Raw genomic sequence first — 72,089 nt, 5'->3', positions numbered from 1 at the left:
TAAATGCTAAACACAAAATTCTGTTCCTTCTCATTCTGCCACTTGAACATTATTAAGAGCTTAATAACTTTTGAAAACAAAATTCCACTAACCTCGTACCATTAGAGACCAGCTTTCCTTCATACTTGCACAATAAAAAAAATACTGGTAAGAAAGAATTTACCATGCACCCTTTCAGATAAATTATTTTGAAATTTGAAGTTATGCTAAAAATTGTTTTTTTAAACCTTGGTTCATCTTTTACTTACTGTGTTTCATAGTAGAAAAATCATTTACTTTTTCATTCAACTGCCATCCATAACAATAATTTAAAACCAGCTAATAAACATTATGGTTTGTTGGAATTGCTACCGATTAAATCTTAAGTGTCTAATACATACAAATATAAACAGAATGTAATTAGAGCTATTTAAAGAACCCATTTTTAACTTAGATTAACCATACTTTCCATTTGCCAAGGATAAACACTCATAAATGAAACCCATTGCTGAGCAAGAAGCAATTACTTCAGTTTAAAATATTAATATGCACTGCCTTTTAGAAAGCCATGGAAAATCATTTATGTAGTACACTGTACAGACTCAAGTCAGACCCAAAAGGCAGAATGAGAAAGCTCTCTGAGTCCTAATCGAGAAGCCATCAACTGAGGCATGGTGTGTCCTTACCCTTTATGAGCGCCATTAAACTTCGATTAGCGTAGGTTTCCAACGTAATATTCCTATGTATGTTGAGTGTGATTTAAAACCATGCATGTAAGCACTCAGAAAGAAAGGAGAATTTTACTGTAGAAAAATCAACGTAATCAACCTGTTTCTAGGAATAATTGAGACACATTTATAATGTAAACTAAGAACTGATTTGAGCGTACTGATCGCCAACAGACCAGAAGAGAAGGAAGCGCAGACAGCCCATATACCTTAATTGCACAGTTCTTGCCTAAAAATTGTCAAAAAAATATATTGAGTCTGATTAAATGAAACTAGCTAATCCATTCCACAGTATTTCGGTGACACCAGTAGGCTGACTAAAAAGCTTGGTTTGGGCCAGAATGCCATTCAGAGTAGTTAAATGCGTGCATTTTTCGTCACTGCTGTGAGTTAACTGGAGGTCAAGTCCAGTTACAATGAGCACCATTAAATGTGTCCAGGCTGGTCCTGGAAGTCCCCAGAATAGGGCTTTGTTGATTTCATCACAGTGACACCACTAGTGTGAGAGCCTCCACCGACCTATTAACCCTCAGGCACTTGAAATGGCCACAATCTTCAGCCGCTTTGGTTAAGTCTCTGAACATTAAATGATGCTGGGCAAGGATGTGGGCATCTTCAGAATCTGAAGGCAAAACCCGCAGCATAGACCTTTCCACTAGTAGCCCATATCTGCCGATGGGCTTGTCACTGGAATACTATGTTAAACTGGGATCCCCGTTATTCCTTACAACCAAATTTCAAAGCAGACAAATTAATTGGAATGATTGGCAGTTGTAGAGGTATGGCTTGAGCTGTAAATGAAATTTGTGATTATCGGACTTTATCTTTTGATTCAATTTACAGTGTTCCAATCAATTATTTTTATCCTGGATCATGTAAAGCTCCATTGTCATTAAAGGAATGGACGTGCAACCGCTTCAAGGGCTGGGATTAAAACAAAATCTCAGCAGGGTGATTTTATGGTTGGCCTGGGGCAAAATTACCAAGGGAGGGACCCTTGTCTTTGATGCCAGTCCCAATTCTGTCCAATCATCTATTCAGTCTGGTACACAGATGTCCCAGGGGCCCTTCAGGTTCCTGGGTGTGATCCCACGCCACCACGCATGTCCCTTTCATGTCCCTTCGCTCACGCTCTGCCATCAACAGAAGTTCCTGCTGTTAGCCATTTCTTCTTTATTGTTTGATTTAGTATTTTCTCTGTTCCCTTTACTTCTTCTGCCTGATGCCATCTCATTGAAAAGATAAATTCCCATGAATTTAATAATAAGGACTAATGATTAATGTTTTATCCATAGTTTAATGGATTAACATATTTGCATGTTAGGGCCAGTCATGTGTCTTTTATCTTTATGGAAAAGGGCCAGGTCATGTGACTTTGGCTTATAGCTCCTTCATATCAAAACAAGGCTTTTAAAAAACTGTCAACAAAAATTCAAAATAGTGAAACAAACATGTAATATTTCCCAAGTCCCTGTAACACAAAAGATTCAATTGATGGGGGTTTTCATTGTTCAACCTTGAAAACTGTAAAGAGAGGAAAGAAGCTCATTTAGGAGCATGGCTATCAATGTTATCCTGTTCCCCCCTCCAGTGCCATCACCCCAACGCAAAAGGAGGTAGCGTTGCTAAATATACTGTGGGCCAGGGTGCTCACCAAGGTCCACTTGAAACAGAACTTATTAATTTTAGCACCTCAAGGCGTGCCTAAGTTGTGCTTCATAACTACAAAATTTTATAACTCATCAACTGAATTGACTGAATGAGTTGACTTTATTGTTTGGTAAATGCTTGATAGCCAGTAGATTTAATACATTGTTAATTATCCTATTCTCCATAAAATAGTATTTTCATTTTTACAACCAAGAATATTTAGAGGTTAATTAGAAATCCAGTAATGTGAATTGTAAATTATGTGTAATTACAATAAAACTACTGAAGAATAACACCTATTACTTATAAATTGTAACACTGTGATAAATTAAAGCAATTACAGGTAAACCAATAATGTTCTTTAATTAAGTAGTTATGAATGAGAATTTGTGTTTTGCATTTACAATAACCTATAAGGCTGAGGACTGCATTTATAACTTGTGCATAAATCGATCGCACTCTACTGTGATACTCTGCTAAGAATAACTTCTAAGTTCATTACTGTCATTATGCCATTATCATGTAAAAACACCCAGGATTGTTAACTGTAAAGTGTGCTGACAACCAATCAACCGTGCTTCTTAATACAATTATAATTATGTCACTATCTCTCCTCATGCCTCTATGAATCTGAGAAAAAGTTCATATTTCCACAAGTCTTCAATATTGGTTGCAAAGAAATAGAAGATGTTTTGTCACAAGTTTATTGAAAACTATTGTATTTGACATTAATAAAGCTATTCATCCTCCCAATTATCTTACTGCAGCCTGCCGTTTATAGGATTGGAGCAATCGTTTTTATATCCGCGCATCTGTTTATCTTGTTATCTACAGCTATGAAGTTGAGTAGCTCTCTTGGACACGGTCCACATTGTGCTCAGGGCCCCAGGAGGAGTAAGAAGAGAACCCTGATAATTTTCCTGCCCATTGGCAAGTCGTGGGTTGGCATCAGCGAGCATGAACAGGTCTAAAGAGAACTGATGGAAGTTGGTCGAAAGGGGAAGAGTTGGAAGGTTCAGAGGATGAGAAGTTGCTGACTTAGACTTAGAATAACTTGAGGCTTATTCTAAAGGTGAGATTTAAGGATGAGTCTGAATCCACCAAATCAATCAAGCAAGAGGAGGATTCTGGTACATGCAGGCATACACATGTTATTAACGTGTTTTGGGGCATTAACTTTTTCAGAAATGAACGTTTGTTTAGACCAATGTAAGAGCATCGCAAACAAAATATTTTGAGGATGCTGGAATAACAGAGCCAACCAGAGGAAGGCCCGCACATGCTGGTGACTACGTGTGTTGGCAAGGCCAGTCAGGTAGGAGACTTTACCCCACTGCGAGCTAGTAAGCTCACCTGTCAGTGTTTCATGGGAGGCAGAAGATACTCAACTTCTGGGTCAGACCCAAAGGACTTTGTCACTCCAGGTACAACGAGCAGCATGAGCATCACAGGCTTATGTTGGTCTTCATTGTCCTCGCAAGAAGGTGACACAGAAAATTCCACCTGATGCTACCCACACTTCAGGTGTGCACTGCCACTGGAAAACACCGAACGTGGGGAATCCATCCTTTTTACAGCCAGCAGAAGGCAAACCGGCTCTTTGTCCCAGCGGCAGGCATAACATTATCTGCCAAGGACGTTTTCTGTAAACATGACCCTGAGAAATGACCCCAGTAAAGAGCAGTCAAGGCTACGCAATCCCGACAAACCTAGGAAAAATGTGTAGGAGCCCAAGAAACCTTTGGAGAACTGTCTTTCCCAAGAATCAGTGTCCCCATTTTCAGGAATTTGGCATACAGCCAGGTAGAAGAACAGCCTTCATTCACTGGTTTCAAGTTCAAACCTCTGCTCCTAGGGCCATGCATATCTCCATATGCTTAATTAAATGTTATCCAAAACGACATAAGAAACTTCTGGAGAGAGCTGTCCTCTGATAAACCGCTCTTCTCTACTGCTCTTCAAACAATCTGTGTGCCGTCTGTCGCGTCTCTAGAACGATCCACGCAAGTCATTTCCTTTCCTGGCGCCAGGTCACTTCTCCGTCGTTAATTTCAGAATCCTACTCTTCCTGACATGGTCTTGATTTACTTGGTCTCCTCAGTTGTGGAGGCTGATAATGGGGATTGCTAGGGCAGTTTACACGTACTTCTCGAAGAGACGCAAAACATAGGAAGCCACAATGGATTTTTATTCTCAAGTCCAAAGCCAATTTCCAGCTTTCTGTGAGTTATATGGAGTGACCCAACGCAATATTTAGGCAATGGGGCCACATTTTGATGCGCCCCTGGGTTCCATAGTGTCTAAACACTGAAATCATCTATAGTCAGTGGCCCTTTTCCAATACGTTCTCCTCTTCCATGAAAATTGTGTTATTTTTCTGAAATGCACAATCACCTCTTTTCTTTGAACTAATTTTCTGTACACCGTGATACAGAGCCACGGTGGTCCCTTGTGCCAGAACTCACACTGTGCGACTTCATTGAATGACCAGGACTAGGAAAGGCCCCGAAAGAAAACAACTTCATTATTTCCCTCTCCTGCTCCCTTTCAACCTAGTTTCAATGACCTTTTTTTCCTGGGTCTCAGGGTGAACACTCAAGTAATCTCATACCTCTTATGATTACTCTCAGGTTAAAAAGTAAAGAGCCCCTTAGGTGTGGCTTTAAAAAGTTGAACTGAGTGTGTAATCACAACTTCAGATATATCTAATTTATTCTTCCCAACACACATGTGCGTGCACACACACACACACACACCTGAGGACTGTTTTAGCCTGCAAAATCTACAGTGCAAAAGGGGGGCTTTGAGGCTCCTTTCTTCCTCAATCCCTCTCTCCCCAGCTCCCAGCTGGCTCCTTTCTGCTGGGGAGGCCCTGCTGAGGGACATGCCACTCACCCCCTCACAGCTGTTCGCCTTCACATCTCTTCTGAAAAAGGCAGAAATCAGCCTCTGGGTGCCTCAAACACCAGGCAACCTACACTGAACTTTGTGGGCGGCTGTCTTCCAGCTCCCCTCAATTGGACTAAGTTATGGGAACCCCTCCCCTCCCCTGGCTGATCTGGTCCATCTTCAAATTCCGTGTCATACCTTTAAGGTTCTTGGGAATCTCCTGCAGTGGGTTCAGGGTGGTTTTCTGCAGGGGTGGGGGTGGTCATCTAAAACTTCAATGCAGCAGAAGTTTTTTATCCTGGTAAAATCCCTTTCTTTTGGTATTTATTTATTTTAAAATAGTATTTTGTACTGTATTTCAAGCTTTTGGGAGAGTAAGGACCACTTCTTACCCTTCTTTTTTAGGTCAGTGGATTGGAGTTGTCGATTTATATGCCCCCAAGACAGAGGGGTGACATGAATATCAGAATGAATGAACCATTTGGATAGGAGGTAAAGAGTATTGATGTTCTTTTTCTGTTTTTTTTTTTAATAATCCAGAAATCTAGAGTTTTATGGAGCTGATTGGTTTATTAATTGAAAGTGTATAAACATATTAAAGACTTACCTGCACAAAACCAAAATAATCAGTATGTTTAATTTAATATGAAACGAATCACTCCATTATTGGGAATCAGAAAAATAATAATTAAATGTTTAACTTTTAAATTCCTGTGGTTAAGCATTGATTCCAAAAATAGGAATCTATTTAACAACCTTTTTCTTTTTCAGCTGGAAAAACAGACATCATGATAATAAAGGGACTAATTAATTTTTTCCCAATGGTTAAGTTGTGAAAAAAACATTTTTAAGTATATTTATTTTCCGTTTCAATAAAGTCAGCTTTTAAGTAAACAGTGTCTGAATAGTTTGAATTGTTGCAACAGTTCTCCAAAAGTTAAGGAAAATCTATTAAATATTTATCATCTTATATTTTGTTATTGTTATGATGAATATGCAAATTTAATTAATGTTATACAGAAAGCCATAAAACTATAATTCATGAAAGTTCAATGTAGCAAGCTACTTATCTGAAAAAAATTCACCTACAAATAAAATCCATTGTTTGGTGTTTTTATGTGACTAAACAAGGCCATGAAAGTTTTATTTTATTTTTTTATTTTATTTTATTTTATTTTATTTTATTTTATTTTATTTTATTTTATTTTATTTTATTTTATTTTTCTCTATTCTATTCTATTCATTCTTTGCCATGAAAGGTTTTTAAGGAGAAGGAACTGATGAAAGCAATACATAGAAAAGTAGCCTGAGAAAATATTTACTGTTTTCAGGAGACCGAAAGAAAGCCACCATCCACAAGTGTGAGGAAAGATGCCAGATACAGAACAGGGGGAGGTGCTGAGAGCTCTTCCTGTACTATTCGCAGGGAGGGGCAGCCAGGCTCTCAATGCAGGACTCTCTACCCCCTGCCTCCTCCCTTGAGGGCTGACGAGTAAGTGTCTTCCTACAGCTATGGAATCTTCCTTTTTTCCTGCCCTTGAAGATTTTATCTCCATGATATAGATGAGAAAAGAGCAGTTATATCTCACGAAATACCTTCAGTTGAAAAGTTTCTGGGTTTTATTAAAAGTAAGTGAAAAAAAGAGAGATGCTTTTACAATTAATACCTGTAATGTGCTCCAGGTAACTGGCGTAGTGCCACTGGGCTGTTTGTATTCATTCTCCCTTACCCTACTCTATTTTTCCTTTTCCCACCTACAATGCCTTCAAATATATGCTAGGAAATACTTAGATATACTCTTTACTTTTTATTTTCTGCAAAATGTTGTAGGCACCATGGATGTAGAGATCTTTGCTTTGCTCACTGGTGTTTATCAAGCACCCAGAAGAGTGGCTGGCACATAGTAGGTCCTTAATAAATATCTTTAGAAAAAGGAACCACAATGTTGGAAGATATTGTAGGAGGCCTAAGAAAGGATTTCTTCAAAATCAGGGAAGATGAGAAAATAATGGAATTTGTTAAATATTTTTTATGAGACCACTCAAATTATTTAGAAGTAATCCACCCAATAAATCTCTAAGACCTATGGCTTGTATTCTTAAATAGCTCTTAAACATCCCTCTCATTTTCTATTTGTAACACATCTCTGTTTTATGGACATTTCAAAAACATATTTGCCTTTTTACCTCTTAGTTCTTACAACAGGTAAGTCATTCCCAGTAACCTACAATGTTGAACCAACTAATGTGTTACTTTTCTATGTTAGATCTGGGGGTTTTACATGGTCCCTGCTTTCAAAGAATTTATCATTTAATTTTGGATTCTGAGGTTAAAAAAGCAATGACCTGAGAATCTACAGAATTAGAGTTGGTTGTGGTTTGGTGTAGGAAAGGGGAGTTTGCCACGCATGTCTAACTAGGGGGGCTAATCTAGCCTGGAATCTCAGAGAGGCATCTCTTTCTGAGGAAGTGACACGTAAGGTAAGATGAGAGAGAGAGAGAGAGAGAGAGAGAGAGAGAGAGAGAGAGAGAGAGTCAGGCAGGCATGTGCAGTGGCTAAGGCGGAGAGAGTCTTTCAGAGGGAACAGACTGCTAAAACCCACAGGTGGGAGGCACAGAGCGCCATCAGTTATAACGGGAGCGGTAGGTGGAAACCAGATGCTGTATGATTGTGAGAGCCCTGGTATGGATTTGACATTCTAATACTAGAGAGAAACTACTGAAGGGTAGTAAAGAAATTTGATTTAATCTGTGGAATCACACTGCCAGTGATGGAGCTTTCTTCAAGCCAGTGGCTCCCTATGGCCTGCTGTGGACAGATTTTAGTAATCTCTTAACCTGTATTTCAAAATTGTAGACCTTAGTCCTTGTCTTGAATCCCACCTTTCCCTGTGACACAGCTGGACTAGCTCTGGCTCCCAGAACCAGCTATCTGCCCCTCATATCTTTCCTCCATGTTCCCTCTTCTGTCCTGTCCTCTCCTCCAGTCTCTTCTCTCCTTTCCCCTTTCTTCTTCTCATCCTCTGTCTCTCCCCAGACCTGCCCTGCCCTGCCCCACTCTGCCCCCCATCCCCTCCCCTCTCCTTCCTTTTCCTTCCCTTCTTTCTTCCTTATGCACTGCCTGTTCTACCCACCCACTTTTTAATAGAATAGGTCTCACATGTATTTTTCGGTCCAGATCAATTATTGCCTCACCTTCTTTTTTGTTTGAGTCACTCCTACAGCATGTATATTTTACCACATGGCGTAGTGATTTTGTTTATATCTAAGCTCCATTAAAACATCTTTTCCCTAAGGACTATGCCTGATTCCATTTTAATACTTCACAGGGAATTCACAATACCAAGCAGTAACAGCAACTGCTTCATGAAAATTTGTAAAGTAAATTAGCTAATACATTCTTCCGGAATCCAAGGCAAGATGCTGGAAACATTCGGAAGCTTACTGTAAACCTCAAAACAAACAGAGGCTTCTTTTTAAAACCCACATTGGTAAATGCAGTACCATAAAACATGATTCTATTCATATAAGCAACATCCTGACTTCTCTTGTCTTCCAACTCAGCCCAGACTCATTGAAGAGTATTTTAATTTGGCCTCCTAACAGTATACGTGTAAAATGGCTTGTTCTCCTGATATCCTACTACGGCGCCCAGCCAATGCCATTTGCTCTCCATGTCCATGGAAAGAGCATGAGCCTTGGAGGAGACAGCCCTGGGTTGAAATTTTAACTCCATGACTACGTAGAACCGGGTTCTAAAACCCTGAGGGCTGGTCCTATCTGTAAAGGGACCAGTTACAAAGCTGCCATGACAAATAATGAGCAAAGGCTTGTAAAGCATCTATCTCAATACCTGATACATAAAGGGGTTCAACAGTCATCATTTCATTCAAGGTCAACTGCCCTTGGTCCCCTGGTTTGGTTGAAAAGGTGTGACTCACTTTCTTCACAAACTGCAGCATCTACAATATTTATATCACACATGCTGATTTCTTTAGGACGTATCTCCATGAATTATCTCCTGCTTTCTTTCTCTTAGCATTAGTAGTCCCTTCCCTCTCCTCATTCCTCTGCTCTGGCCTCTAGCAAGCTCAGCTCTCCCTGTCTCCAAACATCCTGCAGTTCAGTGGCCATTCTTTCAAAAGCAATAACAGTAACATAGATGGACAATGCTAGGTGCTGGGACTGTACGAATAAATATAACACCTTTTTCAATTTTGCCCCCCAGTAGGGGAGGCAAGATGTATTCACAAATCGATATTCAGAGGATGTGATATAATCACCTGCTAGCGGCCCCGAGCAGGTTTTCGGAAGCACTGAAGTGAGGCATCGGGGAATCGGTTCTGCCTGGAGGAAACAAGGGAGGTTGTTCACGAGACTGTTGGTAGGCACTGGAAGGTCCCCAGTTTGGGGGGCTCCACACTAGCCAAGGTAAGATGTCTAAAGTTAGGACTGACTAGAGAAGGGCAAAAAATGTAAAGTTGATTTCAGCAAATGATGCCAGTTGAGTGTAGCTCCAGTTCAAAGTCTTGAAATTTGGAGGGAATGGCAGCCATTGAAAACTTGGACCAAAGGAGTGATATTACCAAGAAAGATAAGTTTTGTTAGAAAGAAGGATGGTTGAAACAGGGAAGTTTAGAAATAGGAAGCCCAGCTGAGAGATTATTGCAATGGACCAGGATGAGATGCTATTTGGTTTTTGCTACCACCATCCTCTTAAATTGCCGCACTGAGTATCACCAGTCTCAGCCTGCAGACCAAATCCAATGGTCCTCTCTTCATCCTTGGCCTGCCCTGTTTCAACAACCTGTTTTATGCCTGAAACATCCAGTTGTCTTTACCTCTCCTTTCTGTCTTAGCATCTGTGTTACCACATAAGACTGATCACTCTTTCAGCTCTTGTAGTCCCCGTTTCCTTGCCTGGTTCTTCTTGCTCCAATGAGACAGAGGCTCATTCTGGTCTATTTTCCTATCCTTCCTGTGTTATCCTGTGTAGAGTCCTGCTCTCCTCCATGTGTTTAAGTATCATTTCTAAGGAGAGTAAAATCAATCCCAAACATTTGATCCAGTCCCGTTACTGCTTTTGATCCCCATCTGTACATTTCCCCAGGTCTGTTGGGTGTTTCTCCATGGAAGCTCCACAGCCCATTGTCTTCAACAGATCAGTCTCCTTCAGACTCATGCTTCCCTGTGCCATCTCTAAGAGTGGACCTTGAGTCCTACCCATCAAGCTGAGGTTCAAAATCATGTTCTGAGCTGCACCTGTTATTCCCCGCTCCCTCTCTCATCAGTGTTAAAGTCTTTTGTTGCTTTTCCTGAGCGATCATTCTTCAATGTTCTACCTCTTCCCATCCCCATGGCTACTGCACTAGTTCAGGCTTTTACCAACCTTGATGACTATAAAGGGCTTGGTTTGGAACATCCTCTTTCCAAACTATTTTATAATTGTTATAAGTAATCTTTCAAAAGTACCATTATAATCACATTGTTTCCCTGATCAAAATATTGAATGACTCTGTCTTCTGAACAACATGTAAATTCCTTAGCCTGACAGGCTCCGAACCCCTTCCAGCCCAATCTCTTACTATGTTTCTTTCACGTCAGCCATCTGGACTATACTCCCTATCCCCCGAGTGTGTCCTGAGCTGTTTTACTTCTACAGCTTGGCTTGTGTTATTTCCTTTCTCTTTCCTTTCAAAAATTATTAATGTTTGTCAAAACCTTAGAACTCCTAAGGGGGTCTTCTTCTCAATCCTGTCATCTGTGACCACCTCAGTGGCAGAGTCTTCTCCCTACTGTTACATGCACAGTAGCACGTACTCTATGGACTGCTGTGGCACTTGGGGCATGTTGCTTCACGTGAGAAGAACCTGGGTGCGTTCATCATACCCCCACCTGGAGTTGAAGCCTCAGAAGGAAGAGACTTGCCAGGCCTCAGAATGAAAACTCCTACCAAAGCTTGGGGGCCCGTCATAACAGAATCCTCTCATGAAAATGCACCGGCTGCAGTGTTCTCCTTCCCTGAGCTTTTCCTCTTTGGGAGCATCCCCAGAGGCTCGATGTGGGACTTGAGCTGATATCTTTGGTGCTCAAAATCACCATCATGGATGTCATAGCTTTCCAAAGGACAGCCTTTGTGACTAGAGGACATTGGTGCTTGGCCTTGGCCCACCCCCATCTCTGTTCTCGGGATAGTACTGAGTTCATTTTGTAGACAGTGCCTCTGGTGTGTGATCCTGAAATACAGTTGAGGTATAAAGACTTTACCATATTTGGGTTTCAGCAAAATGCTTTATTCTCAGTAGATCATATGTATTTGCTGGTTGCCGAACATTTTATCTAATTAATTGATTTCTATACCTGGTATTTGTATGTTATTTGTATATTTTAATACACATAATTATTGAACAATTAGCAAGTCTTTTCTCCCCATTTTAATGGCTCATTACATGCTGTAGCATGTTATATCCTGGCTTATATGAAAACAGCTGTGTCTAATACATTCCTATAAACCATCCCTGTTCATTTCATAAGGATATTAGACTCAGCAAATACGTGTCATGTGGATTTTTATGTGCCAGCCTCTGAACATCACAAAAACTTCCCGGAGCCAGAGATAACTGCCCTGAATCAGCTCTTCCCGAGTTTACTTTTAACCATCGCTCAAATTGGATGTCTCTGAGCTCCCCCAGAGTCCGATCCCAGGCCGCCAGCTGCTCCAGATGTAAGGAGCTTTTATAGCCTTCAAACACATTTTATCTGTCATCATTTTCATCAACAGAGTATCTTTCTCTTTATTCTCCCTCATAGAACCTGGTAAACAAGGAAAGAGAAAAGCCTGGCTTTATTGTAACTCCAAAGAGGTCGGTCTGTGGGGAAAAGAAATCGCAGCGTGTCTTTCTTTGCATCTCTCTCTATGTGCTTCTTCAAAGGCTTATCAGCCACCACCCTACTCCATTTGTTAGAGAGGCCCAATTTTCCAAATGACCTTTTCTTTGGAATTCATTGAACATTCAGCTTGAGGTGACAGAGAAAGATGAAGAATGTAGGGAGGTCTAAGTTTCTAACCATGTCTTCTCTATGCCTACTAATCAAGTGTTCTTACTGAATCGTCCAGTTTTTCTCATCTGTGAAATGGGCAGCGATTTTGAGAGGGTTAGAGATTAAAAAACAATAAAGGAAATTTTAAGATAAATAAACTGCCAACATTTGCATACCTTTTGCTCCTAATCAGAGAGCTAGGATATACTCAACCAAGTTTGCCAAGCTACAAGTAAAACATCGTGCATTGTGGCGATGCCCATAATACCAACCAACCGGAAATAAACTCAGGGGCTTTTAAAAGACTGCAGTCTGTAAACTGTGGAAAATCAATACAATGGAATGCTATAAAGCCACTCTTTAAAAGTCACGCGGTTTTGTGTGGCTTATAAGGAAATGTTTCTAAGACATAGTAGTCAAGAGTACACAGTAAGGGAGAGACCCGTGCAGAATGTTGTACAGCATGAATAGAAAAGGATTGTGCATTCCCAGATACTGGTGTGTGCGTGACCTTCTGGTCGTAAACATACAGCTGATCCAATGACTGCCCTGGAGTGATAACTGATAGGCAGGTGTCCCCGCTACCTGTTACACATTTCCACCCCGGTTCATGTTTTGTTTTCTTTATAAAATAGTAGCGAGTGTTATGTAAATAGTATAATGATGGGACTTTTTGATTTTCTTTCATATATTTTGGAAAGGGAAATAATATCTATTACCTAAAAATAAATGTGAGAAATTGTATGATATTTCTGTGGATACACTGACATAAAATATTGCATTATCATAGGAAGAATATCAAAATTCAGTAGTAGACTTAAAATAAGAAGACTCGGCTTTCTTAAAAATGTGGCAAGGAGCAGGTGGATGCTGTAAACTACCTTGGCCACAGCAATCAAGCCAAAAGCTTTTACTGAGCATTTATTTTTTTCTCTTTGCCCGCAAATGCTTGGTCTTTTGGCACAAAAGGATTAGAAGTCATCTCCTTCTTTACTGCATTATTCTGTTTTTTAAAGCTGAAGAATTACTAGGCGACAGATGAATCGATACAGCATCACATGGGAACATTCTCCCCAGCTGGGCTTGAATGCCCATGCAGAGTGGGAATAATGGGAGCCGCATTGCAGGACCCTGGGCCTGGAAGAGCCCACAGAGTCTGCCCCCTAGGCTATCTGATCTGGTGGCTGGACCTAGGGAATTTCTGTGACTTGCCCAAGGTGAACTAGATGGGCTTAGTAGGGAGGACGTCTCTGATCAACCCGTTTTGCTATAAGGCTTCACCTGGGGCACCCTATGTTCTGCGGTCAGGTTGAGTCACTAGTGGATTGTTGAAGGTGACTGTCACCCTTAATAAGCGATGATATGAAATGTATATATTATATATATATCTCATACACATATCTAGCACTGGGATAAGCCCCCCACCTGATTTAGTCCCTACAAATAACCATACATGGTATTTATTTCACAAATAAGGAAGCCCAGAGATTAAAATTTGCACCAAGACAGTTTATAGATAGCAGAACTGGAATTTAAACTCTTGTCTGACTTACCCCATGATTTATCATCTCAACAATATGAGCAAAGATAGATAAGTGGGAATGTATGAGGTGTGCAGAGAAAATAGTCGGTGGAAGGCTGGTTAAGCAGTAAAAATAACTTCTTTTAGTTACTTGTAGTAAGATAGTAAGAAATGAATTCCAAAAGGAAAGGCAGAAGTCAAGTCAGAAAATCAATGATATAAAAAATGTTCACATACCGCATTGAGCTAGCCTGTACATGCTATGTTTGAATATTCTAATAGCGGAAACCAAGCTGTGGGAGTATTAATAAAAACCTCTACAACTTGCTTTGCATGTATTTTCCCACAGATCACACCTGTAATCCCCTTTAAGGTTAATAGCTTTGTCTTCGAGGTGTATTTAGTTTGCTCACCTTTTAAGGGTCATGCACATAACTGTGATAACCTAATTTATCACCTATACGGTGTAACAGTATCTTTTACTCTAAACTGAAAATTAAAGTCTCTCCAGATCTTGTAAAGTGCATATTAAAACATCATGAGTAGGGAGAAAAAAACATTTTTCCATAATGACAGGTTTAATTTTGTTTATCCTGTTAGCATCTATCCTCAAAAACTAGGCCCTGAAATTTCCTGTTTATGCTCCTAAATTCAGAATAGTCTAAAATGTCAGTTTTATTATTCCTTATATTAGAGGCCTTAAAATTAAAAACATTCATCAGAAAATGGCTGTCGTCAAAATATATTGTCCAATATGGAATGTAAATATTAAATTTAAATATTTTAAAATTAAATTATTATTTAATTTATAATTGCAGAGCACAGAGCAGTTAGGCTACGTGGGTGGACAGAGCTGTTCATGGAGAGAAATATGTGTCCCAACGTCACTTTCCAAGGCACAAACCAAAGCACTGTAGCATTCGGTCTGCGGATGGGAAGGTTACGAAGCCGGGGAGAAACTATCATTCTGGAAACTTGCAGTCAGCTCTTAATCGTCGAAAATAACTTTGAAAATGACAGGCATGTGATTTTTCAAAGCTGTCTCCATGTCACTAAAAAAAAAATCAACTGATTTTTTTCAGTATAAAACCTATAAAATTAGCATAAATCAAAGGAAGGAAAGAATAAGGCAAAAAACAGTCAACTGTGCTCCCACGTAAGAAATATAAACATACAAAGGCTTTATTAAAAACAAATTCCTTAAATGTGCGGAATGCCTCCTGCTTTTGAGAACGCCGCATGGAATTCATTATTTTATCTGAACCTTGCAACGCTGATGTTAGTACCTCTCTACCCTTGTGTAGCAAGTATCTTTCCCCACAAAGCATCAATCGGGGTCTCCCCAAATTCCTCTTGTTCTGTGAGTCCTTCTCTGACTGCCCCAGGTGGAATTAATCCCCTTCCTCTGAGCGCTTCTGGGGTTGATTATCTCAATCGGCAATGGGATTGCCTTGTGAGCCTTTCCTTCCTTTCGACGCATCTCTGAGTTGCCTCCTACTTTCCCCTCTCTCCCTGCCTCTCACCCTTCAGCTGCAATCCCCGGCACAGACCCCTGGCCAGGACTACAGCCAGGATGTCTGTGGGCTGAGCATGGTCTACAGATGTGCTTTGCATGGTCTCGAGTACTCGATGGTGTCTGGCTGGCATTTAAATTGGGGGGAAATTTCACTTAAAAGTCTGAATTTCCAGTTTCTTTGGAGGAAGCGGAAGATCTGACAGCTCTGGGCCCATGTTCCTTTATGGTATCAATTGACTGGGGCCAAGCCGTGGCTCTAGGATGGAAGTGGACCCTCCCGCCAGAGACTCTACTGCCAGGCACCACTGTGAGGTCACGACTGCTTTTTCCTGTGACAGAGGCATGTTGCTCTGTGCAAGAGAGAGCAAGAAGGCCTCTGGGTGGCTTTCGGCCTATAGCCTCATGGCCAGCATGGGTTGGCGTTTGAGTTTGGGCTTTGGGTTCAAGTATGAAACTGGAGAGCACATTGTCTGTGCAGCCTTGGCATCTTGTCTACTTCCTCCCTTATTGACCATGAAGCCTCTACTTCTGGTGTCTTATCTGAAAACACAGAAATAATCCTCAGTGGTTTTCTTTTGAGGATTAACCAAGGAAAAATAAATAATAAGTCCTTTGCACATTATGATGCTTTCAGTTGGAGAGATGACAGAGGGGGCTGGAGGTAAGTACTCATAATGAAGGTAGAACTGTTATCAGCTACTCCTATCTCTGGGCAAAAAGGGGAGGGGCCAGGACCGTCACAGGCATCTGACATTGACCCTTTTTCTTAGACATGTTTCTTCCCAAGGATCAGCCATTGCCAACTCTTTTAAAGTCCTTTCTGTGTATATGATACAATTCTAGATGCCAGCAAGTTGCAGAGTGATTATATAAATGTTCTTCCCGTCAACATTTTTACCCTTGCAATTGGTGGAAGAGTTGAATCATCAAGATGTTTTCACATATAAATGAATTCAGAAGTTAGGTTTTAAAAAAAATCAGAAATCAAGGAGCCCTTCAAACAACATAGATGCTTCCTTAAGGGGGCGCAGTGAATAGAACCACTAATAGCCAACTAGTATTTCTGAGTAAATTAATGCCATCAATGGGGTAAAGTGACCAAACTATGAAAGGACTTAAGGATTTTTCGAAGAATTTCAAATTAAGGAGTTATTTTCATACAGGTGGGGCGAAGATGGGTACCTACTGTAAAACAGAATGTTCTAAAATATCCTAGGATGAAAGACACCTTTTGGTTAATCTTCACTCGATCACACCACACCATGGGAAAATCCCTCTGTCCTGCTGGGGCACCTACTGGAAACGTCTGAGCGTTTAGCAGGGGTGTCGGGCCCGGAGTCCATGACACTGACAGAAACTTAGTATGACTACATGGGGGGGTCACGTTTTACTATTTTAATATGTTTTTTCTCCTTTGCCTTATTTCTTTCTGACCGTAATTGCTCTTTACATTAAAGTCCATTCAATGTTTCATCGAGATGCACAGGAAACGCTTCTCTCTCATGCTGGAGAATGACTTGAAGTCTGCGGCCATAGGATCTGTTAGTTTCTGAGCGTCGAGTGGATCTCAACTGTCAAAATGCAGGAGGAAGGGAAACACCTGGGACTTTAAAAAATGACAGCATATCCAAATTGTATATGTGTGTGTGCACACACTTACACTCTCACAGACACACACACACATTTCCCTCTTTATCCAGAACATATGGACTTACAGATTTTTATGCCAAGACATACGTTTCTGTCTGGCATCATATAAGTCAAATGTGATTAAGACTCTCCAGTCCTGCGGTGTGTTTCTTTGTTATGTATTATCTGACTCATATGAGTGAGAACGTCCATTAGAGCCGGGGCAAGAAAGAGCTGCTAAAATGATCCGTTTACCGCGTGCCTTCGGGCAGTGAAGGGTGTGAGACCTTGATGGAAGTGTAACAACTCACTTCATAATGAAAATTGGATGACTCTGACATAACCAGTATTTTGGGTGGTATTTTATATCTTAATTCATGACTTTACACTAAACAAGATCCAAAAGTGGGAAAACATTGTGGTAAAATTCTGTGATTTTAAAGACAGCAGGCAGCTGGAAAGAGCGTGTCAATGTGTGCACCGACGTGCATGGTGTGTGAGGAGCCCTCAGCTGGGAGTGTTTTGGGTAAATTTCTGCAAATCATACAGAGCACATACCATGGGAGAAAGATCATAAGGCTTGTAGACTCTCACCACGTATTGGGTGAGTTCCATGGGAAATCTCTAAAATAATTCTTGTAGACAAGATAGAGGCTCATCTGAAGAACTGTTTGGGCTGACATGGATTCCTTTTCCTTTCATTTAGGAGATCAAACATTGAATTTAGCTTCAAAAGTAGATCACATTCTGGGTGGCCCCAGGGAAAGGCTGGAGAGTGAAGAGTGATGTTCTTTTTTTCCTGGCAGCAAAGGCATCTTAAAATGTGTTCCCAGATTCTTACAAGGGTAGCATGGACAGCAGATGTGGTCACTCCATGAATAGTCTCACCAGGTCACTTCGGCCATGGAATTCCATCCCATTCCATCATTTTGATTCATTGTTACAGGCTCAGATATTTTTGGCACAGAGGTAGAATATATATGTGACCCCTCACAACAGTACAAGTTTCTTGGTTATAGAAGGGCTGTGATTTTTTTTGGGGGGGGAGGGGAGTTTAGTGCCAAATTCTTCCTGTCTCTTGTCATGACTGTGAGGGTGTGCAGCAAGTTAGCATCCATGGTCTTCTCTTTGGACTTTGAAACTAGGGTGCAATGGGAATTGTGCACGCAAGTGAGATCTGTTGCCCAGTTCCCCGGAAGGAGCTCACTCTCTGAACCAGGGCACGTTGGGCAATGCACTCAATCTGAGCTACTTGTCTGCCATTTTGAAATATTATTAAAAGCAAACGCTATTTATATTTTGAATGACTGTCCACAGAGTTGTACTCTCGTAAATGGAATATTAACTGTTCTGATGGCACCGTGTAATTAGATATGCTAAAGAAAAATGTGGGCAAATATGATGTCATCATTGCAAATTTTATTCAAATTGGTTTTCTAACACTCTACTGAGCAAGAATAATATATAGAAAATGTCTTAATTATCAGACTGTAAAAACTTCCACCCCGGCATTGCTTTGAGGTGTCTGATACCTTCAATTTTTACCCTTTTCTTTCCTTTCTTCCAACTTGTCATCACCTATAGAGGGTTTGCAGGTGACTTTTCCAAATCAGTGAAAATGACTTTCCACTGTGCTTTATGACACAGGAGTGTGTGGCCTGTAAGAAGGAAATATTTGACAGAAAATTGGAAAATGAAGGCCTCCTTGCCTGGAAGAATCGGATGGAGGTGAGTGTGTGTGCACACGTGTGCAGTTGCCCTCAAGCTCGGGCAGATACAGATGCACGCTCAGGGAGGGGATTTGCTGCTTGGGAGAGAATAAGGACACTGGCAACATCCAGATGCTGTATTCCTGTTCTCAATGGCACTCCTGGAAGCTTCGGTTCTTTGCGGGGAAGGAAGGAGCACACCTCTCCCATGCCGAAATCACAGAGGAGAAAGACGGAAGCTCGTTCTTTGTTGTACTTCACACTGAGTGCTTTGCACAGAGCAGAAGCCCAATTAATGCTGGCGGAATTGGGTTTATTGGACAGCACTGAAGGGAAAAGAGGGCTCGAGGGACTCGGAGACTTCAAGAGTATATTGCGAGAGGGTCAGCTTCAGGGAGAGACTGAAATTTTAAATCCCTGGATTTATCTCTTGGGGACTGGAGATATATATATCTTGAATGGGAAACAAATATCAAACACACACATTGGAACCGCTGAACATTTTGTATTGCTGATGGCTCTTTTATATATAATATGTGAAAGACTATATTAATTTCTAATTGTAATATTATTATAACACATTGTGAGCCAAAATTTATTTCCTTTAGATTTCTATGAATTTTTAAGATGAAAAGCAGGTAAAGTGATAGAACATGGCATATTATTCACTTAGTTAATTAAAATTCCTAATGGAAAAGTTTACTCATTAAATTTAAAGTTTAATTTAAGCTATATTTAAATTTGAATTAATCCAAAAAGCCGAAATATTTTTGGCATTGGCAATAGAGCCTTCTTTTAAATGTTCTCATAAATTAATGAAGATTTAAGATCTTCCTCAAATTTTGAAAATAAATTCATATTTGGGTTCTGATGAGGTGTGAAAAATTGCGGCATGAAAGTTATTTTCATAAAATTCTGTGTGTAGGAATATCTCCCTGCTAAATTAGTTATAGCAATAAATACTACCACTGATTGAGAATGCAAAATTGGAAAATTTGTTCTAAATTTTAAAAAATTTCAGTGGGGAAAAATGAGGTTTTCCATTGACAATAAAATATGCAGGACAGTTGATGAGATGCTATTAGAATCATATATTAAAAAATAGTGAATTGAATCAAATTTGTTTAAAAAATGTCAGTGTTCTTTTATTTTTGTGTGTGCACCGTACCACGTATTACTCTGCATTTGTCAAATTCCTGTAACTCTTAAATACTCCTTTAATTTTGGTGTCTATAAGCAAATAACTACCAAACCAAAATAGAGTTATTCTGTCTAAGTCTTAGAGATACAAATATAATATTTCTCAATATTGATGTTTTCCTTCTCATGGGAACCTAGAATTAGTCTTCCCATAAATCTCATAATTGCAGTTTAAAGAATCAAAAGCTGTGGGATAAGGAGTGACAGTATCAAAAGTAACTTACAAAAACTCACAAGTTTTCCAATCATTTTCTAGAAAAAATGCTAGCCCAATTACTTGTATTATTTTTGTATCTAATCTTTGAAAACATTCACTACAAATATTTAAACGTGTAGAAAATCAGCATTTCTGTTAAGATGGATAAATAATATAGTGAAGTAAAAGTGTCACTACATGGCTTAACATTTTTTTTGAAAAGAGATTTCTTGTCGACTAATAAATAAAATAAAAGTTAAATGACACGTGAAAGATTATCTGATAACTTTGTGATTGCTTCTTTTTGGTTGAATATTCTTTCCTCTGAGTGGGTAAACAGCGAGATAAAAGAAGCAATTGCAACATCTGCAAAACACTACTTGTACTGAAAAAATGTGAATGAAATATATTGAGTAACGACTATTTTGAAATATTATTACAAGCCGAGAGTTTGGATACTTAAAACTGCATGCCCATGACGGATGAGAAATACCAAACGGGATTACCATAAACTATTTCCTCAGCAGAGGTTCGGGAAGGGACCTGCTACAGTATCACCTGGGTTATATAACCAAGGGAGACGACCGCCAGGGAGCTTAATGAGTGGAAGAGTTTGAGGTCACTCGTTAGAACAGGCAGCAAAGTAGATTGCAGTCAGACTAGAGAATATTTCATGCATTATGAAACTTTGCATGAGCAAAGGTGATAGGATTTAGACCCTTTACCTCCCTTCTTCTGATTTAATAATAAAAGAAAGTTTAATCAATGGAAAACCAAACCATCAACCAACTTCATAAACATAGTGGAGATGAGCAATAATGTAGAAGTGAAAAACCTAGAAGGAAACACGTGGACTGGCACCTACGGCATCATCCACTGATAAAACCACCACAAAGGGGTGTGGGTGAGTGTGCGCCTGTGCACATGTGTTTAACCACGGATTAAGCTTATCTAGTCCTGATTTTTCAAAGATTACATTTAAAAACAAGCGATGAGGTAGCACTAAACTATTTTCACTCTGGACTGATCCTTTGTCATTTCCTCTTTTCAATGGAGTCCAATTCATGAAGTGAATAAGGCTGCTTTACCTGATCTTGTCTGCCTCTAGCAGACAAAGGGAGGACTTCCGTGGGACCCAGGCCATTGGCTGCAGTTGTCAGAGCAACAGAATTACGAGTGAGTCCTGGGGCTGCTAAGCTGCTCTGATACAATGGCAGTTTTGATGACTGTTTTGACAGTCAAAGAGTGCACAAGGGCAGAGCAAGATTTTAAGCTCATTTTTGATGGAAGCGTAACCCTATACTTATTGAACAAGGTAAAACATGACAGAAGAGGAGAGACAAAAGAATGAATACGTTTCAAGATCAGCAGAATGCTAAAAGCATTAGAAGATGCCAACATCAATGCAGTTACGAACTGTGTGTTTTACACACAGGTGTCATCCGTACCGTTGGCCAGCAGGGCCGTTTTCCTGGCCCAATCATTCTCCAAATACTTGAAATGGAAAGAAGATAAAGATCAGTATTTCCTGTCACCTCCAATATCCCCACATTTAGATGTAGATGATAAGCTTTCTCAATCAAAGTCCTTGATCAAAGTTAAGATTTTGTTCTTGAAGCCCAAGCAAAGCTGTGAGAAAACCAAGATGCTTCTCGATTTTCACTTAGAATCAGTATCAGGAATCCCAAGTTTGAAAAGGGAGGCATTCTACCTTTGCTCAGCATGAAATTAGCTCAGAAGAGACTAATCGGATATAGATACTTATAAATGTGCTCCTGGATACACTCAGCCGAGAAGAATGATGGAAGAGATCTTCCTTTGACTAATTTCATTTCGTGACCACATTTCATGCTTTTACGCATGTCCTCATATCTGTGTCAAAGCTGAAATAAATGAGTTATGGATTTAAAAAAATGGGGTGACTATTACAAGATGCCAGGAAGAACCATTCCACTTGAACATTTCACTTAGGCCAAAATAATTTGTTTGAAATGCTGAATTCCATCCATTGAAATGATTGGCTGCAGATTTGGGGAGGAAACTAGTCCAGAGTCACTAGCCAGCTTTGCAACTGGCAGGCTGGAAGAAAGAAGGCGCTGACTGCCTATGGAGAAACCCTGTGGAGGAAGTGGGACTTTGCAGGAAGGGATCATTTTGGGGGGCTGTGAAGAATAACATAAGCCATTCGAGGTGGGTCACAGGAATGTGGGTTTCTGAAAGATTTCTTCCAGGAAGAGTGTCTCCCCGGTGTAGAAGTGGACCTTGGGTCTTCTTATATTGGTGTTTAACATTTGGAACTCACCCTGTAACAGGTCTGTGATTCCTCAAATTAGCACCAGGCAGGGCCTTTTGGGATGAGTCAACCCCCTGCCGCCTGGAGCAGAGATGTACTATGCAGGCTGAGGCCAGCAAAGGGCCCCGGAGAGATGGTGTCTATTTAGAGATGGCAGCCCTTCAGAAAAGCCGCCCAGCTGGTGTGGCAACGCAGGAAAAGGAGGGGCAAGCCATCCGCCCTGGTGCTCCACTTTCCTGAAACACCTCCAGTGTCCAACACAATTGTCCACTTTTAAAGAGACAGCCCCAATACTTAGCATGTTCCGGAATGCTCACACCTAAGATTTTCCCATCTGGCTTTGAGATGCATCTGGAAAACGCTGGAGCTGCCATTTTCCGAGATGAAAGGCAGGCGCTAAATTTTGATGATCAGAAATATCAGGGTGTTTTCGAGAACACTGTTCTCCACTTTGGTAAAACCTTAGTTCTTTCTGTGATGGAGCGGAAACAGAAATTTTAATTTCAAAAGGGAGGGCAATGAGCTTATTCAACACTTTCATTGGTGAGGTATGAAATGGAGGTCTAGAGGGATTTGGTGGCTTGCCTTAGATCATTTTTATAAAAATTAAAAAAAAAAGTCTGAACTAATTCTCTAGACTTTAGATTGGGTGGGGGGAAAAAAGAACATTTGTTTATTCGTTTCCTAACAAATCAGTCACTGCTTCTCCCCAAGTTCAAAGCCTGCTCTCTTCTAATGCTCAATACCCCTTTGACCCAGGACTTGACTGTACATGGAGGTGGAGCCTCAGGGAAACCTACTGAGACTTGACCCTTTAAATGTAGCACTTACATTTTAAACATAGTAGGAGTAACAGTAGACAAAGCAACTTGTCGGGGAAAGTCAAGGAATGAGCTTATGAAGAAAAACAAGTACCTTTAAACAAGCCAAAGGAAGCATGGGTATGAAACAGACTTTTGCACATGGGGACATAATTAAGTAAAATAAATGAAGGTTTAAAGTGGGTGGGGGGGAGGGAGGAAGGGAGGAAGAGACAGAGGAGGGAGAGAGAGAGAAGGCGCATGTAAGCATAGTCAGGTGGACAACATGGTCCAGATGGAACAAGCATCAGGTGGCGGGAAGGCGAGCGTCCAGTAAATGAGGCTGTTTAGACCTCACAGTGTGACTGTGCTGCTGAGTCGATATTTATAAACGGAATAGCTAGTAATACGTTCACGAATTGAGATTCTGTTGAAAGCTCAATTCAGAAGGAGATTTATTATTTTACTGTGGAATGACCTAAGCCTTCTTAATGTTTAGATTCGTAAAAATGCTAATTTGGTTTAAGCCCTCACTAAAAAGAAACGAAGTAGCCAACTGACACACACTTGTAAAAGGCAAGCACATTATTTCCACTGACAGGGAATGAAATCTCGTGCAGTTAATAGGTATGTATTAATTTAACAGTTTATGTTAATGTGTTAAACCTAACCTCCTGCTTATTAGAATGAAATGAATGTGTTATTAGAAATTACATTATGGGTCAACAGAAGCTAGCCCTACACAATATTCTTGCTGAAGAAATAAATAACTACCTGCAGATTGATTTTCTAAAGGAGACATCAATTGAAACAAGTGATTAAAGTTGACAATGGAATTGTGCGAATGACCTTAATTAATGAATTTTCTAGTCTTTTCCATGTCCATGCACATTAGCTCCTGTTTTCACACTATGTGCCTAAATATGCATGCATCACAACTAGACACCTATAATTGGACGCCATGATGCTCAGATACCTATGGTGGCACCTGTGGATTCTGACCTGGCATTCTATCTTAAGCTGGGAAAGTTCTAGCTTTCCTCCCCCCACCCCCACCCACTGCCACTGACTCAGAGATTGTGGACTTGGCAAAGCCTCTAACCAGATCCTGGATAAAACCACCCATGTTCAAAACATCAACTCTTCTGCAGCTTTGGATTAAAGCACCTAACCTTAAAAATAAAGTCCTGTTTTCAACACCCCTTCTCTTTGTAAAATCAATAAACCGATGGCTATGTTGCTCGTACTCCTGACAATAGTGAGATAATGCCCCTCCTCAAATAAGTTCATCCTCGTCGGTTGCCTTCTGATGAAGCTGGCCATGCCCAGCCCGTAAGAGAGAATTTCCGTGGGTGGGGTCTGAGAGGGACAGGTGAGTAGCAGGAACATTTGGCAAAATCAGAGCTGTCCTAATGCTTTTGTCTGTCTCCTCAGCCCTCACAGATTTAGGGCAGAACATGCTACGTCTCCATGATGACCAGTCCTTATCAGAGCTTAGATTAAAGGGTGATGTTACCACCTCATTAGGAACTTTGAAATTGATAATAACCTACTGCTTCAAAATCAGCTCATTAGCTGACATTTTTAGAACCTCACAATTGATAGCATTTTCATTGTAGGTTTTTCATTTAAAAACTGTCCTTCATCTGATTGATTCCAATATTTTTAACTTCTCAAAAATGTATACAGAAATAATGAGCCCATTTTTTTCTCCTACATATACAATGGAACACATAATGTTTGAGGCTTGTTTATTGGTATTTTTATGAGCAGTAAAAACGGTTTGCTCCGTGTATAGTGCTCTACCACACATTTTTAAAATGTGTGGAAAAATTGTAAACCATTTCAAAGGTTTCTGTGAAAAATCAGGAAGGTTATGTACTGTGTGGGACTGTCTTATGTTGCCAACACATTTTAACCTCCAGCTGTGCTTTCTCACCCTGTGTAAGCATCGATCGAGCCTAATACAAGTCAAATGTGGAAACAGGCCGAAATATTAACAGCAGCATTTTCCTTGTGCGTTCCCAAGAACACTTCGTTTGGGATTAGTAGATTCACAACATCACAGATACGAATGCCGATGAATTTTATATTACGTAGACCCAATTCCAGAGGCAGATGTCTTTGCATTTGTGGATACCTACTCTGGAACCCACAAATTACCTGAAGGCTCCTCAGAAAAACAGAGGTAAATAACGTCTATCTTCCTATTTTTCCAAATGTGACTGTGGTGTCTGTAATTCATCAGCGGTGTGATTGTGGGACAGTGTCAGTTATACTGCACAGGAGTGCAATCAGTTTCTGCAGGCAGAAACGCACAAAGTGAATTCCAAGTATGGTTAATGAGGAAGGCCACAGTCCTACATATTTGCTCCAAGTTACATGGGAATGTAGATATTAATTCTTCCATTTATAGAACATCTTTTTTTGTCGTTTCAAATTCATTTTCATTCGGTCTTTTTCACTGAAGCATGCTTCAATGTATTTATAATAAATGAGAGTACACATAAACCTTCCAGAATATCTCTGGGAATACAGAATTATATTAATAACACTCTTAACGTCATTTATTTGACATGGGATCTGATTATGCCATTAAAAACCCAGTTCCTCTGATACTCACACCGGGATTAGAAATAACTGAATCGGGGAAACATCCCAGAAACTAGGAACAGTTATTTTTAAATTCAATGGTGGAGTTCACACTTTTAAAATGGCACAATTCACAGTTCCTCCTCTTCAGGAATGTTAAATCTTGTTTGAGAGGAAGTTTACACATTCGCGATACATTAGAAAACAATTTGGGAGCCATCTCTGCAATTTATAGAGCACTTCAGCCTGGCTGTGGCAGTCTGAGGCAATTCAGAAGCTGCGAATACTCAAGATGGGCTGGAGGAGTTCAGCCATTCTCCGTGGGGAGGGCACGAATTCCTGTGGGTGTGAAAGGTGTGCAGGGCCGTCATTAGTAGAGAGAGGGGACGGAGGACCAGAAGCAAAGGTAACTGTGGGCATGTCAGGGAGCAAAACAAGCTACGCATGGGGAAAAGAGGCAAAGAGCTTTAGGCTGACCGCTGTAATGCTGAAATGAAAAATGGAGTCAGTTCAGACAGGCCCTCACTGCTGTTTGGAGGATTTGAAATTTGTTCTATGTGCAAAAGAAAGCCAATATAGATTGTTCACAAAGACAGTAAGTAGTAAAGGTGATGCTGTTACTAACCTGGAGAACCGGCGTGAAATAAAGCAGTGACACTCGGGAACCAGATCAACCACCAAAACCGAGAAATGCGGTGAGGATGGTCCACATGAGGGTGACTGTCCTATGGCACGGGAGGGAAGAAGAAACCAGCGGGCGTGGGCTGAGGGTCATGCAACAAAGGTGACCTCAAATTATGTTTCTCAGGAGGCAGGGTAACGTGAGAGGCATGAACAGAAGTGGGAAGGGAGACGAGGGATGGACTCGATGGCCAAACACACTCAAGCTCGACTTCCAAAACATGACCACCCGATTGGACACGTCTGTGAGCACCTGAAACCAGGTGAAGGATAAAGGTGTGTGTCGAGATGCAGGTTTAATCATGAACACAGAGGCAAGACCAGGCGAGACTCTGGGGAGCTGGGGAAGGAAAGCAGGGAGAGACAGAATGAAATGTTGGGAGTTCTGTAGGAGAACTGGTGGAAAGAGAAGCAAAAAAGGAAATCCAGAGAATCCGAGAAGGGATTAGAAGAGCAGAGGAAAGCCAGCGCAGAGCTTTCCAAGACAGCCTCGGTCTTGGTGTCAAAAGTGCCAGGGCTGGAGGGTGCTGAGGACAAGGGAAGGCTTTGTGGACTGAGTTTCTTATTGTTTTATGGGGGTTTAACAAGATTAGATGAAGGGACTGCTCAGGGAGGGTATCATTTAGCACAAATGTTAGTTTCTTAAAATGGCAAGGTTGCAATTTATATTTTAGATGCATTTTCCTCCTATCAGGGAATGAGTAGCCACCTCTCTCTGTTTCTTACTGGAATTTAGCAGTTTTAACTGAACTAATTTAAGTTTCTGAGCTTCCGAACAGCTGCAACTTTGTATTTAAATTTCATCTGCTCTCTGTCCTACTTAATGTTCCAGTAACAATCCATCTTACTTTCAAGTCTGACAATTTCAGAAGGGTGCTGACCACCCACAGAGAGTGTGCCTTCAAAAGGCAAAGCCCTTTAGGAGCTGTGTTGAGTGAAGCAAAAATGCTTAGATTTTAGTCGATGCTATTAGAACTGAAGTGGGATAGAAGTGCAGTGATTCAGAAGAATTAGTTTCGTTCTTTTTACTGATGCCTCAGGAAAGTGATAGCACCCAGGAAAATAGAATTTAGAGCACTGTGGTCATTGGGATATTATGCCCTATATTCGAGCATTTCCGCCATAAAATGTTGGTATGAGTGCAGTTAAACCCATAAAACCAAAAACTGCACCAACTTTTAAGACACTGAAGATTTTCTAGATAAATGGATTGAGTTCCTTTAAGTAAGAATAGTGGGCAAGATTACATTTTATTTGGATTATAACAAAGATTTCTGATAAAAATGGACTTTTTCCTAACAATAGAACGAACCATGGGTTAGTCTGGGACATTAGAATAAACAGCTTAAGTTTAATAACCTTAAATGCAGAAATGAAAAAAAAAATCCACACTGACTCCTGACATTTAGAAACCTCTTACTATCAACGTAAGTCTTGTGTTTAAGAGACTAAGATTATAACTAATTGTTCCTTCCTCCTCCTGAACAGCTTTGTATTTAAGTAGTCTTTCTTTCTTCTTTGAAAATCTGATTCCTATCTCTAAATGTTTCTAAATCAGAAGAGCGTGACTTTAAATGAAGTCTGTTCCGGAACTGACCTGCACCTGGCCACCAGGTAACCTGTAGCGGTAGTGCCGCATGTTCACTATCAACCCCAGCATGCACCTTTTGGGCTGATAACTCAAATGTGACAATTCTGATAATTAATCCAGCCAAGTAAAGCAAGCAGCTGATGTCTTGCATTAATTTAAAAAGCTTAAAGTGAGACTCGGCGCACTATCCAATTACTGGAGACATTCGGGGTGTCCAACCTTTTGGCGTCTCTGGGCCACAGTGGAAGAAGAAGAGTTGTCTTGGGCCACACATTACGTACACACACATGAACAAAATCAAAAGAAATCTCATCATGTTTTAAGTAAATTTACGATTTTGGGTTGGGCCGCATTCATAGCCATCCTGGGCCGGAGGCAGCCCACAGGCCTCGGGGTGGACACCCCTACCACATGCTCTCAACCATGCTGGCGCGACTTTCCTCGGATGCACTAAACGGGATGTCTGACAAAACCCATACTTTAAGCGAATAAAGGCCTAGGTGGTGGATGGACTGTAGCCTGTGTAAGTACAAGCCCCTCCAAAGACATCTCTTGATTAGTAAGGCTGAATATGCCAGAGGGTAACATTTTTCAACCCAGCTAACATTTGTGAAGAAGTGTTATTTTCCTGTAGCCTTCATTAAGAGCTAGGGGAGTTCAGATTTTTGGTTTATATGGAAAATCCCAATTAATAATGCAGAAAAAAATAACGAAGAAAAAAATAAAACCAAATTACTGTATTTTGACACTGGGTTATAATTTTAACATTTATATGCATAGATTCCATTAGCAGTGAAGAGAGTTAAAAATTTCATCACTTTTCTGAAATGCAATCAGAAGATACTAAAATGGGAAGCACAACTCCCAAGATTATAGCTTTATGTATCCTTGGCCTTCAAAAGTGAGCATGATCAAGGAGAACATCACAAATTTAAGGATAAATTTCTAATTATTACCTATACAATTAAATTGTTCATGCCTGTTCTCTACAATCATGACCACCTGATTAAATAACATTGATTGCATGCCAACAAACACCTCAAATGTATACCATGTAAAAGCAGTGAATTTATTTTGAGTTTGTGATTTTCTTTTCTTTTTTTTTTAAAGATTTTATTTATTTTTAGAAAGAGGAGAAGCTAAGGAGAAAGGGAGGGCGAGTAACATCGGCGTGTGGTTGCCTCTCATGGACCCCACACTGGGGACCCAGCTAGCCACCCAGGAACGTGTGACTGGGAATCTAACCCATGACCCTTTGGTTCGCAGGCCAGCACTCAATCCACTGAGCCACAGAAGCCAGGGATGAGCCTGTAATTTTTGTGGGCTATATATCTAAAAATGTATACAAGCCCGGACTCTGTCAGAGGAAGAGGTTGCGAAATGACAAACTAAAGTTAAGCCTTATCTGGGAAGCTGTTTAGGATTATTGTGCGATGTTGAAACTTGCGTTTTTCTCACACGAGCCTATATAGGGCATATATCATAGGCATGAAAAAGCTAAAAGTCAAATCTTGACAGTTTCAGAGAGAGTCATCTGAATTAGAAAGTTTTGTAGCTTATAGTAACCTATCCTGGGTTGTTCCCAAATTTGAAGCTGCATCTTATCTTCAAAGAGCCACGGGGTCTAAAAGCATCGAGAGCATCCTGGAGTTGGAGAAGCCGATCAGAGAGTGCGCAGAACAGCGGCACCGGCCCTGGGCTTCAAGCACTGGGGTTGGGATTTTGTAGTGGATTATACTGGAGGGAAGCAAGTGCTTTTAGAAACACTTTAAGCATTTGCAGGCATGATTGAAGCTGTGATTCAAGGACACGTCGATTCCAGCGCAGGCTGAATGGCAGTTAACAAGGACAAAGAAGGGAAATAAAATGAAACACAGGAGCCGGTGGGATAGACCTGTGGCTACCTAAATTAACGGGGATCCTAAATAGACACAGAGACCGTTTTGCCATCTGGGAGGGGAGTTGGGGGGATGGGTGAAAAAGGGGAAGGGAATAAGAAGTACAAGTTAGTAGTTACAGAATAGTCATGGGGATGTAAATACAGCGTAGGGAATACAGTCAGTAATGTTGTAATAATGACGTACGGTGTCTGGTGGGCACTAGATTTATTGGAGTGATCACACTGTAAGTTATATAATGTCTAATCACTGCACTGTACACATGGAAATTAGTATAATATTGTACATCAACTGTAATTGAAAAATAAAGAGTATCAAAAAGAAAAATAATGAATTTCCTAATAAAGAGATATTGGAAATAGTCATTAGAAATATAATGTATTTTGTTGGGTATATCATTATGCTTATGGTTAACAATCTAGTGAACCAAATTTAGTTACTCATCTAGCCAGCATATTTTAAATTCTTTTTCTGGCTGTACCTCTCCCACATTTAAAAAAAGAAATGACTTACGTACACCGTAAAGGTACACAATGTTTTGTGTCAATCACATTTCAATAAAGCTGAGAAAATCACTTAGATACATGTAAAGAGAGCTACTTAAGTTTCGTAAATCCAAACATCAACGGAAGCTTGAGTCTGGTATGCAGACCAGCCGGTCTGGCTTCCCGGTGTCCATAGTGACTGGGCCTGTTAGACAGGCTCTGCGGCGAGTAAGGTGAGCAGGAAGGTGAGCAGGAACACAGCGTTTGAAGGTGTTTGGTACAAGAACTCGTGGCAGAAAACAGGAAAGCATTTAAAGTGTTTGCTGCGTTCTGACGTGCCAGATTTCTTCAAGGTAGCTATTTTCTCGAGCACCCAGATTTTATTTATGTTGGCTCAATGGAAAACTTTCCTCATGGTAAAGGACATTGAAGCAGGTGTCAGGCACTAAGAGGAATGTCAAATATTAATTACCTAATTTAGAAATATCACTGAATTAAAATAGAATTAAACTGAGTTGAAACTGATCACTAACCCAAAGTTTATTAATAAGGTGTAATATCAAAACTAAACTGGCAACAATGTAAGATTGTAAACCAGATTTTTTAATTACTTTGAAGTTTTCATTTGAATATGAAATGAAGGCATGAGAAACTAGAAAAAAAAATCTGAGATTTCCCTTAACTGTGGTAATGGATAGGGGTATTAAGTGCATGTCCATAATGTACTTGATTTGTATCATATGGAGTAGTCAGATTACATATGTTAACTAGTAACACTCTAAAATAGAGAATCCAAAAAAAAACCCCTAAGAAGTTAAATGATTTAAATGCATTTAGTGAATGCATTTTCATGTATTGGACTAATATGTCTTTCATAAGTTTGCTTCAAAATTAGAATACATTTATATTTTATTTAACATCTAGCTACTTTCAAAATTACGAGGAAAACTTGGTGAAGCAAGAGTTGTAGGAGAAAATGCTGCAAGAAATCTCTCCAGCTGGTTGCTCTAGGAAGTATTCACGTAAGTAAGAGAAGGCTTGGCTCAAAAACGCATGTAAAGGACTACTCTTTCAAATTCACTCTTGAAACAGTAACAAGATTGTTTTCATTACATTTATTCTTCAAATAGTTTATTTCTAAGAAGGGCCCAGTGCAAATATATATCGTATTAGTATGTTAACATGTTATAAAATATGAGGACTGTACACCTAATAAGAAAAATATTTTATAAGCAATATTTAGTTTTTGAATTAGGATTCATTCAATGTGCATACTATAGGTGCAACTTAAGACATGGTTATTTGATATAAGGCCTGGTCCTGATGCATTATTTTGAAAGAATTCAAATAAGTGGAGACATAGCTATGGGATTATTTTTTTTTTATGTCCATGTTGCTTAAATTCGAGTCAATGATTTGAAAATCTTGAGCCTCCATGTTCATTGTATTTTGTGGCGTTTCTCCCTAGACACTAGGAATGAGGCAGAAGCTTTTGATAACCAAAACCAGTGGACATTCTCAGGAAGCAAGTAGCTATTCCCATCAAGAGGAGAAGAAACACAATTTGCAAAGCTTACACATTATACGTCATGAACATATTTGACAATTGTATTGATCAAAGATGAGTACTAAGAAAGATGTCACATGAAATATCTATGATACCAAGATCTGGAAAGCTTGATATTTTAAAAAATAAACACAGAAAATAAAATAGGATTTAAATGTTTTTCCTATAAAAGGCCATAGGGAGACTTGCTTGCAATGAAACTTCCAGGTCTGTGTTATTATGATATAAAAAGAAACACAAAACTACCCCCTTGTATTCCTTAATCCATCCACACTTTTCATCCAGAGGAGAGGGTGCGCCTGGGTCCCTCTCCTCTGGCCACCATCAGTCTGTTCTCTGTACCTAAGTAGCCAGGGGGATGCAAAACCCAGCACAGGGAATATAGTCAGTAACAGCGTAATAACAACGCGTGGTGCTAGGTGGGTATTTGAAACACGGCCTGGGGCAGGGGAGGAGGGGGTGAGTGGGTGGGGGGTGGGGGGCGAAACAATTGCTAAAGTATGTGATTGTCTAACCACTATGCAGTACACCTGAAACCAACGTAAAATAATACTGAATGTCAAATGTAATTGGAAACTAAAGTTTTAAAAGTAGAAACAAATTAAAAATTTTAAAAGAAGAAGAAATATGTATTTGGTCTTCCAGGTTACTGGCAAAGAGCTCTCAAAACCCTTGTAATTTCTTGATAGCAGTGAGAAGAGCACCTTTTGTGATTCAAAACCCATTTCAACCTTATCTAAATTTATGTTAATGAGATGACTGCTTGCTGAAAGCCTCTAGATAGCTTCAGGATGGGGGCTGGTTGCCAGAGGAACCAACCAGGTGATTAGGAAGTTCAGGCCCAACCCCTGACCTCCGGGGGAACTGCAGAAGGAAGGGGTGGATTAAGTTAATCACCAACAGCCAATGATTTAATGAACTGTTGCCCAGGTAATGGAACCTCCATAAAAACCCCACACAGTGGGGTGTGGAGAGCTGCCAGGGTGGGCAAAGCACCAGGTGCTGGGAGGGTGACACCCCAGAAGCTGCTGCTGTTGGGACCCTTCAGGGTCTCTTCCCACAATGCTCTTCGTCCGACTGTTCCTGTGTGTCCTCTGCAATCACCTTGACAATAAACCAGCAAGAGTAAGTAAAGCGTTTCCCTGAGATCCGTGAGCCTTGAGAGCAGATTATTGACTCTGAGGAGAGGATCATGGGAAACCCTGAGAGGCAGAAGTGTGGGTAACCTGGGGACGCACTACTTGCAATGGGCACCTCAAGGGCAAGGCCATCTCTTGGTACTGAGCCCTTAACCTGCAGGGTCTGCACTGAGTCCAGGCAGTTAGTGTCAATGGAATTAAATTGTAGGACACCCGGTCGGTATCCACAGAGAACTGGAGAACTGTTTGGTGTGTAACACCCACACATTTGCTGTCATAAGTGTTGTGAGTAGAGAAACGGTGTTTTCTTTTCAAGTCAAATTATGATAGATAAGGAAATAACACCGAAGTAAAATATGGGGGCATACAAAGTCATTGAGACAATGACAGGCCTTATGGGGGTCCTGACGGGAATGGCAGATGTCACTTTACAATCATCTGTTAGTATTTTTGACAAATGAAAGGACAGGGAAAAAACAAAGGATGAAAAAGGAAAATTACATTTTTTAAAAAGAAAAGTTACCATACAATATTAATCAGTCATCAAAAATGAAATTCTGACACATGGATGAGAGTTGAAAAAATGATGCTAAGTGAAAAGACCCAGACATGAAGGACAGGCATTGCATGATTCCACTTATCTGAGGTTCGCAGAATGGGGAAATCCATGGAGACGGAAAAGCACTCAGGGTCTGGGAAAAGGAGGAGGGGAAGCTACTGTTCAACGGGCCTGGAATTTCTATTGGGGATAATGAAAAAGTTCTAGAAATAGATAGTTGTGATGATTACACAATGTTGTGAGTATACTTGATGCCACTAAATGGTACACTGAAATATGGTTAAAATGGTAAACTTCATATTATGCATATTTTACCACAATAAAAAAAAATGTTGTAAGAAGAAAGAGAAAACTCCCAGTTAAGTATAGTCAGTTAGTTTAGCTTTATTATTCCTTTATTTAAGACCAGAGACCTTGAACTAACTGGGCGAGCCAAATAACTCCTTACTTATGTGGGAAGCAAAGTTCCATATGATGTCCAACTGGTAAATAAACCTATCAATTTGCCATGAAAAAATAATTAATGCTTCTAGAATTCAGCATTAATAACGAGAATAGTTCTACAGGGTTTTGTCTGCAGAACACAACTATTTAAAGTGTTTATCAAAATGTGTCATTTCCCCTGAGGGACCAGTCTGCTTCCTCCTATCCCTTAATGAGAACCTTATAATTGAGCATGCCTCCATTTATTTCCTCTGGCTACCAGAAAGCTCAAACAAGATACAATGCTCAGTAACTAGACTCGTATTATGATTGACATATTTCTGTTCTCTTGTCCCTGGTACTAATCTTCTATATTTATAGTTTATTATTTCACTACAGGTTTTTTTTTTTAAAAAAAAAAATGGGATATTGTCTCAAGTTCTTTGTGAGAAGAGGTGGGCTGTAAAATGTAACGGTGTAAAAATAATTGAGCGGTGACATTGAATCCAATATTATGAGTGTGCTCATTAAGTCTGCAGAATGTGCCTCGCACGGATGATGTGGATGAGTTGATGAGCCTCTCTCCAATTGAACTAAACACACACACACGTGTGTGTGTACATGGACACACAGATTCTTAGTAGAAAATTCTGTGTTGGTTTCCTCACCCTACCCTCTGAAAGCTCCCAGGTTGGTTGGAGAAATGTCAGATGAACTAGATCTCTTATTAAACAAACCAAAAGATAAGTTGCAAACATAATAATATTTAATAAACACAATTGCTTAGGAATACAAAATGAAATGCAAAACTAGCCATAACCTTGAATAGGGACAAAATCCCCAGGAACATGTATATATATATTTTTTAAAATACCCAAGATTATAATTTAAAAATTGCGGTTAACAATGTGCAAGGTACATTCCTGTGACTTTGACCTTGGTGGTTGTTTTGAGATCATTCTATACACTGTTTCTCTGCTCCTCTTACTCATACTTATAGGAGCTCATTCAACCTAATATTTTAAGTAACTACCTCTATGCTTATGATTTCAAGCTACGTCTGTCTGCCACTTTCAACTTTATCTGTCTATTAGTCCAATTGGAAGAAAGTGTTGGACCAGGTGAACAAAATGTTAAATTATCACTGAAACCCTTTGCAACAACAGAAGTCTATAATAATATGGAAATAGAAAATTTTAGAATTAGAGAACTTGGAAATAACTGGTTCCAGTCCTCTAATTTTACAAATGAAGTCCTTGATTCTAAGTGTCCCAGGTGATACAAGTCAGGATTATAACCCAGTTCCTCCCCCTCACCTTTGCTTGCCCAGTTTCACTGTGAAGTACTTGAGAAAGGGCACCATAGTGGAGGAATCTTCCACCTAATTCCAAGAAGAGGGCCCAGGTGACGGAGAGGATACAGGCCCCGCTGTTAGGGAGGTTTCTCTCTCCTGGAATACTTAAACTGAAATTGCAACATGCAGGAAATAAAGGCTTACCCATTTCGTCTCACATTTAACAATTCTTTTTGGCAGTGCCAAGAGTACACAAAATGATGAGGAACAAACATAACGAATTAATTCCCAGGTTCCATGTACAGGAATAATGAATCCATTTGCTCCTCATTTTGATTCTGTACCTCCCTTAAAATTTGTTACTAGAATTGAGCAGATGCCCTCTGTTCCTCCTGGTGAAGTGGGAGCCTAGAGAGTCGGGGTGCTGCCACCTAATTCTGTGGGCCACCCAAACTGGGGAGCGGAAGCCCTCGAACACATATGTTTCTTCAACTGAACCCCTGAACTTCCTGAATTAACTCAAAATTGCACTAGAGTATATACGCCCTGCAATTTTTGACTTTCTGAACTGTGTGCTTTTTTTGCTCTCAATCAAAAGTGTATGAAATCACACAAGTTACATGAATGTGAGCAGTAATTTGAAAGATAATAATGCTAATTGGGAAGCATGTCATCCAAAGCCTGAAAAAAATTAGGTTAATTTCATGGTCTAGATGCCCAGAAAGGAGAGGAATATATTAATCATTTAGCTCACGCGGTTTAGTCCTGCAATCACTTCATTTGGCTGCCAAATTGCAGAAACCCAGGGATCCCGAGGGTTAACATGTGAGCGCACCTTTTGGAGTTGTGTCCGGCATAGTTCTACCAGGCTCCAGGAAACGCTCTGAGTCCAAGTTACGTTTGATTAGTCACAGTTCTAGTATGTGCTACCAATGTTAATAAAAGTAAAACAAAATAAACTGGGAGGGCCAAAGAATTACAACCTGTTGGTCTATGTTGAGACCTAAAGTAAAGCTTTGTATATAATACGTAGTCAATAAATATAACCCCTCTCTGGCTTCAAATATCACTTTTCCTGTATAATATGTTTATTCCTTTCACCTCATCTATCTTCTAGACTGATGTATTTAGATTTATTCTCTTTAAATCCCTCTTTTCTTTAACTTTTGTTGTTAATTGCTTCTACTGACTTCCACCCACAGGCGTTGAGTTCGAACACTAGTGAGAAGTAACATAACCGACGGACTCATCACACCTGCCTCCACAGACGTTTTCCAAAATTCCATATCCCCAAACAGTGTCCCAGATAGTGCTCCCCTGTCACACAGAGGACAGGAAGGCAATCATTCTGGGAATGTAGAGCAGTGCTAGCGCCAAGTTATCCTTATGAGGGCAGTGCAGGGAGGAAGCCCTTCCCCTAGAATTCTCGCACTGAGGCTGAGGCTATTTTATCACAGACAGGCTCAAAGAACGAGCCGCACTGTGTACTCACGTTACCTGGGGTAAAGTAACAGAAGGGTAAGATGTAGTAAACCAACGTCACTCACGTTTCAGGGACGAGAGACTGATCTGACCTTGGCCTTCCACTAGACCCGTGTGGGCAGGCACTGAAGTTTGCCATTGGAGAAGTCATGCATGGTGCTTGATAGATTTTACTAATTTTGTCAAAAGATGAAAGACTTGTCACATGCCAGGCAAACTGGAATTTTTTTGTGAGTTTATGTGAGTATTTACTAAAGTGAGGGCACATATTTTTTTCCCAATCTGCTTTCAAAAAATAAATTTTTATTGAGCACCTTCTAAGTACCAGGTATAGATCTTGTTGCTGACCATTTTCCTGATATTCTAACCATGACCTCTTATTGCTTGCTTTCCTTCTGTCTGCCTACTAAAAATTGGGTAATAAACTTGAATACAATAAGTGATCACTGTTTATTTTTAATGAAAAGCTAGCTTTTATTGATGAAATTATAATTGCATTTTCATATTTTAATTCCCCAATGTCTTTTGATGTTTCTAAACATTTTTAGTAACGATTCTTAAAATTTGGGATGTATTGGAAATCATAAGTAATTTTCAATCAGTTAATCTACCATATGTTTCTAAAAAGCCAGGAATTGCATTTCCATTTTACAAAGAAATAAGCCCGGAATCACTTATGTAGGTTATCGTTGCATATCAAACTTGCTAACTTTCTTAGCTGGAAAGGAGAGAGGGGTAGAGGAAGGTGCCTTTGGCTGGTACAGGTCAGGAATCAACATGAGGCAGCGCTTAACAACGTTTCAATTATGAGGTGAATGAATAATATTATGAAATCTCATGAAAATTATAATAAATTATTTCAGAGAACAGGAAGGGCAATGCAAATGAAAATCCCATAATATTTATCCCATCCCCATTGACTATGCAAGAGTTGAATTTTGAAAAATGGACGCACTACAAAAAGTTCACCTATTTTATTTTTAAAATCCAGTCTGAAGATTTAAAAAAAAAAACACACCGTATTTTTTTCTTAACTTCAGTAGTATGTGCATGAAGCCATGTTTACAGGCACTGATATTTGACAGAGCGCTTTGGAATGTGCAATCAAGGCAGCGCCACAGGTGTGTCTGCTAATTTCATAAGGGGCAAAGAGCTCTGCTGAATACCAAAGCAATCACGTCTGGGGTTTCCACACACTGATTGCTGATGTCAAATGAGTTAGATGAGCGCAGGATATTTCGAAATAAAAGCAAAATTAATCTCATTAACTCATGTATGGCTGTACACTGAAATTTAAAAATTATGTGTTCACAGTTTAACTGCTGCTGCAGCTATAAGTGCATTCCCAGGAGAATAGATTGTGAGCAGCGAGAGTAACTTGGCACGGGGTTTCTGAGTTTGGCAGTCATGTCCCTTCGCTGCTGTTCTGCCTCCTCTCGATTCTACCTACTTTGTAGTAGACTGTGGGCAGTGCTGGGAGAAAATGGGAATTTACATTTCTCAGAACCAGTTAAGAGGGCCACTGAAAACATTTTTCATGTAGTTGCAGGTAATCTCTTTCACTGAAGATTCCTCAGAGCATTTCACTTTATTATTATTCTTGCCTGGGATGTACAAAGACTGTCTGCAGTTCAATGCACAACTTACGCTGACTATTGTCATCAGAAGTTAGGTCACAGGGCAGCGTTGCTTTCTGCATCCCGGCCCACATATTTCTGCTCATGCCCCAGTTAAACAGTATCCGCTGTGCTCTTCCACGCTAGAGATATAGACAGGGGCCCCATTTTCATTCCAGACTAAGTGAGGGGCTGATTCCTGACTGTGAAAAGGGAGAGGACCTTCCAGTAGGTGACGGGAAATGCAGCCTGCAGAGGCCAGAGGCAGCCCTGAAGGGGACACAGAGGACAGGCCCAGAGACAAAAAGCACTCAGAAGCACTGCGTAGACAGTGTCCCTATTTAGAGAGTAAATAGGGAAATAAACATATGATAAAATATTAGGAGGAACAAGCTTCCTCAGGGTGATATTTGAGAGACACGCTTAGCATTTACAAATCTAGAAATAAAGAATCATCTACAAATAATAAAAGGGTCTTAATTAAACAGAATAGCATTGCAGAGTGCAGTGGTACGCTACACGGAGAAAATGATCAGCAGAACAGGTCAACACAGAGAGATGAAATTTTGATTAGACAAGACCATCTTTTACATGCTGTGAAGAATTCACTCCCATTCCTTGGTTTTCTTCACCCCTTCTCTTCCCCTTCTGTCCCTTTCCCCTCTCATCTTCTTTCTTTTTTCTTTCTGTGTTTCCATGCTCCTAACTAAAAAAATCAGTTACCTTTGTCCACACCTATCTCACTGCCTATCCAGCCAAAAATAATTACTTTCACCCTGGCATAAGTTAACCACTTGCTTAACAACCCCATATCTGTCATTCTCCTTCGAGGTTTAGTCATTTTTCAAGGAGTTTTTTTCATGATATTCATACAATCTGGTAACTAGAATGGGTGGGCCTGCCTCAGCACTGAGTAATGCTAAGAATAGATCCACCCAGTAAACTATACCCCTTCTATAATGATGCAGGGTCAGCCAGGTTCATTTCAACTTAGTAATGCCACACCTTGAGCCAGGGACAGGAAGAATGCTTAGTAGGGATGGCAAAAACTGCTATGTGCATACCCTAGCCTCCAGCACCTCCTTCCTCTCCTTAACACCACCACACCCCAGCCTTGGTCTAGGCACTCATTCACGCCTCTGGAAGACTGCATTTTCTAGCCTCTTTGCAGTAGATCTGGCTATTGATATGTAAGCCAAGAAAGCTGGTGCCTCCTTGAAGCCTCCTTAAAGGAAGGGCTGAGAGCTGAATTTGTCCCTTCCACCAACTGTAGGCCTGGAAGAGAGATTTGATGACTGGAGCTCCAGCTGCTCCACTGGCCTTGATCCAAAACCGCAGTGGTGGGGGGGGTGGTGAAGGGCTGCAAAAAGCCCTAATAACATCACGGAGCTGCCATAACCCGGGACTTTCTTTAAATGAGAAATTAAATCCCCTCTTGTCTAAATCACGTGTTGTTTTTTTTTTTGAAACCTCTTGTGGATGAGCGTGAATACTAACTGGTAGAGTAGGTAAAACTAAAGATGAAAAACAAAATAAAGTCCTAATTAACATAGAGTTCCAGTGCTTCTGTTTTTTTTTTTTTAAATTAGCATGAAACCAAATACAGCTATAAGAAAGAAAATCATCTGTTCTAATAGGTTCATTTTATATTTTCACCATTTTTATATCTAATAGTAGGTTGCTTAGATGTAATAAAAAATATATTTCATTTAGACCTGTTACTATTGAATAGTATTTTCATCACAAATTCCCATTATGCATTGCTTTCATTCCTTAATTCAAACCTCACTTCAGCTATGAAACCTTAGAGAAAGAAAAAAAAATTTGCTCATCTAAACTCCAACAGTTCTTAATTATACCACTCTTCGGCGTGTGCATTTTTATTTGTTCAACCAGATTGCAAACTCGTGGAAGACACGATCTTTGTATTACACACAGCTTGCCGGCGAGTGGTGCATACACAATGGGTTAAATTGGTTTATTGATATTTATGGTTATTTATATATCCTATGTAAAATACTTTTTTTTCATTAAATCTTAGAAAGGATAGTATTATTGCTACTGTAATTCTTTTTCTTTCACTAGTTTCCTTGACAACTCCAATTATTTCCAAAAGAAGAACTATAAAGGTCTAAAATATTTGACCTTGTAAATCAAGGAGAATAAAAATCTATGAATATCTGAAATCCTAAAACTTTGAAATGCTATTAATAAAGATATCAAAATTCTGTTTAAGATACTTTGCATATCTAATGTTCTTAAGAAAACATGCATTTCAAGCAGAAGTTTTAAGGGTTTTAAATCACAGATTTTCACAGCATTTCCTTCCGGCAGCTGATGAAAATTGGATAATATACAATCAGAACACTTTTTCTACACATTTTAAATTGATTGAAAAATAGAAACAGATTTAACATTCAAAAAAAAAGCACACACTTGCAACCGTCAAATAAAAATGGTCTGATCTGATTTAGTAGACTCTAGGTATAGAAACTTAGAGCTGACAGCATTCTTTGGGGATGTTTTAAAACAGAGGGAACATATCACAGTACACAAGCTGCTACTCCCTCAAAGGAAGTATCTCCAACAGTTTGAATCTTCTATGAGGACTCTCATAAAAGAAAACCTTCCATTCAGTGGAAGGTATTCTCCATATTTCACTGTAGGTACAAATCTGACATGAAATAGGGATAGTTTTCAATATAAAGACATAAAAATAATAAATTGTTGAACAGAAAACATATGGAAACACACCATATTTGCATAAGATCTAAAAATTCAACGTTTATTACTGTCTTCAATGTGATATACAACTTAGAGACTGGAGAACAACTGCATAGCTACTCAGGTGGCCAGTGTGCATTAACGAGGCATATATTCAAAGCCAATAGTGATGAACAAGAAGATCTGCTTTACACCTGTTTACTGGGCCCGCAGGGCATTGTCTGTATGGCCGGAGATGCGGTCCAGAGACCGTGACACCCTCACAGAGAGGAGTAATATTTATGGCCAGAGATATCACATTCACCTTCAAATAGGGTTTTACCGAAGATTCATTCTGTTCTTAATGTAAGAAAAATAGGCCATTTTTCTGAAGGTATTTGGGCGTGTCCGAGTTTGCGTGTGTTTTTCTGAAGGCCAGGTCATGGTAACGACAATGTAACTGGTCTGCAGAGGGATGGAGAAGGGGGGCTGGAGAAGGGAGAACAGGTCTTACCTCCTCCCCCATGGTGATGCCAGGCTGTGTCGGCTGCCACAGCTGCATCAAGCCAGGGCCCGAGACACAGCACCCAAGTTCACGCAATCAACCATGGCAAGGGAAGCCATTTGCTGTCTTTTGACAATAAAAATGTCTTTCAGCAGGGAGAATTTTGTGAGTAAATAGGATACATTCTTTTTTCTGTGTAAGGAATATCCTAATAAAGTATGGTTTGTGTTGTGAAGCTTATTCTTAAAACAAATTTTTCACCATGTTGAAACTTATTTCAAAGCACTAGCAAATGGAGAGGTAGGTTGGATGCAAACTTCCAAATTACTAAAGAAAATAATATTTCTAAAAAGAAATAATGGTATTAAATCTGGAAAAGGTAAACTGAATATTAAAAATGATTGTATAGTAAACATAAAGTTGGATCATATAAGGCTCTCACACTAAAAATCACTATTATTGATATATATAGAGTATGCAGGAAGTTTCATGCCAAAACTAGACTATTTTTTAGAGTAAAATGGGGAGTTATTAATAATAGGCATTAACAGGGATGATGTTAGAAAAACAGAACATGTGTTCATTCTCTTTACAAGGTGTTTTATTTGCTTTGCTTTGAGGATGTTGAGATATCTTTTATTTGGACCAAAATGAAAACATCTGCTATTCTCCAGGAGACATTCACTGCAATTATTTCATCTATCATTAAAAATTATGATGAGTCAGAAGAACTTCCACACATGGCCTTGAAAGAATAACTTGCATTGGATATTGTCTCCCACCCTAAACAACAATAGAGCTGAACAGAATACATGGGACCATTGCTCCGAGCCAATGGACAGCAGACCACGGAAGCCCATGATCTCTGAGAGGAAGGAAGATCAAGAAGGTAGCTCCATATTTTTCTTGGCTTGCTGCCTGGTGGCAGTGGCCAGAATGCAAACAGGAAAGTGGAGCCAGAATAGAGCACCGTGTTGTCCTTAAACAGAGAAGGCAGAGATCAGAGACCATGCCTGTGGAACCATCTGGAATTCACATGGAATGGTATCAGGAAGAAGTATGCTCCTTCAGAGAATGGTATCAGAGAAGTATGATTCTCTGTGGGTCCTTGGCTAAGTCTTGGGTTGCACATATGGAGGACAAGACTTCATGTGATTGAGTAGAGAGTGACTATTTTTTTTTTGTGAGGCTGAGAATTCATGTTTTTGTTTTTCTCTTTTACCTACGATCATGCCAGATAGATGTTGAAGCTAAATGAGTCTGAATAGTAAGAATCTGTTAAAACTCTCAAAGCACTGAGATGAGATTAAAGACGGGCTACAAGTTGGAAGTAAAGATGAAGTGCTAGGGTAAGGGATAGTCCCTAAAGCACAGGACGACATGGAGATATATCGACCATAAAAATATAACATCATTCTGACAGTTTTAAAATGATCTGTGTGAATAATATAGCTGCCTGCCAGAACAAAACTTAACACCCTTTAAAGGAAGACACAATAAACCAGATTCCCTACTTCCCTAAAACTAATCATCAATAATGCCCAGTGTACAATTCAAAATTACTAGAAATGTGAAAAAAAATATAAATTGTGTTCCATAATCAAGAAAAAAGCAAGCAATCAAGACAAACCTCACATACTTCAGATGTTGGAATTGGCAGGCAGAAATCTTAAAACAACTATTATATATACATTTACTTAAGGACTTAGAGAGAAATAGAAACACCTTGACAGAATAGATGGGGGACTGTCGGTCATCAGTAAACTACTCCAAACGGAAAAGCAAAATACCTCAAGTAAAAATTCACTGGATGGCATTAGCAGAATGCTGGAGAATGAAGAATAAAGGGTCAGTAAACTTGAAAAGACATAAAAGAGCATTACCCTATCTCAAGAACAGACAGAAAACAAGATTAAAATAAATTAACAGATATCCATATGCAATAAAAAAACCATATAAGCTTTAACCTAAAGCTCATACCTTATGCAAAAATAAACTCGAAATGGATCAGAGCCTTAAAAATAAAATGTAAAACTATAACATTTCTAGAAATAACCAATAAGAAAAATATTTGGGACATATAACTAGGTAAACAATTCTCATACATAAATCTCAAATCATTATCCACAAAAGGAAAAGTTGATGAATTTGATGACATAAAAGTTAAAAACTTTTGCTCTGTGCAACTGTATTTTTAAGAGGATTACAGAAAACATTTTCAAGTGACATAACCAACAAAAAAGAGATATATCTAGAATATACTGAGCACTCTCAGAACTAAGCATTAAAAAAACCCCAATATAATGAAATGGAGAAAAGACACAAACAAACATTTTACCAAAGAAGACTATGTCTGGAAAATAAGCACATGAAAAAAATGTTCAGTATGCCAGCTATTTGGGAAATGCAAATTAAAACCACAATGAGCTATCGCTACATATCTATCAGAATGGCTAGAGTAGAAACTGTGGATAACAGCAAATGCTAAGAAGGATGTGAAAAATGGCTCTTTCATACATTGCTACTGTATGAATGTAAAATATTGCAGCTACTCTGGAAGATAGTGACAATTGATTTTAGACTAAACAGATTTTAGACTAAACATGCACATATCAGACAACCTATCTGTTCTAGCACACTTCGAATTTTATCCCAGGGAAATAAAATGGTATTTTCTTGAGAAATAGGTCCACGCATGCCCATGGCAGTTTTTGGCAATTTCCAAACTTGAAATTACCCTTCAGTGGGTGAATGGATCCACACAAATTGTGGTACATTCATAACATGGAATATGGCTCACCGATGAAAGGAACAGACTCTTGATACATGCCATAACGTGGCCAAACCTCAAAAAAATTATGGTAAATTAAAAAAACACAATCTTAACAGATTGCATACCATTTATATAACATCACAGATAGCAAAATTATAGAGATTAACTACAGAGTGATTGATGCCAAGGTCTCAGAATGGAGGAGGGTGGGTGTGGCTCCCAACCAGTAGAATAAGGAATCCTGGTATCGACAACAGAAGTCTGCATATCGGCGGTAGTGGTGGTTGCACAAAGCTGTACATTAACAGGGGGTCTTTAACAGGGGGTAATTTTGTCTCCTGGACAAATCTGGCAATTTCTGGAGATGTATTTGATTTTCACAACTGGGGTTGGGGGTTAGGTGCTAATGGCAACTATTTGGTAGAGGACAAAGATACTGCTAAACATCCTACATTGCATTGGAGAGCCACCTGCAACAAATGAATTATATGGTTTAAAATATAGAAAGTGCTAAGATGAAAAATCTTGATAAATGGAAACAGCAATGTGAATGACGGCCAACTCACATCAGAAACAATGGAAAGCAGAAGACAATTAAGTGACATCTTTAATGAGGAAAAGCCTATCAATACAGATTTCTGTGTTCAGTAAAAATATTCTTAAACTAGATTAAAATAAGATTTTCTGATAAAGGAACATGGAGAAAATTTGTGACTAGCAAACCTTCACTGCCAGAAATCCTACAAAAATACCTTCAGGCTGAAGGGAAATGATACCAGATGGCAATCTGGTCTGAGGGAAGAAATGAAGAATGTGGGAGACGGGAAACATATAGGGATACACACACACACGGGAATATCTGTATGTATCTATACGTCTATAACTACATCTGTATCTATAAACTTTGTTTTCTTCTCTTAGGATCATGGGTTGAATTGTGTCTCCCAAAATTCCTATGTTGAAGTCCTAACCTGTAGGACCTGGGGATGTAACCTTATTTGGAAATAGGGTCTTTACAGAGAAGGGGGGATCCTCTCCAACGTGCTGGATGTCCTTCTGTGCAGGGTAAATTTGGACACAGATATGTACAGCTACCCAGGCAGAACACCACGGGAAAACTAGAGTACGCTGCCACAGGGCAAGGAGCTACCCGATGTTAGGGGCCAGGCGGGCATAGGACAGGGCGTTCCTTAGCGCCTAGGGAGACGGCATGGCTTGCCGACATCTTGACCTGGAACTTCTCGCTTTCAGACTGTGAGACAATGTATTTCTGTAGTTTAAACCACTCAATGGGCATTTGGTTACAGCAACACTTGCAAACTAATATATTTTAGTTTTTAGAGAATAACTGAATGTTCAAAGCAAAACTAACAACATATTATATATAGTATCTTAATGTGTGTACAATTAAGACATTTAATAAAAATATCCTAAAATTTAGGTTACAAATAGAATTATACTGTTATATATCTTTACATATTATATGAAGCATACTGTGCAAACTGATAAATAAATACTGCATAGTGTAACCATGACATTATATATAATTCAAGGGCCTGAATGGGGGAATAAACATATATAATGAAAACATATTTGATGAACCCCAAAACAAAACAGGAAAAGAGGAAAGAGAGAAATAAAAACAAATACAATAAATGTCAAGACTGCAAACTTAAATGGCATAAATAATTATATTAAATGCAATGACCTAAACACTCCAATTACAAAACAGAAAAGACAAAATGCAAGAACTAAGTATACTTTGTCTGAAGAAATTCACCTTAATTATGAGACACAGAAAGACTGGAGGCTCTAGACTAGAAAAAGTTACTCCATGGAAACAACTGGTAAAAGGTCAGTGATTGGCTCTGTCAATAGCAGACCAAGCAGATACAAAGACAAGAATGTGGTTAGGTGAAGAGACATGTTTCATAATGATGAAAAACTTAATTCCTTAGAAACTTATAATAACCCTAACATACCTAACAACAGAGATTCAAAAATGTGTAAAGCAAATGTTAATGGAATAGAAGAAACTGATAAATCCATATTAATAGCTGGAGATTTTTAATACTTCTCTCAGTATTTTATAGGATAAGTAGATTAAAAAATTGTTAGGATAAAAATTTCAACCCCTTAGCTAAATTGAGTAAACTTATATTTATGCAACACTACACACAACTGCTTCATAGTATATATTTCATTCAATTGCACTTGGAGCATTTACTAAGATAGACCTTATGTTGACGTTGGGCTACAAAATCAAATGTCTCAATAAATTTTATAAGATAGAAATCTCATAATATGTGTTTCTGATACCAGTGGAATTAAATTAGAAATACATAAGAACAAGAGATCCAGAAAAATATTTGAAGTTAAAATAATATACCTTTAAAATATGCACAATGAAAGAATCAATAAAAGAAAAACTAGAAAATATTTTCACTTAAATGACAATGAACATATGAATAAAAATGTGTGGGATGCAGCGAAAGCAGCGATTCAAGGGAATTTTGTAGCATTAAAAACACTGATGTTAGAAGAAAGATTTAAAGCTAATAATCTAAGTTACTGCCTTAGGTATCAGGAAAAAGAAGAAAATACTAAAAATAAGAGCAAAATGAATTAAAAACAGGCAATAAATAAATAGACAAGAAAAGAAATTGAAAAATCCACAAGTTGATACTCTGACCTCAGAAAAACTGATCAAGAAAAAAATACTTAAAATACAAATTGCTAATATTAGGGATGACAGAAGGAATATGACACATTTTTATGGATATTTAAACCATAAGCAAGTAATGTTATGAACCTTTGTGGGAATATGCTTGAAACTTAGAGTAAATATATTGAAAACCACAATCTACCAAAATTAACAGAGAAAAATGCAAAAATGTAAATAATTCTAGATCTTTTAAAGAATTAAATTTGTAATTGACAACCTCCCTAGCAATTCCACTTCTGGGAATATGTCCAAAGCCACCTGAAACACGGAGGGAAAGGAGAGCGTTACCACGCGCATGCATTGAAGGACTCAAAACTGGTAAAATAGTCACCTCTCCTCAAACGGAACTACCGACTCGGCGCGGTCTCAACCCAAATCCCAGCTGGTTTTTATTTTTTAAGAAATTGACTACTTGTAATGTATGTGTATGTATATCCATACAAATGTAAAGGATCTAAAGTAGCTAAAGCAATCAACAACCATGAAAGAGGAAAGCCCAGACAGAGGACTTGTGTTAGCTACTTAAAGACTGCGGTGCGCAAGACAGTGCAGTATTGGCATAGAGAGAGCCAAACGGATCGATGAAACAGGATGAACAGTTCAGAAATTAGACACATGATTCACTGATTTTCACTGAAGAACCAAAGCTATTTGATTTGGAAAGAAATTATTTTTCAATAAATTATGTTCAGATAACTGCATAAAAATGGGAAAAATGCATCTTAACCCCACTCAAACCACCCAGAAAAATTAATTCAAGATCATCATAGACCTAAGTATAAGAACCAAACTATAAAAACTTTAAAATTTGTTTGTAAATATTTCTTAGAGAGGACACATATGAAAAAACCACTAAAAAAAAACCCTGATTAAACTTCATCAAAATAGAAACACCTATTATCAAAAGACATGGTTACAAAAATAGACAAGTTGCAGACTGAGTAAAAATATTCGTAACACATTAAGTCTGACAAAATATACCCAAAATATATTTTAAAAACTCCCACAAATCAGGTCAACACATTTGTTGGGCAAAGAACTCAAAATATGATACATAAGCACATGGAAATTAATTAATTATAAGGGTAATGTGTTAAAACCACAGTGAGAGCACAAGAAAAACTAAAACCCAGAAGACTAATACTATCAAATGTTGGTGAAGATTTGGGACACATGGAGTTCTCATGCATTTCTTTCTCTGTCTCTTTTTTTTTGAATCAAATTTAATAAGAATCTATTGGTAGTGATTTTTTCCATGCATTCTGGCAGGAGTGTAGATGGGACACCGGCCTGGAAGCACTGTTAGGTGCTTTGTTATAAGGGTAAACACACGCCTGTCTTCTGCCCCAGCAATTCCACTCCTGGGGATTAGCCCGAGAGAAATGAATATATATGGCCACAAAAACTTGTACAAAATTTTTGTAAGAGCTTTATTTGTAATATGTAATAAAACTTGGAAACAACCCAAATAGCCCATAGAAAAATAAAGTATTGTAGCATATTGATTCAATGGAATAGTACTACTAGTTAAAAGTATGTGAGAATGATTATACTTAATAGCAGAGATGAAACGGAGAAATTTATTACACTGAATGGAAGATCAAGCCGGAAGCAAAGGAGCACACATTATAGGATTGCACTTAAAGCAAGTTCGACGACTGGCATCTCCAACCTCCATGATGGAAATCAGGACAGTGGGCAGCTTTGGGTTGGGGCAGTGGTTAGAGATCGACCCCATCTTCATTACAGAAAGAGCTCACTGGTTTTCACAAACACGTGATGTTGATAACTCAATGGATTATATCCCAGGTAGCTATATGTATAACTGCCAACATGTAAAAAAGTTGGACACTGTGAAATTATATCTTTTAATACCGATTTTGATCTTCCAGTTTATTAAATGCTTTATAACGTATACCTGTATGTTCTTTAAGACACACAGAAATCCACTGAAGAGTGAAATAAAACTCGATTGGGAAATACACTTCAAAAGTGTTTCTTACATGCAAAATGCCCTGGAAGATGACTGAATACATGTTCAAGGACATGTGAACACGATGCAGGCATACAGAGGACTACACTGGCATTGATGCTAAGCTGGAGTGTATCCTAACACTTAGGAGCAAAGTCAAGACTTTCTCTGGGTAACAGATGAATAAGCTGTAATAGACAAGATTAGATAAACGGTCGCACTAGGATTTGTAAATCATTAATGATACGAAATGTAGCGAGATGATTTGGAGGAAGAGAGGCACCACTTGCCCTACAGTGAAAATTAATAACGATGAGAAGTCACAGCACTTAATAACGATCAAAAAGAAATTGAGCAACAACGTTTTATTTCTGGAGATGTAGGATAAATAGAAACTTAGGTCTTTCTAGGATCTCAATCAGTTAGATACTATCTGCATCATTAAATGGAACATTGAAGTGTTAGGGTTTAATTGCTGTATCTTGGGAAGATGTCTAAAAATTAAGACAGATGGGGGTCTCTAGTGAGGCCTTCTCTAGAACAGACAACTGAAAAGGCTGTTATCTCTCTTGAAATGAATAAATGCGTTGCCGTTCCTCATTTATTATGCTAAATAAAACAAAGCCTTTAACAATGTGTTAGTAAGCCTTCAGCTGATCAAGTGTACCTCTCTCTAGCTTCTTGTTACCTTTGAGAAACCGTGCAAACTCTTTATCCCATGTTAATTACTGATTTAATCAGTCAATGCTTAAAGAAATCTTTTGCTCTAATTATAAAAGACAGTTGCTGTAAACGTTTGACATGATGCACGCCTTTTCTGATCTCAGGCAGGCTGTAATTTATTAGGCACAAATACAAGGCAAAAACCTGAGCAGCGTGCTCACTCAGCAGTGGCCCTCACCTAAAACAGGTGATATTCGTGGGGTTTAAGAGTAAAAGCGAAGACAGTCCAATTAGCTGTCAAATCATCTGGCAAAACAGCTGTTACATAAATTTAAAAAATATCACTTGGCCTTTATGCACACTTCGTAATTTTTGTCTTTATTTTTAAGTCTTTTAAAAGGATAGCCCCTCCATTCACGTACAATTTAAGAACGGGGGAATCCACTTTGCAGTGTTAGGAGTCATAACTATAATCAGCTTTGGGGGGGCGGCCAGAGGAGGGTGGTAAGGATGTGTGTTAGAAGGCCCACACGGTTGTGGGGACATACTGAGGGTCGGGGGGACCATTTCTTAACTAGGTCATGCTCACTCAGTGAGAACTCATCCAGCTGTGCGCTTACATCTTGCACATTTTTCTGAATGTTATACTGCAACACAGTTTATACAAAATACAAATTCCTTCCAGACAGATACAGAATCACCTAAGCACTGTGTCAAAATGGAAAGATCTTGTGCTAATGTCTTTAAGAAGTAACAATTTTCTTGTAAACTTTTCCTCATCAGTCCCCTCTGACCTCCAAGGAAATACACCAGAATGTGTAAAAAATTTACAAAATAGGGCTTTGAAGAAAATGGAGGCATAAGCATTTGCTTGTTCATTTCAGCCAGACTAAAATATTTACATGTTACTTACCAAAAAGGTATGCCCTTCCTCAATTTTGTGGCAGTTGGTTCGTTAGACTTGCCAAGCAAAGATCCCGGTGGTGGCGCAGGCCTGGAGAAATGGCACGAAGAGTAACATCGCTGTACTCCGGGCTATTTATTTTACTATAACTGTGTATATTAACTATACTGTACCATATATGTGCAATTATTAATTCATTCACTTAATCACTCATATAACAAACAATTGCTAAGCATCCCTCATGTATCAAGTGGTAGGAGAGATATATAGCTGTATAATGCTAACCATTTTCTCAAGGAAATCAGGTAAATAAAGAAGTATTATAAACATACAAAACTGGAAAGGACCATAGAACAGGTAGGGATGGATCTTTGTGGAGACACGCGGCAGGGGCGGCTACGTCCAGTTGGGAGGCTGGGGAGAGCTTTATGGAGGATTTGGGACTTAAGCTGAGGCTGAAGGAGGAGTACAATTTCTAAAATATGGTGGGCAGGGAGGAGCTGGAGCAGGGAAGAATCTGGGTCAATGGTACAAAACGACCAAGGTACACAATTTGAACCTAATGGAAAAAGGGGTGGGGTGGAGCTGGGCACATTTCAATTTCATTTGAGAACATTTTTGGAGGATTTGGAACGCAGGTGACACTAGAGGCTGGGTCACTTGCAGTGCCCCAGGTAGACCCATGGATTAGGGAAGTAAAGAAAGACAGGAGCTTGGGCCTCTTGAAGCTCCCAGTTTATCAGGACAACCAATACCAAGGATTAGAATAACGTGTGAGGGGGCGTGGAGGTTCCTTTGGGAGCCTGTAGCAGAGAAGCTAATCTGGCCTAAGGGTCAGAGACAAAAAATTGTGAGTCTCAGAGAAGTGATTATTTAAGCAACAAATTCCAATGAGATTGCCAGGGAAAGAGTCTAGATCACACAGATACGGGGTATGGACAGGCTCCTTTACATTTAGGGGAAAGGGAGAAGCAAGCGAGAAAACAGAGAGGAATAAGGAAGCTTGGAAGAGTCTGGCAAATTCAGACTGAAGCCCCATATAACGGTGATATTCCAGGGCTACTGGCAAGTGGCAAGTGGACTCCTGTTACATTTGTTTATGGTTTCTAACTAGATGAAAAATTTGGAATTTTTACATTGTTACGGAACACACAGATCCATGTCTTATAACTTACAGAGTACACGGCTGATACTTGTTCCTCTGATTCCTGGCTCTCAAACGTGCCCCTGAGAGCCAGCGTGGTTGGAGCGGTGGCACATGGTGCCACGGCCGAGCTGGGGGTGGGGACAAGCCAGTGTCCAAAGTTAGCTTCAGGGGCCAGGGGCCATTTGTGATTCTAGAGACTGTAGCTATTGAAGAAAGGTTCTTACACAAACCAGTGATTAAAATCACTTTCTGAAATCAGTCCTTTGGGTTTGGCAAATCCGCACGAGTAGCTTGGAGCCAGAGAATTTCTGTCTCCTTGCCACCTGACTAGTGGGAACAGCTGTGGGAAAAAGCTGTTGGTGTGACTTCACGTAGAAGGAGCTGTGGGCTCCTCAGCGTCAAGTTCCCAACTGAAACAACTGAAACGTATTTTTACAGGAAAACGCATGGGCCCAGTTTTATAGTGGCACTGACAAAATTTTCTTACTGGTTCTGTAGACTTTTGTAGTTTGGCTCAGGAATCTAGTCACATTATCCAACATTGTTTCTAACATAAATGTCTCATATGAGAATACACATTCCACATTTTCCCATGTACTTATTCATCAGGAAATGGTCGCTGAACATCAGTTGTGTCCCTGGCACTGTATCAGATACACACTCTTTATCTGACAGTCAGGAAACAGAAGTGCTAACTACCCTAATACACTTCTAAATGGCCACGTTGCAAAGACACTTTAAAATACAATTAGTATTGTAGCTGAAAGTTGCCTGTTTTCCCCTAAAACTGACCTTCTGTCACATGGGCACAATCAGAGCACTTGGTGGAAAGAAGGAAATGAACTCATGGGAAGGAGGCTCATGACTTGTGTTGGGCACTGCGAGGTCACGTGGTTCACCCCCACAGCGACCCAGTGAGGCTGGAGAGACTCTCCCCGACTCTAAAACCCAGTGTGGTCGACCCTGAGGAACAGGCCTTCTCTACTAGACCCCACGGTCTCTCCAGAGACAAGAATTCTGGTGTGCAACTCTGCTCCTCACTGGTTGTACCCTGGGGTAGCACTCTGCATTACCTTCCCCGGTCTCCTTATCCACAGAGATTCATCTGATATGTTTAAAGGCGATCACTAGCTCTTTAAAATTAGTGCCAGCATAGTCATATAGATGGAGGTGTTGGCCAGCCATGTTTGGAAGAGATTTTACTGTTTGTAATTGCTATAACTTCTGGGAAATACAAAAATTTACTTGTATATTGAAACTTGTCAACATGTTATTCGCCTTGACTCAAACACCCTAACAAAACATTATCAGCTCAGAGGACTGCCAATACCAATATAAATATAATTACTCTCAATGGTAATTGTTTAATCTTGATATAGTGATAATCTATCCTTTGCTGCTTCTGAATATACAATTTTGCAGCATATACTAGTTATTTACTTAAATGGTCATGGCACTTCATATCACTGGTGTGTCACAGTTTTCTCTCCTGAAAAGCAGATCTCTCTCTCAGAGGAGCCGTGAATACTACAGTTCAAGACATGGTCTTCTTGGGGTTCACTGGTTAGAATAAATCATTTAAAAAACCATTATTAAAGTTACCAAACATAAGTAGGTAGTTTCAGTGACTTCTCATACTTTTTCCGTTACAGGGTTTCATTAAGTGGAATGATATGCCAATAAGACAATACAAGGCAGCGTCTACAAAACAAGTAACTCAGTAGTGGAAAAGTTGGGTCGATTGTTCAGTCCGTCCTAATTATGAGACATACACACAGCTGATCACCTTACAATTAATCAGGATGGCATAAGAAACTTCTGGGTTGTCTGTGACCTGGGTGATTTAGGTATAGTTTATCGTTAACAGCTTCTATTTCTTGCAACTCACAGAAGATAGAAATAGCATGTTAATTTATGGAGAGTAATTACTTAAGAGTGCTACTGAGTTAAGCCAGGCAATCAAGATTATGGTTCCCAAATATCAAGTGAATTAAAATAATCATTTACTATTAACTCTACTCCTGCAAAAACTACTTTCAGCTTCCAGTAATTTGATACCCGTCACAAATATTTAGAAAGGAACTGAGAACTAGGGATTTAAAGAAAATGAATATAGTGTATAACAGAGCAATCCATTCTCTGCAGGTTTATAAACAGTGGTACCCAAACTGATTATTTAAAATAGCCTTAAACTAGCAAATGTCTGTGCTTATAGATATATGTTTTTCTACATTCTGAGGGTCCCCCCCCCCATTCAAGTCTCCTTCAATATTTATTTGGGAGGTCTCTGATAAGAATCATACTACAAATGGAAGAAGAAAGAGTAAAGTGACCAGATTTCTAAAGCTCTATAAACCTGGGGGCATGTATAATATCTGAAGATCAGAGGGAAAAAGTGTCTATGGTGAAAATTGAGTAGAAAAAAATGGTTACTTCTGTCAGTGCTCAGAAGCTGAGCGAGCCACCACCATGTTGACCAGCAAGGGACTTTGCGTGAGCCAGGCTTCCGCCCCTCATTGTTATATCCTCCATGTAGCATGTGGGTGACATTATGTCCACTGTCCAATACAAAGGGCATTCAGGGTCTGCTGAACTAGACATTTTTAACAGAAAACCTCGAGTGTCTAAAACCCGAATAATGCAGTTTATGTTTTTCCATCCCCTTGTCTCTTTCAGGATCATCTTCATCAACAGCAACAACAAAAGAGAAGAAGGAAAAAGGAAAGAAAAATAAGCAATATTCACATTAACACTTGTCCTTGACTTCCCTGGAAATAGAATCTAAAAAGTAAAGATTTATCAGTAGAATCACAGGAATGATCGGCAACAACAATCAGCTCGAAATCTTGTGCTGTGCTCCAAGCTGATGTCCAACGATGTATTGCTAGTTAGCATCCAGGACGGCCAACCTTATAGCTCAGGTGAAGTTTATGACATCATTTCCTATCTGTAAGCACCACATAGGGGTGAAAGATGTGTATAAATTGACTATGGTAGTAGTTGAATAATGTAGTAATCGGTAGTTATAATAGGACAAAAAATAGTGATTTCACATTCAAACACTCTTTCAATTACTTTGTATAGGTGGCTTGACATGTTCAGACAAATGGATGTCCTCAGAGCCCTAATTGAGTCATAGAACCGACTCACTATGGAGCAAATGGAGACAATAAATGGTAGATGCAGCTGACGGACTTGGCATTGATAATTCAAAGTCTTGGCAAAAAGAAAACGCCTCTGGCAAACACTGACTTAAATGGATACGGGCAGTTCAACTGTAGAAAGCTCCAGTTGCAGCATCTCTGGACACTGAGATTCCTCATCTGGAATATTAGTGCTCTAGCGTCTCAGTCTGCAAACCTGTGGGGCAGTTTACCTGCCACCTTGAATCGTCCTTGACATAAGCCTCATCCTACCAGACCTCCTATAATTTTATTTGACTCTGATTTGTATCTTGGCTGCTTTGACCACTGACTACGTTGCTGCTAACTGTCATTGCTTCTTGCACCAATTCTCCAGTTTGTGGCCCAGTAACAGCCCGATGGATTTTTGTTTCTTTGTGTGTTTTTTTGGCAGGGTGAGGCAGGTCTCTGTGGCTTACCGAGATAAAATTTTCTCTCTGTCGTGTTCTCTCTCTCTCTCTCTCTCTCTCAGTAGCTCGGTGTTTTCAGCTCATGGTCATGAGCACGCAAGAGAAGAAGGCTGAAAATGTAATCTCTCTCTGGGAACAGCCTCACACCCTAGCCGCCCACTGTCACTGAGCTGATGCTGGGGCCCTCCAGCTCAGAGCCTTATGGATTTCTGGGGAGCTTCAAAGTTCAGCCTGATGGACAGAAAACTCTTCTTTGATTTTAGAGTTGAATAATATGCAATTTCATAGAGGTTAATGGATACTCACTAGTATCTGCTGACTTGCTGGAAGGTGCTCTATTTGAACTAATATTTGCATGTTGCCAGAATTAACTGAGGGCTCTGAATCAGTGTTCCACAAAGACACCTGAGCACAACGTAAGTCTCAGGAGCCTTGCTACTGCCACTTACGTTCATATGGAAACTGTTAGAATTCCTGAAATCCAGGGAGGGGCTCTTTGGAACTAGTCTTGGCTGAAGACAAATACGTATGAATTAACATATTTGTAACATTCTCAGATTTTATATATGTTCATTGTTTGGTTTTGTTGTGTGATTGCTATGTTGGCATTATGTTGCTTTTTATTTTGTTCCTCTTCAAGTACTTTTTTTTTTTTATTATGGGGTTTACTTTGTCTATGGAAAGCAGAACTAGATAAGGATATATAAATCCCTAAGTTATCTACAATCAAAAGTTTGAGAAACATTGCCATAAAAGGAGGGAAGGAAGTCAGGACAGAGAAAGTTTTATGAGCAGGGACGGAAAAAACAGATCTTGTCTGTGGCCAGGTACTCCTAGGGGCCTGGGCCCCCGAGAACAGCTGCGCGGGGCGGGGAACCTGGGGGCCAATGCCAAGGGCAAGTGCTCACTTCACAGCCTTGCCCAGGGTCTGCCTTGTTTGTACGTTACAGAGAACCTGAATTTGTTTCAATTTTGCCTTCTTATCCAGGTATCATGAGAACCATTAGGTTTTTTGCCTGTAATTCGTTTTTGCCAAACATTACTAGAAATTCATTTTCTACTTAAAATGTAAATTACATTTCCTATTTGTCCTCAAACCAATGTAGCATTTCTTTATGCCTCCTATGCATGATATTTACTGTGTCTTTGACATTTTTATTTAGTAGTCACTATGAATAAATCCTCATGAAAGTAATAGAGTCATTGTGATTTTGTTAAAAATGCATTGCTTACAGTTCTTTGAAGAAGCATGAATGTGCAGCTAAAAAGACAATCACGGGAAGGAACACTATCACAGAAACCATAGGATTCATCTTTGCATTTGTGAAATTGATTTATTTAGCTGAACTGTTGATTTTTTTCTAACCTCCATTCTCTTCAGTGTGTTAAAATACACAACTAGCGCTCACAAAAGTATTTTTTAAAAAGTCACGTAGGCAAGAATATATGTAATACCACTGTATGGGTTTCCGATGAACGAGATCAGAAACGTCCCACATTTCCATGACATATTTCTGAAACATATTATTCGTGTGATCGTCCTTCCTGATGCCTGACCTTCCTTTTGTTTGCACCTGTACTCCCCACTGCTAACTTCAAAGGGAACAGATACTTTTTACTCGTTAAGGGATATGCTACTTTATAAACAAAATAAATCCACTTGAGTTCCTTTTCATGTTTCCTATACTTTATTTCTCTAGAAACAGAGATCTGTTGCTCCAAACAGGATATGGTAGGTAGTTCAGCCATCAGAATAATCAAGTAGAGTAATAAAATAAATATAATTCTGTTTTATATACAGTTGACCCTTTAACAACAAGGCTTTGAACTGCAAGGGTCCACTAACACGCACATGTTTTCCACCACAGACCCCTACTGTTTTCAGCAAGGCTGATGCCGAGTCCCGCCTCTATGCACCAACTATGCCGTTTTGTACAGGGACGTGAGCAGTCATGGACTTGGGGTTTCTGGAACCAATCCTGTGTGGATACTGAAGGACAACTATTTTGGTGGGGGCCAGAAATTAATCAGGGACTTTCTACTGGGGCGGGGGGGGGGTGATCAGTGCCCCCCAACCCTTTCATTGTTCAAGGGTCAACTGTATAATATAATAAAACAACAATTTAATAAAACATCTTTTTAATTCCACTTTAATTAAGAAAACATTAAAAAGCTATCTGCTCCAGTGCCTGGCACATCATAAGGCCTGAAAAAAATGTTTTGTTTGGCCCTCTTTTTGACGTGTTTCTCGTAGCAGTTTGGTCTGTGACAGAGAGAGGTAGGCACACACACATGGCATATATGTGTGTGTGTGTGCATACACATCCCTTTGAAAGCTGGGTAAACATCTATTTTGTACTGTAAGGTACCCTTTTAAAGGTCTCTGCTTTCAAACACCTTATCGAATCATGTCACTTTGTATGAAAAACACCTCATATTAACACAAAATATAATAGTTTTTACCCAAAACAAAGATCAGTCAGTATCGAGGAGGTGAGCCTGCGTGACAAGACTGGGTTCCAGACTCAATTTGTGGACATGCTTTTCGCAGAGACTCAGAGCACAGTATACAGAAATCATACTGGCAAAACTCTACAAATCAGTCTTCTCTCTAACAAGGATGTTCCTCTATACTAGTCAGATGGTGGCAGGGAAACTCATAGAAAGGATACTTTCCTGAAAAAGTTATTGCTTTATTTGAGTAATAGGGATAGGTACGTAAAAGGAGAAAGAGTAGAAGAAAGAATGAAGGAAAAGAACATGATTCCTGGTACGATGATTCGATAGGTAAGCTAACAAAATAAATAAAACAAATACAAATAAATAAAACTGTGCTATTACATACTACAGTAAATTTAGTTGTGTAGGAATAATATAAGGACATCAGACAGACCACAGACTCATGAAGAATTAGGGAACTGGAAATAAAGACAGGAAAGTCTGAGTAAGTTAGTAGTGACTGAAGCATTCAGCAAGTTCCAACCTAGCTTGTAATATTGTCCACATAATGAATATTTCAGGTACATCTTGACATCCTTACATTTTTCAAAGAAAAGCAGACAAGATGCATTCTGTATCTGTTAAAGACTTCTGATTGGCATTCATGTTGAAAGACTGCTTTAAGACTGAAAGGTGGAATGTTCTTCAAAAGCCACAGCTATGAAATATTTATCCACCGCCTTTCATAGCAAAGAATGAGTTCATTCTGTGACATAAATCTCTACCAATAATACCAACAAAATTACATGCCTTCTGCTAAATGATTATTCTTAGAGGGTGAACTAGGTCTTGTTTGTTGTAGACGATCAAAGTAGGATAATGCAAGTATTGTTTACAGTTCTCTTTTGAAAGAAAACGCATTTTCCAGCATTCTAGCACAGGGGATGGAAAGTTTGCTGAAGATTTCCTTAAAGAGGTGATGCTGGACACATTTTTTTTCTGGGGCTGTTTAGCTTCTTTATTTTTAATTTTAAAATTACTTTTTTTTCGATATCCACTCCTCTCTGTAAGAAACTTTGGTGTATAAAAATGCACAGCTTTACTTTTGAGTATGCTTTTTTTTAAGCAAGGCAAAGACTCGTGTGTCTCCAGATATTGCTCGAATCTCCAAAGCCAGCTGAATAAATAAATATTATGTGATCTGTAGCCCAAAAGTCTGAAAATTACTCCATGTGATGTAAAAAAGAAAAAAAATACCAACTATAATTCCTTCTAAGTACTTTTTGGAGCCAATGATCAGCAGTTTTGTTTAAGTTCTGGGGCCCCTGGGCCTCCATAAAAATAACTTTGAAATATTATATTATGTGTGGAAATTTTATACACATGCACATCTATAATCAGCAGGCATGTCCTTCTGCCCTTCCTCAACCTGATAATCAACCGTGGTGCCTACTCAAACGTGGAAAAAATAAAAGAGCAGAACTCTAAAGCACACAATCTTAGTGCCGTTTAGAACCATGTGTATTTCTGAAATCCTCTTTTACTGCGTCTCTTGGTTGTATTTTCTTTGGAGTTGTCTGTTTCTCATTAGCAAATTCTAAAGAAATTTGATATAGTCACGTAACACTTGGTAAAGGAGTGTTAGAAAAATGCATTCCAGAGTGCTCAGCTTATCTTTTCTTTCCAAAGGGGTAACTACTGTCTGACTTCTCTCCTCTGGAGAAGCCAATTGGGAGGGTGAAGAAAAGAAAAAAAAAAAAATCAAGCCAAAGTAAATTAAGCAATGACCCCATGCCTAAATCAATCAGATATCAGCTTTTAAACCGAGTTGTAGCTCACAGGCACTAGGGCGACATTCACATGGGGACTTGTTACTCTGGAAAGTCACCTTTTGTAGAATGTGTACCGTGCTGTGCTTTAAACCTACTTTGCAGGAATCAGCTGGCGTGGGCAAGAGTGAGGTTTGCAATGGCTGCAACTGTAATCATCAGCTCTCTCTCCTGGCCCCAGGAAATCAGACTATGAACTCCCAGAGACGGTCTAAGGTTTATCTCATTCTTTAATATGGCCAAGAACTCAGGAACTCCGTGCCATCCTTCCTTCCTCAAGAGTGAAGACGATGGAGAAAAGAAAGTTGGGGAGAAAAAAATGTAAATACTAGCTACGAAGGAAGTATGTCTAATTCCAACAGGGTTTTTTTTGTTTTTTTTTTGTTTTTTTTTGTGCTCATGGATGTCAGTTATTTAGTGATGACACTGGAGTCTTCAGACAACTCTAGATGCACATCTGATCAATTAAGATGAACTCTATGTTTGCAATTAGAGCTTTTAAAAAGCATTATAGTTAAAATACACAGCAAAGACATGCTGGCATAATTGGCTGTCAAAGTACCTTGGTACCACTGAGTAGTCTTAAAATAGCAGGAAATGCAATTGAATACTGGAAAGGAAATCACTATTTCACTTTTTCAAATAAAACATATTGCACTTCTGAGTTCATATGGGATGTTTGCTGAGAGCCTATAATTAACTCATAATGATAAGAACCACAGAAATACCTATTTCCTTAGCAAAACATTCGCTTGTTTTCATCCTTTCCTGCTCTTTTGCTATTTCCTTGTCAGTTTTTAGCTTGCTTGTCACTGTTAATCAAGAAAAGAATGAGAAAGAGGTCCAATGATTTTTCTAGAAAGGGACTATTCGTTTTTGTTATATAAAAAACACTTCTTGATAAAAGCCAGCATGTCATCCAAGAGTTCCTACAACTTGTGCACAAATGAGGGGTTGTTGACATATTTGTAAAATTATTTCACTTTGAAAACCCCAAACCAACAAAGTCAAACTGCTTCTCCACTCCCGCTCGCCTGCTGCAGCTGCTTCCTGATTCGTCCCCCTCCTGTCTCCTTGCACAGAGCTGTCAGCTTAATCTGCCCAAATACCTTTCCATCAGGCCGTTCCTTTGCTCAGAACCCTTCAATAGCTGCTCAATACCAACAGCACAACGCCCACATTCCTTGGCCGGGCATTAAGCCCCTCTACAATCTGGTTCCAATTTTCTTTTCTTGCCTCATTTCCCACTATTCCCTTATAATGTAGCAGCGCATGTGAATTCTCTGCTCCAGTCTACTCAATTGCCTTTGAAAAGACGATATGCTTTCTTCTTTTCCTGTTATTTTCTCAAGCTGTTCACAGCCTGGGGTGTTCCCTTCCTCCACTCCTTGGCTTTACTCAGACACATCCTTCATGCTGCTTTGGATCCTAGCACGTGCGGGCAGGTGTGATTCCCTGTTCTGTGAACGCACCCGGGCTCGGAGGGACATGGGAAGCTCTGTGAGAGCAGGCACACCTCTCCCAGCTCTTTGTCTCTCACACCACTTGCTGCACAGTGTCACTGTGCACGGTGCTGGGGCACTGGACACATGGCTACTGATTGACAGAGCGATCGTTACTGTAAAACACAATGCATCAGCCCAGCTCCTGATATGTCTCACAGAGTCATTTAGAAATAGCCTCTTTATAACCAAAACCCAAGATTCCACCCCCTCCCAGCAAAGTTAGAGGAAAGCAGAGAGTAAGGCACAGAAACCTTGCAAACTATTTGGGCTGACTTGATGAAAAATCTAAATCTCACTGTATATTAAAATGTATGCTAAAATTACATACTTCTAATAATAAACATGTAAGGTACTCCCGATAGTGAAGTCGCTGAGGGCACCATGCGATGGGCAGTGCGGGGCCCAGTGTGGCTCTCGGGATGATGGCTGCTCCCGAGGAGAGCACTCTAGATTCAGTGGCCTGCCGGGGCACATTGCTTCCACTTTTGTCCTCCTGCCTCCAGCCTTCTCGCAGCAGACAGAGCCCTATTTCTCTAGTGACGATCAGATCACGTCCCTCCTCGGCCGCAGCCCCACCGATGGCTTCTCCTTTCGTGATGCCTGAATAAAATCCAGCCCTCTCCGTGACTACAAGACCTGTTGCTCAGTCTCATCCCTCCCCAGCTCACCACCCTCCAGCTACCCTGCCCTTCTTTATTCTCTGCTGTGGTCTTTGCATTTCCTGTTTCCTGACCTGAACACCCTGCCCTTGACCTCCTTCTGGCAGGTTCTTTATGGTCATTTTCAAACATTTATCCTCAATCAGGCCTTTTTTTTTTTTTACCAGCAAATCTAAATTCAGTGACTCCCAGTCCACTTTCTGTCACATCACCCTATGAAAACAAAACAAACAAAAACCTATACTAGTATCGGGAAATAATCTTATTTAGTTAGTTACTAACTTGCCCATGCCCATCTCTTTCCACGAGAAGTGAACACCTTAGAGCTGGGGATCTTGTCCATTTTGACCACTACTGTATCCTCAGAATTGCTTAATGTGAAGCATGTGGTCAATATTTGTCCAGTGAATAAATGACTAAAATTACACAGCTAGTAAGTGACAGAACTGTGCCCGAAACCCGAGTTTGTTCATCTCTCTGATCAATATGGTACTGCCTCGCGCCGGCGCAGTGCCGATGGCCGTAACCAACTTCACTGTCCTTGTTTCCGGACGCCAACTTGCTCCTTAGAGCCAAGACAAAGACACCGGAGAAAGTCAGTGTGCCTGTCGTCCACAGAGAGCAGCCCGCCCCAGACAACCTGATGCAGTGGTGACTCAGAGCACATCCCCCTCAGGGAACCTTGTCACAGAGGGTCAGCTGGAGGGGCAATCACGTCTTATTGACGGGGATCACTTATACGTGTGTTGGAAACAACTCAGCCTCTATCTCCGTGCAGGAGGCAGCGAGAATGGCTAGTTGGGCAGGGGGGAACACCCAGGTAAAGTACACTGCAGAGGTCACATGAACACAAGTGCTCACTGATTAGATTGAAGAGAGATGGCGAAGGTAATGGTGAAGTGACAGACAGGTTGATTGTGAAGATGGTGCTGCTGACAGAACTAGGACACTTGGGAAGGGGAGGGACTTCCTGGGTGAAGTCAGCGATGGCACTCCGCCTTGTTCTAGAGTTATGGGTCTTGGCACATTGCTGATACTCATGAAAGATTTTTCCAATGTCCTCCCATGTTCTTTAGGAAGAAGAAGACAATTGAGGTAGGAATAACTATGACTTCTTTAAGATTTGGGTCTCTCCTTTCCTCTCTCCCTTTCTTCCCTTTCGCTTCCACCTCTCTTCCTTCCTTTTTCCTTCTCTACAGCAATCGATATATAACTATTTATTCAGTAAGTCCTCCACAAATCCTCGTCACATGATTCCAAAAGCAAAGCTCAGCTAGAGTCTATATCTTAAATACTATTCATTTCCAAGGAGCTTTGCAGAGCATGGAGAATGATGACTTTGAGCTCGAACAGATCTGCCCCTACACTTCTTGACTCTGTGATCTCAGGCAATTGTGATTCGCTTTCCTCATGTGAAATTGGAAGCTAGGAAAACGTCTGTAGGGATCTTGTGATAGTTACAAAAAAATGTACTTGGGACATTTACCAGGAGGCTTGAATCCTAATGATGCTTTATAAATGATAAATCATTAATATTCAATTTTACCTGCTTTGTGTTGAATTTTTGAGAATTGCTATATACATTTAGAAAAGTATATTACTCTTAAACTTGAACTACTAATTTTGCCTTATCTTTATCAGAAAAATTCTTTTAAGTGTCTAATTATATGTAATATTTTGAAAATAAAAGTATAAAATTAAAGTGTAATGTTACTACCACCAAACTTTATCAAAAACACAAGGAAAGCATACAGTGTATAGTAACACAATAGCAAGTGAAACATTATATTTTCCTTCAATCTACTTCCATTGGCCAACTTATGCAAATAATATCTTTTCTCTCCAAAAAGAATATTACATCAATGCTTTCTCACAAAGCAAAACTGAACCCAGTATTCATATGTTTATTTTCTGTTGTATTTCTCTACATTACCTTGTCTATCCCAACCAAAGTATGTACACAACAAATTACTTTAGTGCAAATGTAGAAAAGGTAGCCTTTAAAAAAAACGAGGTAGTTTTACCTATATTGGAACCAAATCTTCATTCTTACTAAATACAGTATGATTTACTGACTATAATGTTCATCTGAGAAGCAGACTTTTGGGGACAAAGTTTTAGATATAACTAAATGATAACCCAAGTTCATCATTAGCTAGCACTGACATCAACCATCCTGTGATTCTTAACAAATGATGACTAACTGAAAAATTAGAGAAATATTATGTAATACTAATACCGCAGGGTCCCATTGACCAAAAATTACTTGAAATGTTCAATGTGTTGGAAAAGGAATAATGAAACACTACCATCTCAGACAAAGGCATGGAAATTATGCTTCCTGTTGAGAGATTGTTTTAAAGATGTAAATGCCTATTATGTCATGATTCTGCAATAATTTATTTGCAATTTAACAGCATAGTAAAGTTGAACATTATCACTTATTGCCAATTGGAAAGGGAAAACATGGGAAGCTCTGTGTCTGGGGAGGGATTCTGTAGTTTGGCACATTTGCTGGCCCTCAAATTAAACTGCTTTTCTGAATGAGCTTGTCGGTGAGTGTGTGGTAGCCCCATGTTCTTCTGACTAATTTGGATAGCTTGCGGCCATGGACTCACTGAGTGGCTCCATTCATGAACAGATGACGCATGACAAAACCGTAACACTCATCGGAGGAAGTTAGCTAGGAAGAGCCCTTCTATACCAGAGGGGTTTTTGCTAAAACTTCCATCCAGGCTACACACTGTAGACATTGATTTGAAATAAATGCTGACTGATGATCAGTCGAAGACGATTTCCATAATCACTACGCCGTCAGTGATTCATCAAGGTAATGGTATTTGTGTCCCTGATGTCACATTTGTCCTGTACTGAGGGACTGAAGAATATGCCGTGACTTTTAAAAGCCCTTATTAAGAACTGACGGCTGTGTTAGGCTCCCAATTGTAAGGTCATCCATGGGATGGCTAAAAGGGAATAAAACACTTTAAAAATCCTGCTAGGTTTGTAATAAACTTCTTTGACGAAACCCTCTGTAGCACGGAGGAAGAGATCTTGTGCTTATAGCGCTGTAGTTAAATCTCCCTCATCAAGACTGTTCAGTGCAGTTTGCTGTGCGGTTCTGGAAAGAGACACCACAGCATACGGGGCAGAATGAAGTCTCCTCACTGCCCTGCACCTCTTTCCCAGGCTATTCCCCTCCCCTTGACTGTAGGGATTTCTTCACAACCACGGCTTTCAGCAGGCGTGTGTGCCATCAGCAGGTACGTCTGTATCCTGCATTGACTCATGTCAGACAGCAAATCGCTGAGCGATGTTCCCACCCCAGATCAGGAAAAAGCTAACGACATTACATGCTAAATGTCATAAGTATCTCTTCACCGAGAATGAATGTGAGCTGAGAAAGTCAACAACGGTGATATAATTAACAAAATTAACTACTGTATTTCGAGACTGTGATTATAAAATGAATTACCATTATTGCAAATGATCTAGAATCAATTATGTTTTCATAGAGCATGGTTGAAATATATATGACCCAGTAGAATTTCAAGAATGTTACGAATAGTTCTCGTTTGCTATCTTAAAAGTTCTACTAAGCTGATCTAAAGCATAGTACTTTGATTGGAATCCAGAAATAGTGTATTTTAGACATTTGTTTAAGACTCTATTTACTCTTTTCTTGAAGGTAGTTTCCTGAAAGGCGACCATCCACACAACATGTGTCCAGGAGGTCTGTGTTTAAAGAGGAAGGAAACAACAAATTTTCTTGGCATAGAGTACCTATACTTCATTTTTTTCTAACTGCTAGATAAAATCACAGTTACCTTCTTCAAACTTTCATTTGTTTTAAAAAATATTCCCATCTTTACTAGTCTAAAATAATTATTAGAGCTCAATGATCTTGACTCTTCATATATTTGTGGATTCCCATCTTCATTACTGCATTACTTCCTCATTTTTCATTGAGGTAAAATGTACAGGACCCAAAATTTACTACGGTAACCGTTTTACAATTTGGCAGCATTAAGTGCGTTCACAATGTTCTGCGGCCACCACCCCTATTCTCAGCTTTATTATTTTTAAGCTACTGTTTCTCTTCAGATTGGCACTTGTAAGACAGGGGCAATGGTTATAATAACAGCTTTATGTTGCTTTCCTAAGATATGAATGAGATGAGATGAGATGAGTAAAGCTTGCCCCATCCCTACAAAATGCTGAAATATATACTCCATATTTAAGTTGTTCTCTTCTAATGTTGCTATCAACTCTTTGAAGGGCAAACCTGATTATTGGAACATTGCAATGTAATAACTTGCATTTTACTGTATAGAAAACGCTGTGTGTTGTAAATGCTTCCACAGAGACCTCACTAGGACCTCGCCGTAAAGCTCCATGTAACACACGGGAAGATCAGGTTTGCTTTCTGATTGCACAAACATGATGAGAGAGCCTCTGAGAGCCCAAGTCACGGGCCCACAGTCCCAGGGAGCAGAGGGACGAGGAACCGAACCTGGCATCAGCACGGAGGACAGCTACCATGGTAACCGTCTGTGGACTACCTGAGTGAACTTGACACACACAGGGTTTCTGACCTCCAGGTCTCTCCTTTTCCGCCACACAGCACAGACTTCAAGCACCACCTGCGTTAGTCGTCTCCAGCCTTCGTTCAGCTCTCCTGTTTGCTGAGTCCCTTTCTTGCAAATTCTCAAGGACCCGTGTAAGAAGCCTGAGGGTTAATGCGGGCTTTTGCTCCTTTTAATTCTTGGAGGTCGACTTCTTCTCTTGATTTGATTGGAAAGGAGCGCGCTGGGTAATCAACACTGGGGTTCTGAGTTTGCCAGTCCACTCAACAGGCCAGCGAGCGGCCTTAGAGGTCATCTGGAATCTTTGGCCCAGGCTTTCCTCATGTACGTGGAAGGGGTCTGTCAAGGGACACGCAGCTTTGTAGTCTTCAAAAGCCCCCTAACAGACACTTCGTTTTCTGTACCCACAGGCCTCTGAGCAAGAAAGGTAACTTGGGCTATGTCTTAAAACCATTCAAAAAAGAAAAGTTATTTTTTAATTAGAGTAATAGGGAGACTGGTAAGAAAAATATTTTACGTGGTATATTTTGATATTAAAATGTAAGATAGAGAACACATAATGCATATCACAAAAGTCACAGTAACTCACCTATTTAAAACACATTTAAGGAAAATATACTCTTGTAAATAATATTTTCAGTATAGTAACACGGTTTGCAGATTTGTATTATAATTATTAAAATCTCTTAAAGTAATAAGTATTCCTAGACAGTAGATACAGAAATTTTCATTAAACTTTGAAACCAAGTTTTAAGAAATATAAGCTTCCTATGTAACTTTTTCAAACAAATGCCATTTGAATATATTTTAAATGTCACTTGAAAAAATAAATACCAAAATTTATTTCCAGACACATTTGATACTAAAATATATCAAGTTTCTATTAAAAACATATAAGATGATTTATTCTGTAATACTAAAGTTTTATCTCTTGTTAATCAAGCCTTTGTGAGTAGAGAGCAGAGTTAGAGCTGCGGGAGACCAATCTGTGACTTTTCCCTAGACAAGGGCAGGGTTACTGAGAAGCAAGAAAAATGAGTCAGGACTAAGAGAATGGTGGACAGAAGTAAAAACAAAAATCAATATGAAAAAAGATCATTGAAGAAGAAATGATAGACCAACAAACTGGGAGCATATACGAAGGAGAAGTGGAAGGGAGAGGAGGACAGGGATGGATGAAGGGAGGGAGGAAGGAAGAGGGAGAAAAGAAAAAGACAAGAAAGAAGGAAATGAAACTTAAGAGTTTATATTTCATTCATGAAATGATGAGAGAGAGAGGGAGAGAGAGAGAGAGAGAGAGAGAGAGAGAGAGGAGAGAGAGAGAGAGATACTTCTAATCCCCAAATGAAGACAAGCCAAAAGTAGCAGCTATGCCTTGCCAATCGCCTTCCTCTGAAAGGGACCGGCATATATTTCAGTGTCTCTTGCAAGTCATGGCAAAACTGAAGAGACCGTCTTTGTGTCTGTCAACAGATCATACACAATGAATGCTTCAGAGTTTTCAAAGATAATCCAGAAAAATTCCAACAATGCCTGTGTGATGTTGCACGAAGGGACCCGGGGAAGTGCCTCATGCATTCGCTTGAAGGATGACACCGTGTTTCATTAGCTTGCTTTTGCTTTGACTTTTTAAGTGGCTTTCAAAAACACATTTGAATTTTTAAACACATGAAAGAAACACTATAATGCTTTTTAGTGTGTGAGTATGTAAAGTACATCTTTTTCTGCAGCGTAATTGAAATCGAATTAATCATTTCCTCTAGAGAATTTTTTTTTAAAAGACAACTATTGTGACAACAGGAGAAAAAATGATTTTGCTCATCACCTCTGAAAATGTTTCATTTGGGGCAACAATATAATTCTGTGAAAGCTTGTACTCAGAACACTTTGTTACTAGTTACGTTCATGCAATTTGCAGCGGAAATGAACAGTCTAACGGATGCCCGTGACCTTTCGCATCCTTCACAGGACAGGATTGTTTCTTTATCTTTTGATGCAAGAAACGAATTTATTAACTCCTTAATTATAGTGAATAATTATTTCCATTCATGAATTAGAGGAGTAGTGTTCCCCGTTTAGTTATAACACTGAAATAGTAGGCATTTTTTCTTATGCTTGTTTTAATGTTGACTTAATTTTCTAGAAGACCCCGCCCCCACCACAGTAGCTGAGATGTGAATGTTTGGTTGTTCTGCTTACGAGTGAACTGACAATGTTAGTGCCAAATGGTGACTTTTCTGCTTATCCATCTAGAGCTCCTGAAAACTACTGGGCATGTGGGTTGTTCTGTATGTTCAAGGCAGCTGACTCATAAAGAAATCTAAAGTCTACCTCCTAGACTGCGTCAGCCGCTCACACAATCCCTACCAGCAGGCCGTGCTCCCTAAAAGTATTTCTGTGTCTGAGAGGGTCAGAATGCTTTGTGCTATTTTTATACCATCACAACCATGTTTTGCATTTGAAAATTGGCTCTCCAGATTCTAATCACTAATTCGCCAGGTCCCTGCTTTCCACTGTAAATATATTCTTACGTCCCTTAAATTTTTTTCCTCCTTAAAAAGATTTATGCTTTTGGATTAGGGTGATTCCAACACTTATTGTATTTTCACTGCCTATTATCACCAAGAAACCTGGTAATAAATGAATCTGAAAAGCCTTGGTATTTGTTTTTCTAGGAATACGAACAAAATACTGGGATTACCTTGAGGACTGTCGTATGCCGTGCGTAAACACTCCGTTCTTCATTTAGGTACAGTGTAGGTGCAGGCAGGCAGAACACTAGTTTTGGAGAAATACAATTAGGCTACACATTGAGTGCCCGCTCCTCTCCACATTGTACTGACCGAGGCAGCTCATGAAAATATTAACCTGAAATTTGCCATAAAATCTCTTCTATGTTGCGTCTCATTGACAGGATTTTAAAAACTTTGGTTGATTCCACTCCGGGCTTCATCACTCACAGTCTGAGACCAAGCTTCTCCAGGACTCCGTGTTCTTCTTTGTAAAATTAGAGGGACCGGATGGCCTATACATCTTCTAGCTGAAAAGTTCAGACCATAGCAGCCCCTGTACACCAGCATGTGGATGGAGGGCCTCGCAGGGAGACACCGTGGACACGGGCAACTTGCATCCTTTCTTAATTCACTTCAATTTTAAGATGAGATTCTAAACCCCCTGATTTCTAAAAATAGGCATGTGTTGATATGTCTGCTGGCAACGGAGGATATGAATTGCAGTTTAAAAGCATTCATATATTCCACATGGTTTTAGGCACCCAATTAACAACAATACTTGAAAAATGACTAAAACCACCAAGTCCAGCTTCAAATAACATTTAGGTATTTTATAAATGAGAACTGACATTGTGAGCTTGGGTCTTTTAAGTAATAAAAAGAAAAAGCTTCCAATTAGACGTGCACTGGAATAGCACTTTCTGGCTCAGATATTTTCATTCAACGTAGGGTTTCTTTCCATTTATTTATAAATACTTTTTGAAAGAAATCCTATCTTGGGCTCTAGTGCTCTAATTGGATTTTTTATTCCTCACTTAAAAGTTTTATATTCTACTTTATTGCGGTCAGAACACTTGACATAACACCTACACTCCTAACAAACACATTTTTAGTGTCCGATGCAGCTTCGTCCACTGCAGGCAGATCTCTGGGACTGAGTCACGGTGCTTATGGAAACTTCATGCCCGTCGATTAGAAACTCTCCGCTCCCCCAGCCCCAGCCCCTGGCAGCCACCATTCCACCCTCTGACTCTATGAATTTGACTGTTTTCGTTACCATATGTAAGGGGATCGTACAGCACTTTTTTGTCTGTGACTGTCTCCACTACCATTAATTTACATAATTCCCCACGGATCATCTATGTTGTCACATATTGCAGAATTTCTGGGCTCTAATTTTTAAGCTTGGAAAGTTACTCGTCCCCGTTAATATTATATGTGTTTGTGTATACACACATGCCTACACATATACATACATACAGTGTACATTTCAGTACATCTGTCAAAAGCACTTATCTCCTTCATATATTATATATTAGATAGTCAGTATATCTATAAAGATATATACACTGCATTCATGTATATGTCTCCTATGTAATACATTAATATACATGTCATAGTTAATAATAATTCTTATTTCATGCAGTACAGGGTGGGGAAACAAGAAGTAAATGTAAAGGTTTGGGTTATTAAATGGATTTACCTTTAAAAAAATATGGGTTATATAAGCCTATGAATAAGGTAGGATTGGGGACAGAGAGCAGAGGAACCAATGAATACAATACGTGCTCAAATTAAAGTTAACCATTAGCCCTTCATTTGATTTTGGTACAATGCCTGTTTTTACTTAAAAGGAGCTATGGAACCTCACTTAGCAAGGCAGGTTTATTCTTTTTCTAAAATTAACCAGTAAAAATTACCTGAATGCTAAAAGTTGAGTTAGGTATGTAAAGCTGTGAAATCACTGATTCACCTGTATTCCCTGTCATAATGCCTTCCATATGGATAGGATTTGCATATCTAAAATATATCCGTATGGAACTTCCGCAGCCATGAACTTCCAGCTGCTGGTGCTGTTAACACGGCACTCTGTCACCCCAGGATGGCAAGGCCACTGCACACCCCACTCTGGCTGCACCTTGGACACAGCCCCTAGTGGACGGGAGGCCAGCTCCCATTTTTGCTGCAGTGAACAGAACTTACGTTTGCATTTAGCTATCATTTTGCTTCATATAGTGACTGCTCTGTGAAGGACTAATTTCAGAGCCTGCAATTAACCTGTTCTCTATTTCATTGCACTTGTGCACGATAAAGCTTGTTAACATGTGGTCCATGTCTCTAAGCACTGGAGTCATCGGTGGTGGCTGTCCTGCCCACAGGCCCCTGGAACAGAGCAGGGATCTTGGGAGGAGTCTCTCCTCCTCATGTCCCCAGCATCCAGTACCGACTCTCACACACAGCCCTCAGTCAGTCAGTATTTGTTCGGAGGATGAATGAATGGATACTATGGCGTAAGAATCATCACACTGAACAGAAAACCAAGAACAAGTGCAAGTCCAGGCAGGGTGGTCTTGCCATTACTAAGAATCTTTAAAAAACTGGACCCAACTAATGCAAGGAAAATTCCTACTAAATGTTTAAGTTGAGTTGATGGAAAAATTAAATGTCTTTTACAAAATTCTGCCCTGGAGACAGTCTTACGGATACATGAAGCAGTCTAGTAAAATCCAGAAGTTTTCTCTGCTAGTACTCCTGCAGAGAAGTTCAAATCCTTAGCAATGTTTTATAGTTTCCTAAAGCTAGATTAAAAAAAGTAAGACCAGCATTTCAAATTTGCAAAATATTTAGATTATGTTTACTTTTTACTATTCGTAGACAAACACCAAGAGACTCCAAAATTTTGGACAAAAATAGTGTTCACATTTTAAAATTATTCGTGGAAAACCATATGTTCAGGGAAATAGTAAGTACAGCAAGAAAGAGGAATTGACATGGAGTAAAAAAAGAAGTAGGAACAGGACTTTAAAGGTTAACAATAAACAACCCCAGTGGCGAAAGAGAACATGCCTATGAGCTGGAGAGTTTAGTAGGATTTT

At 39.5% G+C, this 72,089-nt stretch overlaps 2 long non-coding RNA genes across 2 annotated transcripts; both read left to right on the top strand.

The window, feature by feature from the left end:
• Positions 1-30,665: 30,665 nt before the first annotated feature.
• Positions 30,666-31,929, top strand: LOC128779833 (uncharacterized). Its single transcript, XR_008425907.1, has 3 exons — positions 30,666-30,752; positions 31,324-31,421; positions 31,868-31,929. It is a non-coding gene; the product is annotated as an uncharacterized lncRNA (long non-coding RNA).
• A 1,011-nt stretch (positions 31,930-32,940) lies between these two features.
• Positions 32,941-56,642, top strand: LOC123479984 (uncharacterized). Its single transcript, XR_006655829.2, has 3 exons — positions 32,941-33,091; positions 54,548-54,792; positions 54,956-56,642. It is a non-coding gene; the product is annotated as an uncharacterized lncRNA (long non-coding RNA).
• The last annotated feature ends 15,447 nt before the right edge of the window (positions 56,643-72,089 follow it).

This window comes from Desmodus rotundus, chromosome 13 (assembly GCF_022682495.2).
Source record: "Desmodus rotundus isolate HL8 chromosome 13, HLdesRot8A.1, whole genome shotgun sequence".
Lineage (NCBI taxonomy): Eukaryota > Metazoa > Chordata > Mammalia > Chiroptera > Phyllostomidae > Desmodus > Desmodus rotundus.
The sequence above is the reverse complement of the archived record's forward strand: the minus strand, read 5'-3'. Positions and strand labels throughout refer to the sequence as shown.